The sequence below is a fragment of the Falco punctatus genome (assembly GCF_963210335.1).
Source record: "Falco punctatus genome assembly, contig: scaffold_47, whole genome shotgun sequence".
NCBI classification, from domain to species: Eukaryota; Metazoa; Chordata; class Aves; order Falconiformes; family Falconidae; genus Falco; species Falco punctatus.
In genome coordinates, this window is record NW_027660056.1 from 390274 (window position 1) to 462362 (window position 72089).

Sequence of the window (72089 nt, forward strand, 5' to 3'; positions counted from 1 at the left end):
TTATTTTACCCCTGAGATTTTTACCTGCGGGAATTTTTTACCCATGGTACTTTTTCTACCTGTGAGACTTTTCTATCTGCTAGACTTTTTACCCGAATCTTTTTTTACCTCTGAGACTTCTTTTACTTGTGAGGCTTTTTACCCATGCCTTTTTCTACCCGTCAGACTTTTTTCCCGTGAGACATTTTTTACCTATGGGACTTTTTACCTCTGAGACTTTTTACCCGTCAGATGTTTTTTAACCCATGAGACTTTTTTTTACTGTGAGATCTTTTTACCCATGACTTCTTTTACCCGTGAGACTTTTTTCACCCCTGAGACTTTTTTTACCTGTATGACTTTTTTTACCCCTTAGACTTTTTTTACCCCTGAGACTTTTTACCTGCGGGAATTTTTTACCCATGAGACTTTTTCTACCTGTGAGACTTTTCTACCTGCTAGACTTTTTACCCGAATCTTTTTTTACCTCTGAGACTTCTATTACCCGTGAGACTTTTTTCACCCGTGAGACTTCTTTTACCTGTGAGACTTTTTTTACCCCTAAGACTTATTTTACCAATGAGACTTATTTTACCCCTGAGATTTTTACCTGCGGGAATTTTTTACCCATGAGACTTTTTCTACCTGTGAGACTTTTCTACCTGCTAGACTTTTTACCCAAATCTTTTTTTACCTCTGACACTTTTTTTACCTGTGAGACTTTTTTCACCCATGACTTTTCTTACCCGTCAGACTTTTTTCACGTGAGACATTTTTTACCTATGGGACTTTTTACCTCTGAGACTTTTTACCCGTCAGATGTTTTTTAATCCATGAGACTTTTTTTACCCCTGAGACTTTTTTTACCTGTGAGACTTATTTTACCTGTGAGACTTATTTTACCCCTGAGATTTTTACCTGCGGGAATTTTTTACCCATGAGACTTTTTCTACCTGTGAGACTTTTCTACCTGCTAGACTTTTTACCCGAATCTTTTTTTACCTCTGAGACTTTTTTTACCTGTGAGACTTTTTTTACCCATGACTTTTTTTACCCGTCAGACTTTTTTCCCGTGAGACATTTTTTACCTATGGGACTTTTTACCTCTGAGACTTTTTACCCGTCAGATATTTTTTAACCCGTGAGACTTTTTTTACCTGTGAGAGCTTTTTACCCATGACTTCTTTTAACCGTGAGACTTTTTTCACCCCTGAGACTTTTTTTACCTGTGAGTCTTTTTTTACCCCTGAGACTTATTTTGCCCCTGAGACTTTTTACCTGGGGGAATTCTTTACCCATGATACTTTTTCTACCTGTGAGACTTTTCTACCTGCTAGACTTTTTACCCGAATCTTTTTTTACCTCTGAGACTTTTTGTACCTGTGAGACTTATTTTATCTGTGAGACTTATATTACCCCTGAGACATTTTACCTGCGGGAATTTTTCACCCATGAGACTTTTTCTACCTGTGAGACTTTTCTACCTGTGAGACCTTTTACCCGAATCTTTTTTTACCTCTGAGACTTCTATTACCCGTGAGACTTCTTTTACCTGTGAGACTTTTTTTATCCCTAAGACTTATTTTACCCATGAGACTTATTTTACCCCTGAGACTTATTTTACCACTGAGATTTTTACCTGCGGGAATTTTTTACCCATGATACTTTTTCTACCTGTGAGACTTTTCTATCTGCTAGACTTTTTACCCGAATCTTTTTTTACCTCTGAGACTTCTTTTACTTGTGAGGCTTTTTACCCATGCCTTTTTCTACCCGTCAGACTTTTTTCCCGTGAGACATTTTTTACCTATGGGACTTTTTACCTCTGAGACTTTTTACCCGTCAGATGTTTTTTAACCCATGAGACTTTTTTTTACTGTGAGTTTTTTTTACCCATGACTTCTTTTACCCGTGAGACTTTTTTCACCCCTGAGACTTTTTTTACCTGTATGACTTTTTTTACCCCTTAGACTTTTTTTACCCCTGAGACTTTTTACCTGCGGGAATTTTTTACCCATGAGACTTTTTCTACCTGTGAGACTTTTCTATCTGCTAGACTTTTTGCCCGCATTTTTTTTTACCTCTGAGACTTTTTTTACCTGTGAGACTTTTTTTACCCATGACTTTTTTTACCCGTCAGACTTTTTTCCCGTGAGACATTGTTTACCTATGGGACTTTTTACCTCTGAGACTTTTTACCCGTCAGATGTTTTTTAATCCATGAGACTTATTTTACCCCTGAGACTTTTTACCTGCGGGAATTTTTTACCCATGAGACTTTTTCTACCTGTGAGACTTTTCTACCTGCTAGACTTTTTACCCGAATCTTTTTTTACCTCTGAGACTTCTATTACCCGTGAGACTTTTTTTACCCGTGAGACTTTTTTTACCTCTGAGACTTTTTTTACCTCTGAGACTTATTTTACCTGTGAGACTTATTTTACCCCTGAGACTTATTTTACCACTGAGATTTTTACCTGCGGGAATTTTTTACCCATGAGACTTTTTCTACCTGTGAGACTTTTCTACCTGCTAGACTTTTTACCCAAATCTTTTTTTACCTCTGAGATCTTTTTTACCTGTGAGACTTTTTTTACCCATGACTTTTTTTACCCGTCAGACTTTTTTCCCGTGAGACATTTTTTACCTATGGGACTTTTTACCTCTGAGACTTTTTACCCGTCAGATGTTTTTTAACCCGTGAGACTTTTTTTACCCCTGAGACTTTTTTTACCCATGAGACTTATTTTACCTGTGAGACTTTTTTTACCCTTGAGACTTTTTACCTGCGGGAATTTTTTACCCATGAGACTTTTTCTACCTGTGAGACTTTTCTACCTGCTAGACTTTTTACCCGAATCTTTTTTTACCTCTGAGACTTCTTTTACTTGTGAGGCTTTTTACCCATGACTTTTTTTACCCGTCAGACTTTTTTCCCGTGAGACATTTTTTACCTATGGGACTTTTTACCTCTGAGACTTTTTACCCGTCAGATGTTTTTTAATCCATGAGACTTTTTTTACCCCTGAGACTTATTTTACCTGTGAGACTTATTTTACCCCTGAGACTTTTTACCTGCGGGAATTTTTTACCCATGAGACTTTTTCTACCTGTGAGACTTTTCTACCTGCTAGACTTTTTACCCGAATCTTTTTTTACCTCTGAGACTTCTATTACCCCTGAGACTTTTTTCACCCGTGAGACTTCTTTTACCTGTGAGACTTTTTTTACCTGTGAGACTTTTTTTACCTCTGAGACTTATTTTACCTGTGAGACTTATTTTACCCCTGAGACTTATTTTACCCCTGAGATTTTTACCTGCGGGAATTTTTTACCCATGAGACTTTTTCTACCTGTGAGACTTTTCTACCTCTGAGACTTTTTACCCGAATCTTTTTTTACCTCTGAGACTTCTTTTACTTGTGAGGCTTTTTACCCATGACTTTTTTTACTCGTCAGACTTTTTTCCCGTGAGACATTTTTTACCTATGGGACTTTTTACCTCGAGACTTTTTACCCGTCAGATGTTTTTTAACCCGTGAGATTTTTTTTACCCCTGAGACTTTTTTTACCTGTGAGATTTCTTTTACCCCTGAGACTTATTTTACCCCTGAGACTTTTTACCTGCGGGAATTTTTTACCCATGAGACTTTTTCTACCTGTGAGACTTTTCTACCTGCTAGACTTTTTACCCGAATCTTTTTTTACCTCTGAGACTTCTATTACCCCTGAGACTTTTTTCACCCGTGAGACTTCTTTTACCTGTGAGACTTTTTTTACCTGTGAGACTTTTTTTACCTCTGAGACTTATTTTACCTGTGAGACTTATTTTACCCATGAGACTTTTTACCTGCAGGAATTTTTTACCCATGAGACTTTTTCTACCTGTGAGACTTTTCTACCTGCTAGACTTTTTACCCGAATCTTTTTTTACCTCTGAGACTTCTATTACCCGTGAGACTTTTTTCACCCGTGAGACTTCTTTTACCTGTGAGACTTTTTTTACCCCTAAGACTTATTTTACCAATGAGACTTATTTTACCCCTGAGATTTTTACCTGCGGGAATTTTTTACCCATGAGACTTTTTCTACCTGTGAGACTTTTCTACCTGCTAGACTTTTTACCCGAATCTTTTTTTACCTCTGAGACTGTATTTACCTGTGAGACTATTTTTATCCATGACTTTTTTTACCCGTCAGACTTTTTTCCCGTGAGACATTTTTTACCTATGGGACTTTTTACCTCTGAGACTTTTTACCCGTCAGATGTTTTTTAACCCGTGAGACTTTTTTTAACTGTGAGACCTTTTTACCCATGACTTCTTTTACCCGTGAGACTTTTTTTACCCATGACTTTTTTTACCCGTCAGACTTTTTTCCCGTGAGACATTTTTTACCTATGGGACTTTTTACCTCTGAGACTTTATACCCGTCAGATGTTTTTTAACCCGTGAGACTTTTTTTACCTGTGAGACCTTTTTACCCATGACTTCTTTTAACCGTGAGACTTTTTTCACCCCTGAGACTTTTTTTACCTGTGAGTCTTTTTTTACCCCTCAGACTTATTTTGCCCCTGAGACTTTTTACCTGCGGGAATTCTTTACCCATGAGACTTTTTCTACCTGTGAGACTTTTCTACCTGCTAGACTTTTTACCCGAATCTTTTTTTACCTCTGAGACTTTTTGTACCTGTGAGACTTATTTTACCTGTGAGACTTATATTACCCCTGAGACATTTTACCTGCGGGAATTTTTTACCCATGAGACTTTTTCTACCTGTGAGACTTTTCTACCTGTGAGACTTTTTACCCGAATCTTTTTTTACCTCTGAGACTTCTATTACCCATGAGACTGTTTTCACCCGTGAGACTTCTTTTACCTGTGAGACTTTTTTTACCCCTAAGACTTATTTTACCCCTGAGACTTATTTTGCCCCTGAGACTTTTTACCTGGAAGAATTCTTTACCCATGATACTTTTTCTACCTGTGAGACTTTTCTACCTGTGAGACTTTTTACCCGAATCTTTTTTTACCTCTGAGACTTCTATTACCCATGAGACTGTTTTCACCCGTGAGACTTCTTTTACCTGTGAGACTTTTTTTACCCCTAAGACTTATTTTACCCCTGAGACTTATTTTACCCCTGAGACTTATTTTGCCCCTGAGACTTTTTACCTGGGGGAATTCTTTACCCATGAGACTTTTTCTACCTGTGAGACTTTTCTACCTGCTAGACTTTTTACCCGAATCTTATTTTACCTCTGAGACTTTTTTTACCTCTGAGACTTTTTTTACCCATGACGTTTTTTACCCGTCAGAATTTTTTCCCCTGAGACATTTTTTACCTATGGGACTTTTTACCTCTGAGACTTTTTACCCGTCAGATGTTTTTTAATCCATGATACTTTTTTTACCCCTGAGACTTATTTTACCTGTGAGACTTATTTTACCCATGAGACTTTTTACCTGCGGGAATTTTTTACCCATGAGACTTTTTCTACCTGTGAGACTTTTCTACCTGCTAGACTTTTTACCCGAATCTTTTTTTACCTCTGAGACTTCTTTTACTTGTGAGGCTTTTTACCCATGACTTTTTTTACCCGTCAGACTTTTTTCCCGTGAGACATTTTTTACCTATGGGACTTTTTACCTCTGAGACTTTTTACCCGTCAGATGTTTTTTAATCCATGAGACTTTTTTTACCCCTGAGACTTATTTTACCTGTGAGACTTATTTTACCCCTGAGACTTTTTACCTGCGGGAATTTTTTACCCATGAGACTTTTTCTACCTGTGAGACTTTTCTACCTGCTAGACTTTTTACCCGAATCTTTTTTTACCTCTGAGACTTCTATTACCCGTGAGACTTTTTTCACCCGTGAGACTTCTTTTACCTGTGAGACTTTTTTTACCTCTGAGACTTATTTTACCTGTGAGACTTATTTTACCCCTGAGACTTATTTTACCCCTGAGATTTTTACCTGCGGGAATTTTTTACCCATGATACTTTTTCTACCTGTGAGACTTTTCTACCTCTGAGACTTTTTACCCGAATCTTTTTTTACCTCTGAGACTTCTTTTACTTGTGAGGCTTTTTACCCATGACTTTTTTTACCCGTCAGACTTTTTTCCCGTGAGACATTTTTTACCTATGGGACTTTTTACCTCGAGACTTTTTACCCGTCAGATGTTTTTTAATCCGTGAGACTTTTTTTACCCCTGAGACTTTTTTTACCTGTGAGATTTCTTTTACCCCTGAGACTTATTTTACCCCTGAGACTTTTTACCTGCGGGAATTTTTTACCCATGAGACTTTTTCTACCTGTGAGACTTTTCTACCTGCTAGACTTTTTACCCGAATCTTATTTTACCTCTGAGACTTTTTTTACCTCTGAGACTTTTTTTACCCATGACGTTTTTTACCCGTCAGACTTTTTTCCCGTGAGACATTTTTTACCTATGGGACTTTTTACCTCTGAGACTTTTTACCCGTCAGATGTTTTTTAATCCATGATACTTTTTTTACCCCTGAGACTTATTTTACCTGTGAGACTTATTTTACCCATGAGACTTTTTACCTGCGGGAATTTTTTACCCATGAGACTTTTTCTACCTGTGAGACTTTTCTACCTGCTAGACTTTTTACCCGAATCTTTTTTTACCTCTGAGACTTCTTTTACTTGTGAGGCTTTTTACCCATGACTTTTTTTACCCATCAGACTTTTTTCCCGTGAGACATTTTTTACCTATGGGACTTTTTACCTCTGAGACTTTTTACCCGTCAGATGTTTTTTAATCCATGATACTTTTTTTACCCCTGAGACTTATTTTACCTGTGAGACTTATTTTACCCCTGAGACTTTTTACCTGCGGGAATTTTTTACCCATGAGACTTTTTCTACCTGTGAGACTTTTCTACCTGCTAGACTTTTTACCCGAATCTTTTTTTACCTCTGAGACTGTATTTACCTGTGAGACTATTTTTATCCATGACTTTTTTTACCCGTCAGACTTTTTTCCCGTGAGACATTTTTTACCTATGGGACTTTTTACCTCTGAGACTTTTTACCCGTCAGATGTTTTTTAACCCGTGAGACTTTTTTTAACTGTGAGACCTTTTTACCCATGACTTCTTTTACCCGTGAGACTTTTTTTACCCATGACTTTTTTTACCCGTCAGACTTTTTTCCCGTGAGACATTTTTTACCTATGGGACTTTTTACCTCTGAGACTTTATACCCGTCAGATGTTTTTTAACCCGTGAGACTTTTTTTACCTGTGAGACCTTTTTACCCATGACTTCTTTTAACCGTGAGACTTTTTTCACCCCTGAGACTTTTTTTACCTGTGAGTCTTTTTTTACCCCTCAGACTTATTTTGCCCCTGAGACTTTTTACCTGCGGGAATTCTTTACCCATGAGACTTTTTCTACCTGTGAGACTTTTCTACCTGCTAGACTTTTTACCCGAATCTTTTTTTACCTCTGAGACTTTTTGTACCTGTGAGACTTATTTTACCTGTGAGACTTATATTACCCCTGAGACATTTTACCTGCGGGAATTTTTCACCCATTAGACTTTTTCTACCTGTGAGACTTTTCTACCTGTGAGACTTTTTACCCGAATCTTTTTTTACCTCTGAGACTTCTATTACCCATGAGACTGTTTTCACCCGTGAGACTTCTTTTACCTGTGAGACTTTTTTTACCCCTAAGACTTATTTTACCCCTGAGACTTATTTTGCCCCTGAGACTTTTTACCTGGAAGAATTCTTTACCCATGATACTTTTTCTACCTGTGAGACTTTTCTACCTGTGAGACTTTTTACCCGAATCTTTTTTTACCTCTGAGACTTCTATTACCCATGAGACTGTTTTCACCCGTGAGACTTCTTTTACCTGTGAGACTTTTTTTACCCCTAAGACTTATTTTACCCCTGAGACTTATTTTACCCCTGAGACTTATTTTGCCCCTGAGACTTTTTACCTGGGGGAATTCTTTACCCATGAGACTTTTTCTACCTGTGAGACTTTTCTACCTGCTAGACTTTTTACCCGAATCTTATTTTACCTCTGAGACTTTTTGTACCTGTGAGACTTATTTTACCTGTGAGACTTATATTACCCCTGAGACATTTTACCTGTGGGAATTTTTCACCCATGAGACTTTTTCTACCTGTGAGACTTTTTACCCGAATCTTTTTTTACCTCTGAGACTTCTATTACCCCTGAGACTTTTTTCACCCGTGAGACTTCTTTTACCTGTGAGACTTTTTTTACCTGTGAGACTTTTTTTACCTCTGAGACTTATTTTACCTGTGAGACTTATTTTACCTGTGAGACTTATTTTACCCCTGAGATTTTTACCTGCGGGAATTTTTTACCCATGAGACTTTTTCTACCTGTGAGACTTTTCTACCTCTGAGACTTTTTACCCGAATCTTTTTTTACCTCTGAGACTTCTTTTACTTGTGAGGCTTTTTACCCATGACTTTTTTTACTCGTCAGACTTTTTTCCCGTGAGACATTTTTTACCTATGGGACTTTTTACCTCGAGACTTTTTACCCGTCAGATGTTTTTTAACCCGTGAGATTTTTTTTACCCCTGAGACTTTTTTTACCTGTGAGATTTCTTTTACCCCTGAGACTTATTTTACCCCTGAGACTTTTTACCTGCGGGAATTTTTTACCCATGAGACTTTTTCTACCTGTGAGACTTTTCTACCTGCTAGACTTTTTACCCGAATCTTTTTTTACCTCTGAGACTGTATTTACCTGTGAGACTATTTTTACCCATGACGTTTTTTACCCGTCAGACTTTTTTCCCGTGAGACATTTTTTACCTATGGGACTTTTTACATCTGAGACTTTTTACCCGTCAGATGTTTTTTAATCCATGAGACTTTTTTTACCCCTGAGACTTTTTTTACCTGTGAGACTTTTTTTACCCTTGAGACTTTTTACCTGCGGGAATTTTTTACCCATGAGACTTTTTCTACCTGTGAGACTTTTCTACCTGCTAGACTTTTTACCCGAATCTTTTTTTACCTCTGAGACTTCTTTTACTTGTGAGGCTTTTTACCCATGACTTTTTTTACCCGTCAGACTTTTTTCCCGTGAGACATTTTTTACCTATGGGACTTTTTACCTCTGAGACTTTTTACCCGTCAGATGTTTTTTAATCCATGATACTTTTTTTACCCCTGAGACTTATTTTACCTGTGAGACTTATTTTACCCCTGAGACTTTTTACCTGCGGGAATTTTTTACCCATGAGACTTTTTCTACCTGTGAGACTTTTCTACCTGCTAGACTTTTTACCCGAATCTTTTTTTACCTCTGAGACTTCTATTACCCGTGAGACTTTTTTCACCCGTGAGACTTCTTTTACCTGTGAGACTTTTTTTACCTGTGAGACTTTTTTTACCTCTGAGACTTATTTTACCTCTGAGACTTATTTTACCTCTGAGACTTATTTTACCTGTGAGACTTATTTTACCCCTGAGACTTATTTTACCCCTGAGATTTTTACCTGCGGGAATTTTTTACCCATGATACTTTTTCTACCTGTGAGACTTTTCTACCTCTGAGACTTTTTACCCGAATCTTTTTTTACCTCTGAGACTTCTTTTACTTGTGAGGCTTTTTATCCATGACTTTTTTTACCCGTCAGACTTTTTTCCCGTGAGACATTTTTTACCTATGGGACTTTTTACCTCGAGACTTTTTACCCGTCAGATGTTTTTTAATCCGTGAGACTTTTTTTACCCCTGAGACTTATTTTACCTGTGAGATTTTTTTTACCCCTGAGACTTATTTTACCCCTGAGACTTTTTACCTGCCGGAATTTTTTACCCATGAGATTTTTTCTACCTGTGAGACTTTTCTACCTGCTAGACTTTTTACCCGAATCTTTTTTTTCCTCTGAGACTTTTTTTACCTGTGAGACTTTTTTTACCCATGACTTTTTTTACCCGTCAGACTTTTTTCCCGTGAGACATTTTTTACCTATGGGACTTTTTACCTCTGAGACTGTTTTTACCCATGAGATGTTTTTTAATCCATGAGACTTTTTTTACCCCTGAGACTTATTTTACCTGTGAGACTTATTTTACCCATGAGACTTTTTACCTGCAGGAATTTTTTACCCATGAGACTTTTTCTACCTGTGAGACTTTTCTACCTGCTAGACTTTTTACCCGAATCTTTTTTTACCTCTGAGACTTCTATTACCCGTGAGACTTTTTTCACCCGTGAGACTTCTTTTACCTGTGAGACTTTTTTTACCCCTAAGACTTATTTTACCAATGAGACTTATTTTACCCCTGAGATTTTTACCTGCGGGAATTTTTTACCCATGAGACTTTTTCTACCTGTGAGACTTTTCTACCTGCTAGACTTTTTACCCGAATCTTTTTTTACCTCTGAGACTGTATTTACCTGTGAGACTATTTTTATCCATGACTTTTTTTACCCGTCAGACTTTTTTCCCGTGAGACATTTTTTACCTATGGGACTTTTTACCTCTGAGACTTTATACCCGTCAGATGTTTTTTAACCCGTGAGACTTTTTTTACCTGTGAGACCTTTTTACCCATGACTTCTTTTAACTGTGAGTCTTTTTTCACCCCTGAGACTTTTTTTACCTGTGAGTCTTTTTTTACCCCTCAGACTTATTTTGCCCCTGAGACTTTTTACCTGCGGGAATTCTTTACCCATGAGACTTTTTCTACCTGTGAGACTTTTCTACCTGCTAGACTTTTTACCCGAATCTTTTTTTACCTCTGAGACTTTTTGTACCTGTGAGACTTATTTTACCTGTGAGACTTATATTACCCCTGAGACATTTTACCTGCGGGAATTTTTCACCCATGAGACTTTTTCTACCTGTGAGACTTTTCTACCTGTGAGACTTTTTACCCGAATCTTTTTTTACCTCTGAGACTTCTATTACCCATGAGACTGTTTTCACCCGTGAGACTTCTTTTACCTGTGAGACTTTTTTTACCCCTAAGACTTATTTTACCCCTGAGACTTATTTTGCCCCTGAGACTTTTTACCTGGAAGAATTCTTTACCCATGATACTTTTTCTACCTGTGAGACTTTTCTACCTGTGAGACTTTTTACCCGAATCTTTTTTTACCTCTGAGACTTCTATTACCCATGAGACTGTTTTCACCCGTGAGACTTCTTTTACCTGTGAGACTTTTTTTACCCCTAAGACTTATTTTACCCCTGAGACTTATTTTACCCCTGAGACTTATTTTGCCCCTGAGACTTTTTACCTGGGGGAATTCTTTACCCATGAGACTTTTTCTACCTGTGAGACTTTTCTACCTGCTAGACTTTTTACCCGAATCTTTTTTTACCTCTGAGACTTTTTGTACCTGTGAGACTTATTTTACCTGTGAGACTTATATTACCCCTGAGACATTTTACCTGCGGGAATTTTTCACCCATGAGACTTTTTCTACCTGTGAGACTTTTCTACCTGTGAGACTTTTTACCCGAATCTTTTTTTACCTCTGAGACTTCTATTACCCGTGAGACTTCTTTTACCTGTGAGACTTTTTTTTACCCCTAAGACTTATTTTACCCATGAGACTTATTTTACCCCTGAGATTTTTACCTTTGGGAATTTTTTACCCATGATACTTTTTCTACCTGTGAGACTTTTCTATCTGCTAGACTTTTTACCCGAATCTTTTTTTACCTCTGAGACTTCTTTTACTTGTGAGGCTTTTTACCCATGCCTTTTTCTACCCGTCAGACTTTTTTCCCGTGAGACATTTTTTACCTATGGGACTTTTTACCTCTGAGACTTTTTACCCGTCAGATGTTTTTTAACCCATGAGACTTTTTTTTACTGTGAGATCTTTTTACCCATGACTTCTTTTACCCGTGAGACTTTTTTCACCCCTGAGACTTTTTTTACCTGTATGACTTTTTTTACCCCTTAGACTTTTTTTACCCCTGAGACTTTTTACCTGCGGGAATTTTTTACCCATGAGACTTTTTCTACCTGTGAGACTTTTCTACCTGCTAGACTTTTTACCCGAATTTTTTTTTACCTCTGAGACTTTTTTTACCTGTGAGACTTTTTTTACCCATGACTTTTTTTACCCGTCAGACTTTTTTCCCGTGAGACATTGTTTACCTATGGGACTTTTTACCTCTGAGACTTTTTACCCGTCAGATGTTTTTTAATCCATGAGACTTTTTTTACCCCTGAGACTTTTTTTACCTGTGATATTTTTTTTACCCCTGAGACTTATTTTACCCCTGAGACTTTTTACCTGCGGGAATTTTTTACCCATGAGACTTTTTCTACCTGTGAGACTTTTCTACCTGCTAGACTTTTTACCCAAATCTTTTTTTACCTCTGAGACTTCTATTACCCGTGAGACTTTTTTTACCCGTGAGACTTTTTTTACCTCTGAGACTTTTTTTACCTCTGAGACTTATTTTACCTGTGAGACTTATTTTACCCCTGAGACTTATTTTACCACTGAGATTTTTACCTGCGGGAATTTTTTACCCATGATACTTTTTCTACCTGTGAGACTTTTCTACCTGCTAGACTTTTTACCCAAATCTTTTTTTACCTCTGAGACTTCTTTTACTTGTGAGGCTTTTTACCCATGACTTTTTTTACTCGTCAGACTTTTTTCCCGTGAGACATTTTTTACCTATGGGACTTTTTACCTCGAAACTTTTTACCCGTCAGATGTTTTTTAACCCGTGAGATTTTTTTTACCCCTGAGACTTTTTTTACCTGTGAGATTTTTTTTACCCCTGAGACTTATTTTACCCCTGAGACTTTTTACCTGCGGGAATTTTTTACCCATGAGACTTTTTCTACCCGTGAGACTTTTCTACCTGCTAGACTTTTTACCCAAATCTTTTTTTACCTCTGAGACCTTTTTTACCTGTGAGACTTTTTTTACCCATGACTTTTTTTACCCGTCAGACTTTTTTCCCGTGAGACATTGTTTACCTATGGGACTTTTTACCTCTGAGACTTTTTACCCGTCAGATGTTTTTTAATCCATGAGACTTTTTTTACCCCTGAGACTTTTTTTACCCATGAGACTTATTTTACCTGTGAGATTTTTTTTACCCTTGAGACTCTTTACCTGCGGGAATTTTTTACCCATGAGACTTTTTCTACCTGTGAGACTTTTCTACCTGCTAGACTTTTTACCCGAATCTTTTTTTACCTCTGAGACTTCTTTTACTTGTGAGGCTTTTTACCCATGACTTTTTTTACCCGTCAGACTTTTTTCCCGTGAGACATTTTTTACCTATGGGACTTTTTACCTCTGAGACTTTTTACCCGTCAGATGTTTTTTAATCCATGAGACTTTTTTTACCCCTGAGACTTATTTTACCTGTGAGACTTATTTTACCCCTGAGACTTTTTACCTGCGGGAATTTTTTACCCATGAGACTTTTTCTACCTGTGAGACTTTTCTACCTGCTAGACTTTTTACCCGAATCTTTTTTTACCTCTGAGACTTCTATTACCCCTGAGACTTTTTTCACCCGTGAGACTTCTTTTACCTGTGAAACTTTTTTTACCTGTGAGACTTTTTTTACCTCTGAGACTTATTTTACCTGTGAGACTTATTTTACCCCTGAGACTTATTTTACCCCTGAGATTTTTACCTGCGGGAATTTTTTACCCATGATACTTTTTCTTCCTGTGAGACTTTTCTACCTCTGAGACTTTTTACCCGAATCTTTTTTTACCTCTGAGACTTCTTTTACTTGTGAGGCTTTTTACCCATGACTTTTTTTACTCGTCAGACTTTTTTCCCGTGAGACATTTTTTACCTATGGGACTTTTTACCTCGAGACTTTTTACCCGTCAGATGTTTTTTAACCCGTGAGATTTTTTTTACCCCTGAGACTTTTTTTACCTGTGAGATTTTTTTTACCCCTGAGACTTATTTTACCCCTGAGACTTTTTACCTGCGGGAATTTTTTACCCATGAGACTTTTTCTACCTGTGAGACTTTTCTACCTGCTAGACTTTTTACCCGAATCTTTTTTTACCTCTGAGACTTCTTTTACTTGTGAGGCTTTTTACCCATGACTTTTTTTACCCGTCAGACTTTTTTCCCGTGAGACATTTTTTACCTATGGGACTTTTTACCTCTGAGACTTTTTACCCGTCAGATGTTTTTTAATCCATGAGACTTTTTTTACCCCTGAGACTTATTTTACCTGTGAGACTTATTTTACCCCTGAGACTTTTTACCTGCGGGAATTTTTTACCCATGAGACTTTTTCTACCTGTGAGACTTTTCTACCTGCTAGACTTTTTACCCGAATCTTTTTTTACCTCTGAGACTTCTATAACCCGTGAGACTTTTTTCACCCGTGAGACTTCTTTTACCTGTGAGACTTTTTTTACCTGTGAGACTTTTTTTACCTCTGAGACTTATTTTACCTGTGAGACTTATTTTACCCCTGAGACTTATTTTACCCCTGAGATTTTTACCTGCGGGAATTTTTTACCCATGAGACTTTTTCTACCTGTGAGACTTTTCTACCTCTGAGACTTTTTACCCGAATCTTTTTTTACCTCTGAGACTTCTTTTACTTGTGAGGCTTTTTACCCATGACTTTTTTTACCCGTCAGACTTTTTTCCCGTGAGACATTTTTTACCTATGGGACTTTTTACCTCGAGACTTTTTACCCGTCAGATGTTTTTTAATCCGTGAGACTTTTTTTACCCCTGAGACTTTTTTTACCTGTGAGATTTTTTTTACCCCTGAGACTTATTTTACCCCTGAGACTTTTTACCTGCGGGAATTTTTTACCCATGAGACTTTTTCTACCTGTGAGACTTTTCTACCTGCTAGACTTTTTACCCGAATCTTTTTTTTCCTCTGAGACTTTTTTTACCTGTGAGACTTTTTTTACCCATGACTTTTTTTACCCGTCAGACTTTTTTCCCGTGAGACATTTTTTACCTATGGGACTTTTTACCTCTGAGACTTTTTACCCGTCAGATGTTTTTTAATCCATGAGACTTTTTTTACCCCTGAGTCTTATTTTACCTGTGAGACTTATTTTACCCCTGAGACTTTTTACCTGCGGGAATTTTTTACCCATGAGACTTTTTCTACCTGTGAGACTTTTCTACCTGCTAGACTTTTTACCCGAATCTTTTTTTACCTCTGAGACTTCTATTACCCGTGAGACTTTTTTCACCCGTGAGACTTCTTTTACCTGTGAGACTTTTTTTACCTGTGAGACTTTTTTTACCTCTGAGACTTATTTTACCTGTGAGACTTATTTTACCCCTGAGACTTATTTTACCCCTGAGATTTTTACCTGCGGGAATTTTTTACCCATGAGACTTTTTCTACCTGTGAGACTTTTCTACCTGCTAGACTTTTTACCCAAATCTTTTTTTACCTCTGAGACCTTTTTTACCTGTGAGACTTTTTTTACCCATGACTTTTTTTACCCGTCAGACTTTTTTCCCGTGAGACATTTTTTACCTATGGGACTTTTTACCTCTGAGACTTTTTACCCGTCAGATGTTTTTTAACCCATGAGACTTTTTTTACCCCTGAGACTTATTTTACCCATGAGACTTATTTTACCTGTGAGACTTATTTTACCCTTGAGACTTTTTACCTGCGGGAATTTTTTACCTCTGAGACTTTTTCTACCTGTGAGACTTTTCTACCTGCTAGACTTTTTACCCGAATCTTTTTTTACCTCTGAGACTTCTTTTACTTGTGAGGCTTTTTACCCATGACTTTTTTTACCCGTCAGACTTTTTTCCCGTGAGACATTTTTTACCTATGGGACTTTTTACCTCTGAGACTTTTTACCCGTCAGATGTTTTTTAACCCGTGAGACTTTTTTTAACTGTGAGACCTTTTTACCCGTGACTTCTTTTACCCGTGAGACTTTTTTCACCCGTGAGACTTTTTTTACCCCTTAGACTTTTTTTACCCCTGAGACTTTTTACCTGCGGGAATTTTTTACCCATGAGACTTTTTCTACCCATAAGACTTTTCTACCTGCTAGACTTTTTGCCCGAATTTTTTTTTACCTCTGAGACTTTTTTTACCTGTGAGACTTTTTTTACCCATGACTTTTTTTACCCGTCAGACTTTTTTCCCGTGAGACATTGTTTACCTATGGGACTTTTTACCTCTGAGACTTCTATCACCCGTGAGACTTTTTTTACCCGTGAGACTTTTTTTACCTCTGAGACTTATTTTACCCGTGAGACTTATTTTACCCCTGAGACTTATTTTACCACTGAGATTTTTACCTGCGGGAATTTTTTACCCATGATACTTTTTCTACCTGTGAGACTTTTCTACCTCTGAGACTTTTTACCCGAATCTTTTTTTACCTCTGAGACTTCTTTTACTTGTGAGGCTTTTTACCCATGACTTTTATTAGTCGTCAGACTTTTTTCCCGTGAGACATTTTTTACCTATGGGACTATTTACCTCGAGACTTTTTACCCGTCAGATGTTTTTTAACCCGTGAGACTTTTTTTACCCCTGAGACTTTTTTTACCTGTGAGATTTTTTTTACCCCTGAGACTTATTTTACCCCTGAGACTTTTTACCTGCGGGAATTTTTTACCCATGAGACTTTTTCTACCTGTGAGACTTTTCTACCTGCTAGACTTTTTACCCAAATCTTTTTTTACCTCTGAGACCTTTTTTACCTGTCAGACTTTTTTTCACCCATGACTTTTTTTACCCGTCAGACTTTTTTCCTGTGAGACATTGTTTACCTATGGGACTTTTTACCTCTGAGACTTTTTACCCGTCAGATGTTTTTTAATCCATGAGACTTTTTTTACCCCTGAGACTTTTTTTACCTGTGATATTTTTTTTACCCCTGAGACTTATTTTACCCCTGAGACTTTTTACCTGCGGGAATTTTTTACCCATGAGACTTTTTCTACCTGTGAGACTTTTCTACCTGCTAGACTTTTTACCCAAATCTTTTTTTACCTCTGAGACTTCTATTACCCGTGAGACTTTTTTTACCCGTGAGACTTTTTTTACCTGTGAGACTTTTTTTACCTCTGAGACTTATTTTACCCGTGAGACTTATTTTACCCCTGAGACTTATTTTACCACTGAGATTTTTACCTGCGGGAATTTTTTACCCATGATACTTTTTCTACCTGTGAGACTTTTCTACCTCTGAGACTTTTTACCCGAATCTTTTTTTACCTCTGAGACTTCTTTTACTTGTGAGGCTTTTTACCCATGACTTTTATTAGTCGTCAGACTTTTTTCCCGTGAGACATTTTTTACCTATGGGACTTTTTACCTCGAGACTTTTTACCCGTCAGATGTTTTTTAACCCGTGAGACTTTTTTTACCCCTGAGACTTTTTTTACCTGTGAGATTTTTTTTACCCCTGAGACTTATTTTACCCCTGAGACTTTTTACCTGCGGGAATTTTTTACCCATGAGACTTTTTCTACCTGTGAGACTTTTCTACCTGCTAGACTTTTTACCCAAATCTTTTTTTACCTCTGAGACCTTTTTTACCTGTGAGACTTTTTTTACCCATGACTTTTTTTACCCGTCAGACTTTTTTCCCGTGAGACATTTTTTACCTATGGGACTTTTTACCTCTGAGACTTTTTACCCGTCAGATGTTTTTTAATCCATGAGACTTTTTTTACCCCTGAGACTTATTTTACCCATGAGACTTATTTTACCTGTGAGACTTATTTTACCCTTGAGACTTTTTACCTGCGGGAATTTTTTACCTCTGAGACTTTTTCTACCTGTGAGACTTTTCTACCTGCTAGACTTTTTACCCGAATCTTTTTTTACCTCTGAGACTTCTTTTACTTGTGAGGCTTTTTACCCATGACTTTTTTTACCCGTCAGACTTTTTTCCCGTGAGACATTTTTTACCTATGGGACTTTTTACCTCTGAGACTTTTTACCCGTCAGATGTTTTTTAACCCGTGAGACTTTTTTTAACTGTGAGACCTTTTTACCCATGACTTCTTTTACCCGTGAGACTTTTTTCACCCGTGAGACTTTTTTTACCTTTTAGACTTTTTTTACCCCTGAGACTTTTTACCTGCAGGAATTTTTTACCCATGAGACTTTTTCTACCTGTGAGACTTTTCTACCTGCTAGACTTTTTGCCCGAATTTTTTTTTACCTCTGAGACTTTTTTTACCTGTGAGACTTTTTTTACCCATGACTTTTTTTACCCGTCAGACTTTTTTCCCGTGAGACATTGTTTACCTATGGGACTTTTTACCTCTGAGACTTTTTACCCGTCAGATGTTTTTTAATCCATGAGACTTTTTTTACCCCTGAGACTTTTTTTACCTGTGATATTTTTTTTACCCCTGAGACTTATTTTACCCCTGAGACTTTTTACCTGCGGGAATTTTTTACCCATGAGACTTTTTCTACCTGTGAGACTTTTCTACCTGCTAGACTTTTTACCCGAATCTTTTTTTACCTCTGAGACTTCTATCACCCGTGAGACTTTTTTTACCCGTGAGACTTTTTTTACCTGTGAGACTTTTTTTACCTCTGAGACTTATTTTACCCGTGAGACTTATTTTACCCCTGAGACTTATTTTACCACTGAGATTTTTACCTGCGGGAATTTTTTACCCATGATACTTTTTCTACCTGTGAGACTTTTCTACCTCTGAGACTTTTTACCCGAATCTTTTTTTACCTCTGAGACTTCTTTTACTTGTGAGGCTTTTTACCCATGACTTTTATTACTCGTCAGACTTTTTTCCCGTGAGACATTTTTTACCTATGGGACTTTTTACCTCGAGACTTTTTACCCGTCAGATGTTTTTTAACCCGTGAGACTTTTTTTACCCCTGAGACTTTTTTTACCTGTGAGATTTTTTTTACCCCTGAGACTTATTTTACCCCTGAGACTTTTTACCTGCGGGAATTTTTTACCCATGAGACTTTTTCTACCTGTGAGACTTTTCTACCTGCTAGACTTTTTACCCAAATCTTTTTTTACCTCTGAGACCTTTTTTACCTGTGAGACTTTTTTTCACCCATGACTTTTTTTACCCGTCAGACTTTTTTCCCGTGAGACATTGTTTACCTATGGGACTTTTTACCTCTGAGACTTTTTACCCGTCAGATGTTTTTTAATCCATGAGACTTTTTTTACCCCTGAGACTTTTTTTACCTGTGATATTTTTTTTACCCCTGAGACTTATTTTACCCCTGAGACTTTTTACCTGCGGGAATTTTTTACCCATGAGACTTTTTCTACCTGTGAGACTTTTCTACCTGCTAGACTTTTTACCCAAATCTTTTTTTACCTCTGAGACTTCTATTACCCGTGAGACTTTTTTTACCCGTGAGACTTTTTTTACCTGTGAGACTTTTTTTACCTCTGAGACTTATTTTACCCGTGAGACTTATTTTACCCCTGAGATTTATTTTACCCCAGAGATTTTTACCTGCGGGAATTTTTTACCCATGATACTTTTTCTACCTGTGAGACTTTTCTACCTCTGAGACTTTTTACCCGAATCTTTTTTTACCTCTGAGACTTCTTTTACTTGTGAGGCTTTTTACCCATGACTTTTATTAGTCGTCAGACTTTTTTCCCGTGAGACATTTTTTACCTATGGGACTTTTTACCTCGAGACTTTTTACCCGTCAGATGTTTTTTAACCCGTGAGACTTTTTTTACCCCTGAGACTTTTTTTACCTGTGAGATTTTTTTTACCCCTGAGACTTATTTTACCCCTGAGACTTTTTACCTGCGGGAATTTTTTACCCATGAGACTTTTTCTACCTGTGAGACTTTTCTACCTGCTAGACTTTTTACCCAAATCTTTTTTTACCTCTGAGACCTTTTTTACCTGTGAGACTTTTTTTACCCATGACTTTTTTTACCCGTCAGACTTTTTTCCCGTGAGACATTTTTTACCTATGGGACTTTTTACCTCTGAGACTTTTTACCCGTCAGATGTTTTTTAATCCATGAGACTTTTTTTACCCCTGAGACTTATTTTACCCATGAGACTTATTTTACCTGTGAGACTTATTTTACCCTTGAGACTTTTTACCTGCGGGAATTTTTTACCCATGAGACTTTTTCTACCTGTGAGACTTTTCTACCTGCTAGACTTTTTACCCGAATCTTTTTTTACCTCTGAGACTTCTTTTACTTGTGAGGCTTTTTACCCATGACTTTTTTTACCCGTCAGACTTTTTTCCCGTGAGACATTTTTTACCTATGGGACTTTTTACCTCTGAGACTTTTTACCCGTCAGATGTTTTTTAACCCGTGAGACTTTTTTTAACTGTGAGACCTTTTTACCCATGACTTCTTTTACCCGTGAGACTTTTTTCACCCGTGAGACTTTTTTTACCCCTTAGACTTTTTTTACCCCTGAGACTTTTTACCTGCGGGAATTTTTTACCCATGAGACTTTTTCTACCTGTGAGACTTTTCTACCTGCTAGACTTTTTGCCCGAATTTTTTTTTACCTCTGAGACTTTTTTTACCTGTGAGACTTTTTTTACCCATGACTTTTTTTACCCGTCAGACTTTTTTCCCGTGAGACATTGTTTACCTATGGGACTTTTTACCTCTGAGACTTTTTACCCGTCAGATGTTTTTTAATCCATGAGACTTTTTTTACCCCTGAGACTTTTTTTACCTGTGATATTTTTTTTACCCCTGAGACTTATTTTACCCCTGAGACTTTTTACCTGCGGGAATTTTTTACCCATGAGACTTTTTCTACCTGTGAGACTTTTCTACCTGCTAGACTTTTTACCCGAATCTTTTTTTACCTCTGAGACTTCTTTTACTTGTGAGGCTTTTTACCCATGACTTTTTTTACCCGTCAGACTTTTTTCCCGTGAGACATTTTTTACCTATGGGACTTTTTACCTCTGAGACTTTTTACCCGTCAGATGTTTTTTAACCCGTGAGACTTTTTTTAACTGTGAGACCTTTTTACCCATGACTTCTTTTACCCGTGAGACTTTTTTCACCCGTGAGACTTTTTTTACCTTTTAGACTTTTTTTACCCCTGAGACTTTTTACCTGCAGGAATTTTTTACCCATGAGACTTTTTCTACCTGTGAGACTTTTCTACCTGCTAGACTTTTTGCCCGAATTTTTTTTTACCTCTGAGACTTTTTTTACCTGTGAGACTTTTTTTACCCATGACTTTTTTTACCCGTCAGACTTTTTTCCCGTGAGACATTGTTTACCTATGGGACTTTTTACCTCTGAGACTTTTTACCCGTCAGATGTTTTTTAATCCATGAGACTTTTTTTACCCCTGAGACTTTTTTTACCTGTGATATTTTTTTTACCCCTGAGACTTATTTTACCCCTGAGACTTTTTACCTGCGGGAATTTTTTACCCATGAGACTTTTTCTACCTGTGAGACTTTTCTACCTGCTAGACTTTTTACCCGAATCTTTTTTTACCTCTGAGACTTCTATCACCCGTGAGACTTTTTTTACCCGTGAGACTTTTTTTACCTCTGAGACTTATTTTACCCGTGAGACTTATTTTACCCCTGAGACTTATTTTACCACTGAGATTTTTACCTGCGGGAATTTTTTACCCATGATACTTTTTCTACCTGTGAGACTTTTCTACCTCTGAGACTTTTTACCCGAATCTTTTTTTACCTCTGAGACTTCTTTTACTTGTGAGGCTTTTTACCCATGACTTTTATTACTCGTCAGACTTTTTTCCCGTGAGACATTTTTTACCTATGGGACTTTTTACCTCGAGACTTTTTACCCGTCAGATGTTTTTTAACCCGTGAGACTTTTTTTACCCCTGAGACTTTTTTTACCTGTGAGATTTTTTTTACCCCTGAGACTTATTTTACCCCTGAGACTTTTTACCTGCGGGAATTTTTTACCCATGAGACTTTTTCTACCTGTGAGACTTTTCTACCTGCTAGACTTTTTACCCAAATCTTTTTTTACCTCTGAGACCTTTTTTACCTGTGAGACTTTTTTTCACCCATGACTTTTTTTACCCGTCAGACTTTTTTCCCGTGAGACATTGTTTACCTATGGGACTTTTTACCTCTGAGACTTTTTACCCGTCAGATGTTTTTTAATCCATGAGACTTTTTTTACCCCTGAGACTTTTTTTACCTGTGATATTTTTTTTACCCCTGAGACTTATTTTACCCCTGAGACTTTTTACCTGCGGGAATTTTTTACCCATGAGACTTTTTCTACCTGTGAGACTTTTCTACCTGCTAGAATTTTTACCCAAATCTTTTTTTACCTCTGAGACTTCTATTACCCGTGAGACTTTTTTTACCCGTGAGACTTTTTTTACCTGTGAGACTTTTTTTACCTCTGAGACTTATTTTACCCGTGAGACTTATTTTACCCCTGAGATTTATTTTACCCCAGAGATTTTTACCTGCGGGAATTTTTTACCCATGATACTTTTTCTACCTGTGAGACTTTTCTACCTCTGAGACTTTTTACCCGAATCTTTTTTTACCTCTGAGACTTCTTTTACTTGTGAGGCTTTTTACCCATGACTTTTATTAGTCGTCAGACTTTTTTCCCGTGAGACATTTTTTACCTATGGGACTTTTTACCTCGAGACTTTTTACCCGTCAGATGTTTTTTAACCCGTGAGACTTTTTTTACCCCTGAGACTTTTTTTACCTGTGAGATTTTTTTTACCCCTGAGACTTATTTTACCCCTGAGACTTTTTACCTGCGGGAATTTTTTACCCATGAGACTTTTTCTACCTGTGAGACTTTTCTACCTGCTAGACTTTTTACCCAAATCTTTTTTTACCTCTGAGACCTTTTTTACCTGTGAGACTTTTTTTACCCATGACTTTTTTTACCCGTCAGACTTTTTTCCCGTGAGACATTTTTTACCTATGGGACTTTTTACCTCTGAGACTTTTTACCCGTCAGATGTTTTTTAATCCATGAGACTTTTTTTACCCCTGAGACTTATTTTACCCATGAGACTTATTTTACCTGTGAGACTTATTTTACCCTTGAGACTTTTTACCTGCGGGAATTTTTTACCCATGAGACTTTTTCTACCTGTGAGACTTTTCTACCTGCTAGACTTTTTACCCGAATCTTTTTTTACCTCTGAGACTTCTTTTACTTGTGAGGCTTTTTACCCATGACTTTTTTTACCCGTCAGACTTTTTTCCCGTGAGACATTTTTTACCTATGGGACTTTTTACCTCTGAGACTTTTTACCCGTCAGATGTTTTTTAACCCGTGAGACTTTTTTTAACTGTGAGACCTTTTTACCCATGACTTCTTTTACCCGTGAGACTTTTTTCACCCGTGAGACTTTTTTTACCCCTTAGACTTTTTTTACCCCTGAGACTTTTTACCTGCGGGAATTTTTTACCCATGAGACTTTTTCTACCTGTGAGACTTTTCTACCTGCTAGACTTTTTGCCCGAATTTTTTTTTACCTCTGAGACTTTTTTTACCTGTGAGACTTTTTTTACCCATGACTTTTTTTACCCGTCAGACTTTTTTCCCGTGAGACATTGTTTACCTATGGGACTTTTTACCTCTGAGACTTTTTACCCGTCAGATGTTTTTTAATCCATGAGACTTTTTTTACCCCTGAGACTTTTTTTACCTGTGATATTTTTTTTACCCCTGAGACTTATTTTACCCCTGAGACTTTTTACCTGCGGGAATTTTTTACCCATGAGACTTTTTCTACCTGTGAGACTTTTCTACCTGCTAGAATTTTTACCCAAATCTTTTTTTACCTCTGAGACTTCTATTACCCGTGAGACTTTTTTTACCTGTGAGACTTTTTTTACCTGTGAGACTTTTTTTACCTCTGAGACTTATTTTACCCGTGAGACTTATTTTACCCCTGAGATTTATTTTACCCCAGAGATTTTTACCTGCGGGAATTTTTTACCCATGATACTTTTTCTACCTGTGAGACTTTTCTACCTCTGAGACTTTTTACCCGAATCTTTTTTTACCTCTGAGACTTCTTTTACTTGTGAGGCTTTTTACCCATGACTTTTATTAGTCGTCAGACTTTTTTCCCGTGAGACATTTTTTACCTATGGGACTTTTTACCTCGAGACTTTTTACCCGTCAGATGTTTTTTAACCCGTGAGACTTTTTTTACCCCTGAGACTTTTTTTACCTGTGAGATTTTTTTTACCCCTGAGACTTATTTTACCCCTGAGACTTTTTACCTGCGGGAATTTTTTACCCATGAGACTTTTTCTACCTGTGAGACTTTTCTACCTGCTAGACTTTTTACCCAAATCTTTTTTTACCTCTGAGACCTTTTTTACCTGTGAGACTTTTTTTACCCGTCAGACTTTTTTCCCGTGAGACATTTTTTACCTATGGGACTTTTTACCTCTGAGACTTTTTACCCGTCAGATGTTTTTTAATCCATGAGACTTTTTTTACCCCTGAGACTTATTTTACCCATGAGACTTATTTTACCTGTGAGACTTATTTTACCCTTGAGACTTTTTACCTGCGGGAATTTTTTACCCATGAGACTTTTTCTACCTGTGAGACTTTTCTACCTGCTAGACTTTTTACCCGAATCTTTTTTTACCTCTGAGACTTCTTTTACTTGTGAGGCTTTTTACCCATGACTTTTTTTACCCGTCAGACTTTTTTCCCGTGAGACATTTTTTACCTATGGGACTTTTTACCTCTGAGACTTTTTACCCGTCAGATGTTTTTTAACCCGTGAGACTTTTTTTAACTGTGAGACCTTTTTACCCATGACTTCTTTTACCCGTGAGACTTTTTTCACCCGTGAGACTTTTTTTACCCCTTAGACTTTTTTTACCCCTGAGACTTTTTACCTGCGGGAATTTTTTACCCATGAGACTTTTTCTACCTGTGAGACTTTTCTACCTGCTAGACTTTTTGCCCGAATTTTTTTTTACCTCTGAGACTTTTTTTACCTGTGAGACTTTTTTTACCCATGACTTTTTTTACCCGTCAGACTTTTTTCCCGTGAGACATTGTTTACTTATGGGACTTTTTACCTCTGAGACTTTTTACCCGTCAGATGTTTTTTAATCCATGAGACTTTTTTTACCCCTGAGACTTTTTTTACCTGTGATATTTTTTTTACCCCTGAGACTTATTTTACCCCTGAGACTTTTTACCTGCGGGAATTTTTTACCCATGAGACTTTTTCTACCTGTGAGACTTTTCTACCTGCTAGACTTTTTACCCGAATCTTTTTTTACCTCTGAGACTTCTTTTACTTGTGAGGCTTTTTACCCATGACTTTTTTTACCCGTCAGACTTTTTTCCCGTGAGACATTTTTTACCTATGGGACTTTTTACCTCTGAGACTTTTTACCCGTCAGATGTTTTTTAACCCGTGAGACTTTTTTTAACTGTGAGACCTTTTTACCCATGACTTCTTTTACCCGTGAGACTTTTTTCACCCGTGAGACTTTTTTTACCCCTTAGACTTTTTTTACCCCTGAGACTTTTTACCTGCGGGAATTTTTTACCCATGAGACTTTTTCTACCTGTGAGACTTTTCTACCTGCTAGACTTTTTGCCCGAATTTTTTTTTACCTCTGAGACTTTTTTTACCTGTGAGACTTTTTTTACCCATGACTTTTTTTACCCGTCAGACTTTTTTCCCGTGAGACATTGTTTACCTATGGGACTTTTTACCTCTGAGACTTTTTACCCGTCAGATGTTTTTTAATCCATGAGACTTTTTTTACCCCTGAGACTTTTTTTACCTGTGATATTTTTTTTACCCCTGAGACTTATTTTACCCCTGAGACTTTTTACCTGCGGGAATTTTTTACCCATGAGACTTTTTCTACCTGTGAGACTTTTCTACCTGCTAGACTTTTTACCCGAATCTTTTTTTACTTCTGAGACTTCTATTACCCGTGAGACTTTTTTTACCCGTGAGACTTTTTTTACCTGTGAGACTTTTTTTACCTCTGAGACTTATTTTACCCGTGAGACTTATTTTACCCCTGAGACTTATTTTACCACTGAGATTTTTACCTGCGGGAATTTTTTACCCATGATACTTTTTCTACCTGTGAGACTTTTCTACCTGCTAGACTTTTTACCCGAATCTTTTTTTACCTCTGAGACTTCTTTTACTTGTGAGGCTTTTTACCCATGACTTTTATTACTCGTCAGACTTTTTTCCCGTGAGACATTTTTTACCTATGGGACTTTTTACCTCGAGACTTTTTACCCGTCAGATGTTTTTTAACCCGTGAGACTTTTTTTACCCCTGAGACTTTTTTTACCTGTGAGATTTTTTTTACCCCTGAGACTTATTTTACCCCTGAGACTTTTTACCTGCGGGAATTTTTTACCCATGAGACTTTTTCTACCTGTGAGACTTTTCTACCTGCTAGACTTTTTACCCAAATCTTTTTTTACCTCTGAGACCTTTTTTACCTGTGAGACTTTTTTTACCCATGACTTTTTTTACCCGTCAGACTTTTTTCCCGTGAGACATTGTTTACCTATGGGACTTTTTACCTCTGAGACTTTTTACCCGTCAGATGTTTTTTAATCCATGAGACTTTTTTTACCCCTGAGACTTTTTTTGCCTGTGATATTTTTTTTACCCCTGAGACTTATTTTACCCCTGAGACTTTTTACCTGCGGGAATTTTTTACCCATGAGACTTTTTCTACCTGTGAGACTTTTCTACCTGCTAGACTTTTTACCCGAATCTTTTTTTACCTCTGAGACTTTTTTTACCCGTGAGACTTTTTTTACCTGTGAGACTTTTTTTACCTCTGAGACTTATTTTACCCGTGAGACTTATTTTACCCCTAAGACTTATTTTACCACTGAGATTTTTACCTGCGGGAATTTTTTACCCATGATACTTTTTCTACCTGTGAGACTTTTCTATTTGCTAGACTTTTTACCCGAATCTTTTTTTACCTCTGAGACTTCTTTTACTTGTGAGGCTTTTTACCCATGACTTTTTTTACTCGTCAGACTTTTTTCCCGTGAGACATTTTTTACCTATGGGACTTTTTACCTCGAGACTTTTTACCCGTCAGATGTTTTTTAACCCGTGAGACTTTTTTTACCCCTGAGACTTTTTTTACCCCTGAGACTTATTTTACCCCTGAGACTTATTTTACCCCTGAGACGTTTTACCTGCGGGAATTTTTTACCCATGAGACTTTTTCTACCTGTGAGACTTTTCTACCTGCTAGACTTTTTACCCGAATCTTTTTTTACCTCTGAGACCTTTTTTACCTGTGAGACTTTTTTTACCCATGACTTTTTTTACCCGTCAGACTTTTTTCCCGTGAGACATTTTTTACCTATGGGACTTTTTACCTCTGAGACTTTTTACCCGTCAGATGTTTTTTAATCCATGAGACTTTTTTTACCCCTGAGTCTTATTTTACCTGTGAGACTTATTTTACCCCTGAGACTTTTTACCTGATGGAATTTTTTACCCATGAGACTTTTTCTACCTGTGAGACTTTTCTACCTGCTAGACTTTTTACCGGAATCTTTTTTTACGTCTGAGACTTCTATTACCCGTGAGACTTTTTTCATCCGTGAGACTTTTTTTACCCCTAAGACTTATTTTACCCATGAGACTTATTTTACCCCTGAGACTTATTTTACCCCTGAGATTTTTACCTGCGGGAATTTTTTACCCATGAGACTTTTTCTACCTGTGAGACTTTTCTACCTGCTAGACTTTTTACCCGAATCTTTTTTTACGTCTGAGACTTCTTTTACCTGTGAGACTTTTTTTACCCATGACTTTTTTTACCCGTCAAACTTTTTTCCCGTGAGACATTTTTTACCTATGGGACTTTTTACCTCTGAGACTTTTTACCCGTCAGATGTTTTTTAACCTGTGAGACTTTTTTTAACTGTGAGACCTTTTTACCCATGACTTCTTTTACCCGTGAGACTTCTTTTACCTGTGAGACTTTTTTTACCTCTGAGACTCATTTTACCCATGAGACTTATTTTACCCCTGAGACTTTTTATCTGCAGGAATTTTTTACCCATGAGACTTTTTCTACCTGTGAGACTTTTCTACCTGCTAGACTTTTTACCCGAATCTTTTTTTACCTCTGAGACTTCTTTTACTTGTGAGGCTTTTTACCCATGACTTTTTTTACCCGTCAAACTTTTTTCCCGTGAGACATTTTTTACCTATGGGACTTTTTACCCGTCAGATGTTTTTTAACCCGTGAGACTTTTTTTTACTGTGAGATCTTTTTACCCATGACTTCTTTTACCCGTGAGACTTTTTTCACCTGTGAGACTTTTTTTACCTGTATGACTTTTTTTACCCCTGAGACTTATTTTACCCCTGAGACTTTTTACCTGCGGGAATTTTTTACCCATGAGACTTTTTCTACCTGTGAGACTTTTCTACCTGCTAGACTTTTTACCCGAATCTTTTTTTACCTCTGAGACTGTTTTTACCTGTGAGACTTTTTTTACCCATGACTTTTTTTACCCATCAGACTTTTTTCCCGTGAGACATTTTTTACCTATGGGACTTTTTACCTCTGAGACTTTTTACCCGTCAGATGTTTTTTAACCCATGAGACTTTTTTTACCCCTGAGACTTTTTTTACCTGTGAGACTTTTTTTACCCCTGAGACTTATTTTACCCCTGAGACTTTTTACCTGCGGGAAATTTTACCCATGAGACTTTTTCTACCTGTGAGACTTTTCTACCTCTGAGACTTTTTTCCCGAATCTTCTTTTTACCTCTGAGACTTTTTTTACCTGTGAGACTTTTTTTACCCATGACTTTTTTTACCCGTCAGACTTTTTTCCCGTGAGACATTTTTTACCTATGGGACTTTTTACCTCTGAGACTTTTTACCCGTCAGATGTTTTTTAATCCATGAGACTTTTTTTACCCCTGAGACTTTTTTTACCTGTGAGACTTATTTTACCCCTGAGACTTTTTACCTGCTGGAATTTTTTACCCATGAGACTTTTTCTACCTGTGAGACTTTTCTACCTGCTAGACATTTTACCCGAATCTTTTTTTACCTGTGAGACTTTTCTACCTGCTAGACTTTTTACCCGAATCTTTTTTTACCTCTGAGACTTCTATTACCCGTGAGACTTTTTTTACCCCTGAGACTTATTTTACCCCTGAGACTTATTTTACCCCTGAGACTTTTTACCTGCGGGAATTTTTTACCCATGAGACTTTTTCTACCTGTGAGACTTTTCTACCTGCTAGACATTTTACCCGAATCTTTTTTTACCTCTGAGACTTCTTTTACCTGTGAGACTTTTTTCACCCCTTAGACTTATTTTACCCCTGAGACTTATTTTACCCCTGAGACTTTTTACCTGCGGGAATTTTTTACCCATGAGACTTTTTCTACCTGTGAGACTTTTCTACCTGCTAGACATTTTACCCGAATCTTTCTTTACCTCTGAGACTTTTTTTACCTGTGAGACTTTATTTACCCATGAGTTTTTTTACCCGTCAGACTTTTTTCCCGTGAGACATTTTTTACCTATGGGACTTTTTACCTCTGATACTTTTTACCCGTCAGATGTTTTTTAACCCGTGAGACTTTTTTTAACTGTGTGACCTTTTTACCCATGACTTCTTTTACCCGTGAGACTTTTTTCACCTCAGACATTTTTTACCTATGGGACTTTTTACCTCTGAGACTTTTTTTACCTGTGAGACTTTTTTCACCTGTGAGACTTTTTTTACCCCTGAGACTTATTTTACCCCTGAGACTTATTTTACCCCTGAGACTTTTTAACTGCGGGAATTTTTTACCCATGAGACTTTTTCTACCTGTGCAACATTTCTACCTGCTAGACATTTTACCCGAATCTTTTTTTACCTCTGAAACTTTTTTTACCCCTGAGACTTTTTTTACCCATTACTTTTTTTACCCGTCAGACTTATTGTACCCATGAGACTTATTTTACCCCTGAGACTTATTTTACCCCTGAGATTTTTACATGCGGGAATATTCTACCCATGAGACTTTTTCTACCTGTGCAACATTTCTACCTGCTAGACTTTTTACCCGAATCTTTTTTTACCTCTGAGACTTTTTTTACCTGTGAGACTTTTTTTAACCATGACTTTTTTTACCCGTCAGACTTTTTTCTCGTAAGACATTTTTTTACCTATGGGACTTTTTACCTCTGAGACTTTTCACCCGTCAGATGATTTTTAACCCATGAGACTTTTTTTATCCCTGAGACTTATTTTACCTGTGAGACTTATTTTACCTGTGAGACTTATTTTGCCTCTGAGAGTTTTTACCTGCGGGAATTTTTTACCCATGAGACTTTTTCTACCTTTGAGACTTTTCTACCTGCTAGACATTTTACCCGAATCTTTTTTTACCTGTGAGACTTTTTTAACCCATGAGACTTTTTTTACCCGTCAGACTTATTGTACCCATGAGACTTATTTTACCCCTGAGACTTATTTTACCCCTGAGATTTTTACATGCGGGAATATTCTACCCATGAGGCTTTTTCTACCTGTGAGACTTTTCTACCTGCTAGACTTTTTACGCAAATCTTTTTTTACCCATGAGACTTATTTTACCCCTGAGATTTTTTTTACCCATGAGACTTATTTTACCCCTGAGACTTTTTACCTGCGGGAATTTTTTACCCATGAGACTTTTTCTACCCATAAGACTTTTCTACCTGCTAGACATTTTACCCGAATCTTTTTTTACCTCTGAGACTTTTTTTAACTGTGAGACTTTTTTTACACATGACTTTTTTTACCCGTCAGACTTTTTTCACGTGAGACATTTTTTACCTATGGGACTTTTTACCTCTGATACTTTTTACCCGTCAGATGTTTTTTAACCCGTGAGACTTTTTTTAACTGTGAGACCTTTTTACCCATGACTTCTTTTACCCGTGAGACTTTTTTCACGTGAGACATTTTTTACCTATGGGACTTTTTACCTCTGATACTTTTTTTACCTGTGAGACTTTTTTCACCTGTGAGACTTTTTTTACCTGTGAGACTTTTTTTACCCCTGAGACTTATTTTACCCCTGAGACTTATTTTACCCCTGAGATTTTTACATGCGGGAATTTTTTACCCATGAGACTTTTTCTACCTGCTAGACTTTTCTACCTGCTAGACATTTTACCCGAATCTTTTTTTACCTCTGAGACTTTTTTTAGCTGTGAGACTTTTTTTACCCATGACTTTTTTTACCCGTCAGACTTATTTTACCCATGAGACTTATTTTACCCCTGAGACTTATTTTACCCCTGAGACTTTTTACCTGCGGGAATTTTTTACCCATGAGACTTTTTCTACCTGTGCGACTTTTCTACCTGCTAGACATTTTACCCGAATCTTTTTTTACCTCTGAGACTTCTTTTACCTGTGAGACTTTTTTTACCCCTTAGACTTATTTTACCCCTGAGACTTATTTTACCTGCGGGAATTTTTTACCCATGAGACTTTTTCTACCTGTGCGACTTTTCTACCTGCTAGACATTTTACCCGAATCTTTCTTTACCTCTGAGACTTTTTTTACCTGTGAGACTTTTTTTTACCCATGAGTTTTTTTACCCGTCAGACTTTTTTCCCGTGAGACATTTTTTACCTATGGGACTTTTTACCTCTGATACTTTTTACCCGTCAGATGTTTTTTAACCCGTGAGACTTTTTTTAACTGTGTGACCTTTTTACCCATGACTTCTTTTACCCGTGAGACTTTTTTCACGTGAGACATTTTTTACCTATGGGACTTTTTACCTCTGAGACTTTTTTTACCTGTGAGACTTTTTTCACCTGTGAGACTTTTTTTACCTGTGAGACTTTTTTTACCCCTGAGACTTATTTTACCCCTGAGACTTATTTTACCCCTGAGACTTTTTAACTGCGGGAATTTTTTACCCATGAGACTTTTTCTACCTGTGCAACATTTCTACCTGCTAGACTTTTTACCCGAATCTTTTTTTACCTCTGAGACTTTTTTTACCTGTGAGACTTTTTTTAACCATGACTTTTTTTACCCGTCAGACTTTTTTCACGTAAGACATTTTTTACCTATGGGACTTTTTACCTCTGAGACTTTTCACCAGTCAGATGATTTTTAACCCATGAGACTTTTTTTATCCCTGAGACTTATTTTACCTGTGAGACTTATTTTACCTGTGAGACTTATTTTGCCTCTGAGACTTTTTACCTGCGGGAATTTTTTACCCATGAGACTTTTTCTACCTGTGAGACTTTTCTACCTGCTAGACATTTTACCCGAATCTTTTTTTACCTGTGAGACTTTTTTAACCCATGAGACTTTTTTTACCCGTCAGACTTATTGTACCCATGAGACTTATTTTACCCCTGAGACTTATTTTACCCCTGAGATTTTTACATGCGGGAATATTCTACCCATGAGGCTTTTTCTACCTGTGAGACTTTTCTACCTGCTAGACTTTTTACGCAAATCTTTTTTTACCCATGAGACTTATTTTACCCCTGAGATTTTTTTTACCCATGAGACTTATTTTACCCCTGAGACTTTTTACCTGCGGGAATTTTTTACCCATGAGACTTTTTCTACCTGTGCGACTTTTCTACCTGCTAGACATTTTACCCGAATCTTTTTTTACCTCTGAGACTTTTTTTACCTGTGAGACTTTTTTTACACATGACTTTTTTTACCCGTCAGACTTTTTTCACGTGAGACATTTTTTACCTATGGGACTTTTTACCTCTGATTCTTTTTACCCGTCAGATGTTTTTTAACCCGTGAGACTTTTTTTAACTGTGAGACCTTTTTACCCATGACTTCTTTTACCCGTGAGACTTTTTTCACGTGAGACATTTTTTACCTATGGGACTTTTTACCTCTGAGACTTTTTTTACCTGTGAGACTTTTTTCACCCGTGAGACTTTTTTTACCTGTGAGACTTTTTTTACCCCTGAGACTTATTTTACCCCTGAGACTTATTTTACCCCTGAGATTTTTACATGCGGGAATTTTTTACCCATGAAACTTTTTCTACCTGTGCGACTTTTCTACCTGCTAGACTTTTTACCCGAATCTTTTTTTACCTGTGAGCCTTTTTTTACCCATGACTTATTTTACCCGTCAGACTTTTTTCACGTGAGATACTTTTTTCATATGGGACTTTTTACCTCTGAGACTTTTTACCCGTCAGATGTTTTTTAAACCGTGAGACTTTTTTTACCCCTGAGACTTATTTTACCTGTGAGACTTATTTTACCCATGAGATTTTTACCTGCGGGAATCTTTAACCCATGAGACTTTTTCTACCTGTGAGACTTTTCTACCTGCTAGACTTTTTACCCGAATCTTTTTTTACCTCTGAGACTTTTTTTACCTCTGAGACTTTTTTTACCCCTAAGACTTATTTTACCCCTAAGACTTATTTTCCCCCTGAGTCTTATTTTACCCATGAGATTTTTACCTGTGGGAATTTTTTACCCATGAGACTTTTTCTACCTGTGAGACTTTTCTACCTGCTAGACTTTTTACCCGAATCTTTTTTTACCTCTGAGACTTCTTTTACCTGTGAGGCTTTTTCACCCATGACTTTTTTTACCCGTCAGACTTTTTTCCCGTGAGACATTTTTTACCTATGGGACTTTTTACCTCTGACACTTTTTACCCGTCAGATGTTTTTTAACCCGTGAGACTTTTTTTTTAACTGTGAGACCTTTTTACCCATGACTTCTTTTACCGGTGAGACTTTTTTCACCCGTGAGACTTTTTTTACCTGTGAGACTTATTTTACCCCTGAGACTTATTTTACCCCTGAGACTTTTTACCTGCGGGAATTTTTTACCCATGAGACTTTTTCTACCTGTGCGAATTTTCTACCTCTGAGACTTTTTACCCGAATCTTTTTTTACCTCAGGGACTTTTTTTACCTGTGAGACTTTTTTTACCCATGACTTTTTTTACCCGTCAGACTTTTTTCCCGTGAGACATTTTTTACCTATGGGACTTTTTACCTCTGAGATTTTTTACCCGTCAGATGTTTTTTAACCCGTGAGACTTTTTTTACCTGTGAGACTTATTTTACCCCTGAGACTTATTTTACCCATGAGATTTTTACCTGCGGGAATTTTTTACCCATGAGACTTTTTCTACCTGTGAGACTTTTCTACCTGCTAGACTTTTTACCCCTGAATCTTTTTTTACCTCTGAGACTTTTTTTACCTGTGAGACTTTTTTCACCCGTGAGACTTTTTTTACCTGTGAGACTTTTTTTACCCATGAGACTTATTTCACCCCTGAGACTTATTTTACCTCTGAGATTTTTTCCTGCGGGAATTTTTTACCCATGATACTTTTTCTACCTATGAGACTTTTCTACCTGCTAGACTTTTTACCCGAATCTTTTTTTACCTCTGAGACTTCTATTACCCGTGAGACTTTTTTTACCTGTGACACATTTTTTACCCATGAGACTTTTTCTACCTGTGCGACTGTTCTACCTCTGAGACTTTTTACCCGAATCTTTTTTTACCTCAGGGACTTTTTTTACCTGTGAGACTTTTTTTACCCATGACTTTTTTTACCCGTCAGACTTTTTTCACGTGAGACATTTTTTACCTATGGGACTTTTTACCTCTGAGACTTTTTACCCGTCAGATGTTTTTTAAGCCGTGAGACTTTTTTTACCTGTGAGACTTTTTTTACCTGTGAGACTTTTTTCACCTGTGAGACTTTTTTTACCTGTGAGACTTTTTTTACCCCTGAGACTTATTTTACCCCTGAGACTTATTTTACCCCTGAGACTTTTTAACTGCGGGAATTTTTTACCCATGAGACTTTTTCTACCTGTGCAACATTTCTACCTGCTAGACTTTTTACCCGAATCTTTTTTTACCTCTGAGACTTTTTTTACCTGTGAGACTTTTTTTAACCATGACTTTTTTTACCCGTCAGACTTTTTTCACGTAAGACATTTTTTACCTATGGGACTTTTTACCTCTGAGACTTTTCACCCGTCAGATGATTTTTAACCCATGAGACTTTTTTTATCCCTGAGACTTATTTTACCTGTGAGACTTATTTTACCTGTGAGACTTATTTTGCCTCTGAGACTTTTTACCTGCGGGAATTTTTTACCCATGAGACTTTTTCTACCTGTGAGACTTTTCTACCTGCTAGATATTTTACCCGAATCTTTTTTTACCTGTGAGACTTTTTTAACCCATGAGACTTTTTTTACCCGTCAGACTTATTGTACCCATGAGACTTATTTTACCCCTGAGACTTATTTTACCCCTGAGATTTTTACATGCGGGAATATTCTACCCATGAGGCTTTTTCTACCTGTGAGACTTTTCTACCTGCTAGACTTTTTACGCAAATCTTTTTTTACCCATGAGACTTATTTTACCCCTGAGATTTTTTTTACCCATGAGACTTATTTTACCCCTGAGACTTTTTACCTGCGGGAATTTTTTACCCATGAGACTTTTTCTACCCATAAGACTTTTCTACCTGCTAGACATTTTACCCGAATCTTTTTTTACCTCTGAGACTTTTTTTAACTGTGAGACTTTTTTTACACATGACTTTTTTTACCCGTCAGACTTTTTTCACGTGAGACATTTTTTACCTATGGGACTTTTTACCTCTGATTCTTTTTACCCGTCAGATGTTTTTTAACCCGTGAGACTTTTTTTAACTGTGAGACCTTTTTACCCATGACTTCTTTTACCCGTGAGACTTTTTTCACGTGAGACATTTTTTACCTATGGGACTTTTTACCTCTGATACTTTTTTTACCTGTGAGACTTTTTTCACCTGTGAGACTTTTTTTACCTGTGAGACTTTTTTTACCCCTGAGACTTATTTTACCCCTGAGACTTATTTTACCCCTGAGATTTTTACATGCGGGAATTTTTTACCCATGAGACTTTTTCTACCTGTGCGACTTTTCTACCTGCTAGACTTTTTACCCGAATCTTTTTTTACCTGTGAGCCTTTTTTTACCCATGACTTTTTTTACTCGTCAGACTTTTTTCACGTGAGATATTTTTTTCATATGGGACTTTTTACCTCTGAGACTTTTTACCCGTCAGATGTTTTTTAACCCATGAGACTTTTTTTACCTGTGAGACTTTTTTTACCCCTGAGAGTTATCTTACCCCTGAGACTTATTTTACCCCTGAGACTTTTTAACTGCGGGAATTTTTTACCCATGAGACTTTTTCTACCTGTGCGACTTTTCTACCTGCTAGACATTTTACCCGAATCTTTTTTTACCTCTGAGACTTTTTTTACCTGTGAGACTTTTTTTTCCCCATGACTTTTTTTACCCGTCAGACTTTTTTCACGTGAGACATTTTTTACCTATGGGACTTTTTACCTCTGATACTTTTTACCCGTCAGATGTTTTTTAACCCGTGAGACTTTTTTTAACTGTGAGACCTTTTTACCCATGACTTCTTTTACCCGTGAGACTTTTTTCACGTGAGACATATTTACCTATGGGACTTTTTACCTCTGAGTCTTTTTTTACCTGTGAGACTTTTTTCGCCCGTGAGACTTTTTTTACCTGTGAGACTTTTTTTACCCCTGAGACTTATTTTAGCCCTGAGACTTATTTTACCCCTGATATTTTTACATGCGGGAATTTTTTACCCATGAGACTTTTTCTACCTGTGCGACTTTTCTACCTGCTAGACTTTTTACCCGAATCTTTTTTTACCTGTGAGCCTTTTTTTACCCATGACTTTTTTTACTCGTCAGACTTTTTTCACGTGAGATATTTTTTTCATATGGGACTTTTTACCTCTGAGACTTTTTACCCGTCAGATGTTTTTTAACCCATGAGACTTTTTTTACCTGTGAGACTTTTTTTACCCCTGAGAGTTATCTTACCCCTGAGACTTATTTTACCCCTGAGACTTTTTAACTGCGGGAATTTTTTACCCATGAGACTTTTTCTACCTGTGCGACTTTTCTACCTGCTAGACATTTTACCCGAATCTTTTTTTACCTCTGAGACTTTTTTTACCTGTGAGACTTTTTTTTCCCCATGACTTTTTTTACCCGTCAGACTTTTTTCACGTGAGACATTTTTTACCTATGGGACTTTTTACCTCTGATACTTTTTACCCGTCAGATGTTTTTTAACCCGGGAGACTTTTTTTAACTGTGAGACCTTTTTACCCATGACTTCTTTTACCCGTGAGACTTTTTTCACGTGAGACATATTTACCTATGGGACTTTTTACCTCTGAGACTTTTTTTACCTGTGAGACTTTTTTCGCCCGTGAGACTTTTTTTACCTGTGAGACTTTTTTTACCCCTGAGACTTATTTTACCCCTGAGACTTATTTTACCCCTGAGATTTTTACATGCGGGAATTTTTTACCCATGAAACTTTTTCTACCTGTGCGACTTTTCTACCTGCTAGACTTTTTACCCGAATCTTTTTTTACCTGTGAGCCTTTTTTTACCCATGACTTATTTTACCCGTCAGACTTTTTTCACGTGAGATACTTTTTTCATATGGGACTTTTTACCTCTGAGACTTTTTACCCGTCAGATGTTTTTTAAACCGTGAGACTTTTTTTACCCCTGAGACTTATTTTACCTGTGAGACTTATTTTACCCCTGAGATTTTTACCTGCGGGAATCTTTAACCCATGAGACTTTTTCTACCTGTGAGACTTTTCTACCTGCTAGACTTTTTACCCGAATCTTTTTTTACCTCTGAGACTTTTTTTACCTCTGAGACTTTTTTTACCCCTAAGACTTATTTTACCCCTAAGACTTATTTTCCCCCTGAGTCTTATTTTACCCATGAGATTTTTACCTGTGGGAATTTTTTACCCATGAGACTTTTTCTACCTGTGAGACTTTTCTACCTGCTAGATTTTTACCCGAATCTTTTTTTACCTCTGAGACTTCTTTTACCTGTGAGGCTTTTTCACCCATGACTTTTTTTACCCGTCAGACTTTTTTCCCGTGAGACATTTTTTACCTATGGGACTTTTTACCTCTGACACTTTTTACCCGTCAGATGTTTTTTAACCCGTGAGACTTTTTTTTTAACTGTGAGACCTTTTTACCCATGACTTCTTTTACCGGTGAGACTTTTTTCACCCGTGAGACTTTTTTTACCTGTGAGACTTATTTTACCCCTGAGACTTATTTTACCCCTGAGACTTTTTACCTGCGGGAATTTTTTACCCATGAGACTTTTTCTACCTGTGCGAATTTTCTACCTCTGAGACTTTTTACCCGAATCTTTTTTTACCTCAGGGACTTTTTTTACCTGTGAGACTTTTTTTACCCATGACTTTTTTTACCCGTCAGACTTTTTTCCCGTGAGACATTTTTTACCTATGGGACTTTTTACCTCTGAGATTTTTTACCCGTCAGATGTTTTTTAACCCGTGAGACTTTTTTTACCTGTGAGACTTATTTTACCCCTGAGACTTATTTTACCCATGAGATTTTTACCTGCGGGAATTTTTTACCCATGAGACTTTTTCTACCTGTGAGACTTTTCTACCTGCTAGACTTTTTACCCCTGAATCTTTTTTTACCTCTGAGACTTTTTTTACCTGTGAGACTTTTTTCACCCGTGAGACTTTTTTTACCTGTGAGACTTTTTTTACCCATGAGACTTATTTCACCCCTGAGACTTATTTTACCTCTGAGATTTTTTCCTGCGGGAATTTTTTACCCATGATACTTTTTCTACCTATGAGACTTTTCTACCTGCTAGACTTTTTACCCGAATCTTTTTTTACCTCTGAGACTTCTATTACCCGTGAGACTTTTTTTACCTGTGACACATTTTTTACCCATGAGACTTTTTCTACCTGTGCGACTGTTCTACCTCTGAGACTTTTTACCCGAATCTTTTTTTACCTCAGGGACTTTTTTTACCTGTGAGACTTTTTTTACCCATGACTTTTTTTACCCGTCAGACTTTTTTCACGTGAGACATTTTTTACCTATGGGACTTTTTACCTCTGAGACTTTTTACCCGTCAGATGTTTTTTAACCCATGAGACTTTTTCTACCTGTGCGACTTTTCTACCTGCTAGACTTTTTACCCGAATCTTTTTTTACCTGTGAGACTGTTTTTACCCATGACTTTTTTTACCCGTCAGACTTTTTTCCCGTGAGATATTTTTTTCATATGGGACTTTTTACCTCTGAGACTTTTTACCCGTCAGATGTTTTTTAACCCATGAGACCTTTTTTACCTGTGAGACTTTTTTTACCCCTGAGAGTTATCTTACCCCTGAGACTTATTTTACCCCTGAGACTTTTTACCTGCGGGAATTTTTTACCCATGAGACTTTTTCTACCTGTGCGACTTTTCTACCTGCTAGACATTTTACCCGAATCTTTTTTTACCTCTGAAACTTTTTTTACCTGTGAGACTTTTTTAACCCATGAGACTTTTTTTACCCGTCAGACTTATTGTACCCATGAGACTTATTTTACCCCTGAGACTTATTTTACCCCTGAGATTTTTACATGCGGGAATATTCTACCCATGAGACTTTTTCTACCTGTGAGACTTTTCTACCTGCTAGACTTTTTACGCAAATCTTTTTTTACCCATGAGACTTATTTTACCCCTGAGACTTTTTTTACCCATAAGACTTATTTTACCCCTGAGACTTTTTACCTGCGGGAATTTTTTACCCATGAGACTTTTTCTACCCATAAGACTTTTCTACCTGCTAGAATTTTTACCCGAATCTTTTTTTACCTCTGAGACTTTTTTTACCTGTGAGACTTTTTTTACCCATGACTTTTTTTACCCGTCAGACTTTTTTCACGTGAGACATTTTTTACCTATGGGACTTTTTACCTCTGAGACTTTTTTTACCTGTGAGACTTTTTTCACCTGTGAGACTTTTTTTACCCCTGAGACTTATTTTAGCCCTGAGACTTATTTTACCCCTGATATTTTTACATGCGGGAATTTTTTACCCATGAGACTTTTTCTACCTGTGCGACTTTTCTACCTGCTAGACTTTTTACCCGAATCTTTTTTTACCTGTGAGCCTTTTTTTACCCATGACTTTTTTTACTCGTCAGACTTTTTTCACGTGAGATATTTTTTTCATATGGGACTTTTTACCTCTGAGACTTTTTACCCGTCAGATGTTTTTTAACCCATGAGACTTTTTTTACCTGTGAGACTTTTTTTACCCCTGAGAGTTATCTTACCCCTGAGACTTATTTTACCCCTGAGACTTTTTACCTGCGGGAATTTTTTACCCATGAGACTTTTTCTACCTGTGCGACTTTTCTACCTGCTAGACATTTTACCCGAATCTTTTTTTACCTCTGAAACTTTTTTTACCTGTGAGCCTTTTTTTACCCGTCAGACTAATTGTACCCATGAGACTTATTTTACCCCTGAGACTTTTTACCTGCGGGAATTTTTTACCCATGAGACTTTTTCTACCTGTGAGACTTTTCTACCTGCTAGACTTTTTACCCGAATCTTTTTCTACCTCTGAGACTTTTTTTACCTGTGAGATTTTTTTAACCATGACTTTTTTTACCCGTCAGACTTTTTTCACGTGAGACATTTTTTACCTATGGGACTTTTTACCTCTGAGACTTTTCACCCATCAGATGTTTTTTAACCCGTGAGACTTTTTTTACCCGTCAGACTAATTGTACCCATGAGACTTATTTTACCCCTGAGATTCTTACATGCGGGAATATTCTACCCATGAGACTTTTTCTACCTGTGAGACTTTTCTACCTGCTAGACTTTTTACCCGAATCTTTTTTTACCTCTGAGACTTTTTTTACCTGTGAGACTTTTTTTAACCGTGACTTTTTTTACCCGTCAGACTTTTTTCACGTGAGACATTTTTTACCTATGGGACTTTTTACCTCTGAGACTTTTCACCCGTCAGATGTTTTTTAACCCGTGAGACTTTTTTAACCCGTGAGACTTTTTTTACCTGTGAGACTTATTTTACCCCTGAGACTTATTTTACCCCTGAGATTTTTACATGCGGAAATATTCTACCCATGAGACTTTTTCTACCTGCTAGACTTTTCTACCTGCTAGACATTTTACCCGAATCTTTTTTTACCTCTGAGACTTTTTTTACCTGTGAGACTTTTTTTACCCATGACTTTTTTTACCCGTCAGACTTATTTTACCCATGAGACTTATTTTACCCCTGAGACTTATTTTACCCCTGAGATTTTTACCTGTGGGAATTTTTTACCCATGAGACTTTTTCTACCTGTGAGACTTTTCTACCTGCTAGACATTTTACCCGAATCTTTTTTTACCTCTGAGACTTTTTTAACCCATGAGACTTTTTTTACCCGTCAGACTTATTGTACCCATGAGACTTATTTTACCCCTGAGACTTATTTTACCCCTGAGATTTTTACATGCGGGAATATTCTACCCATGAGACTTTTTCTACCTGTGAGACTTTTCTACCTGCTAGACTTTTTAGGCAAATCTTTTTTTACCCATGAGACTTATTTTACCCCTGAGACTTTTTTTACCCATGAGACTTATTTTACCCCTGAGACTTTTTACCTGCGGGAATTTTTTACCCATGAGACTTTTTCTACCTGTGCGACTTTTCTACCTCCTAGACTTTTTACCCGAATCTTTTTTTACCTCTGAGACTTTTTTTACCTGTGAGACTTTTTTTTACCCATGACTTTTTTTACCCGTCAGACTTTTTTCCCGTGAGACATTTTTTACCTATGGGACTTTTTGCCTCTGAGACGTTTTTTTGCCTGTGAGACTTTTTTCACCCGTGAGACTTTTTTTACCTGTGAGACTTTTTTTACCCATGAGACTTATTTTACCCCTGAGACTTATTTTACCCCTGATATTTTTACATGCGGGAATTTTTTACCCATAAGACTTTTCTACCTGCTAGATTTTTTACCCGAATCTTTTTTTACCTCTGAGACTTTTTTTACCTGTGAGACTTTTTTTACCCCTGAGACTTATTTTAGCCCTGAGACTTATTTTACCCCTGATATTTTTACATGCGGGAATTTTTTACCCATGAGACTTTTTCTACCTGTGCGACTTTTCTACCTGCTAGACTTTTTACCCGAATCTTTTTTTACCTGTGAGCCTTTTTTTACCCATGACTTTTTTTACTCGTCAGACTTTTTTCACGTGAGATATTTTTTTCATATGGGACTTTTTACCTCTGAGACTTTTTACCCGTCAGATGTTTTTTAACCCATGAGACTTTTTTTACCTGTGAGACTTTTTTTACCCCTGAGAGTTATCTTACCCCTGAGACTTATTTTACCCCTGAGACTTTTTAACTGCGGGAATTTTTTACCCATGAGACTTTTTCTACCTGTGCGACTTTTCTACCTGCTAGACATTTTACCCGAATCTTTTTTTACCTCTGAAACTTTTTTTACCTGTGAGACTTTTTTAACCCATGAGACTTTTTTTACCCGTCAGACTAATTGTACCCATGAGACTTATTTTACCCCTGAGACTTTTTACCTGCGGGAATTTTTTACCCATGAGACTTTTTCTACCTGTGAGACTTTTCTACCTGCTAGACTTTTTACCCGAATCTTTTTCTACCTCTGAGACTTTTTTTACCTGTGAGATTTTTTTAACCATGACTTTTTTTACCCGTCAGACTTTTTTCACGTGAGACATTTTTTACCTATGGGACTTTTTACCTCTGAGACTTTTCACCCATCAGATGTTTTTTAACCCGTGAGACTTTTTTTACCCGTCAGACTAATTGTACCCATGAGACTTATTTTACCCCTGAGATTTTTACATGCGGGAATATTCTACCCATGAGACTTTTTCTACCTGTGAGACTTTTCTACCTGCTAGACTTTTTACCCGAATCTTTTTTTACCTCTGAGACTTTTTTTACCTGTGAGACTTTTTTTAACCGTGACTTTTTTTACCCGTCAGACTTTTTTCACGTGAGACATTTTTTACCTATGGGACTTTTTACCTCTGAGACTTTTCACCCGTCAGATGTTTTTTAACCCGTGAGACTTTTTTAACCCGTGAGACTTTTTTTACCTGTGAGACTTATTTTACCCCTGAGACTTATTTTACCCCTGAGATTTTTACATGCGGAAATATTCTACCCATGAGACTTTTTCTACCTGCTAGACTTTTCTACCTGCTAGACATTTTACCCGAATCTTTTTTTACCTCTGAGACTTTTTTTACCTGTGAGACTTTTTTTACCCATGACTTTTTTTACCCGTCAGACTTATTTTACCCATGAGACTTATTTTACCCCTGAGACTTATTTTACCCATGAGATTTTTACCTGCGGGAATTTTTTACCCATGAGACTTTTTCTACCTGTGAGACTTTTCTACCTGCTAGACTTTTTACCCCTGAATCTTTTTTTACCTCTGAGACTTTTTTTACCTGTGAGACTTTTTTCACCCGTGAGACTTTTTTTACCTGTGAGACTTTTTTTACCCATGAGACTTATTTCACCCCTGAGACTTATTTTACCTCTGAGATTTTTTCCTGCGGGAATTTTTTACCCATGATACTTTTTCTACCTATGAGACTTTTCTACCTGCTAGACTTTTTACCCGAATCTTTTTTTACCTCTGAGACTTCTATTACCCGTGAGACTTTTTTTACCTGTGACACATTTTTTACCCATGAGACTTTTTCTACCTGTGCGACTGTTCTACCTCTGAGACTTTTTACCCGAATCTTTTTTTACCTCAGGGACTTTTTTTACCTGTGAGACTTTTTTTACCCATGACTTTTTTTACCCGTCAGACTTTTTTCACGTGAGACATTTTTTACCTATGGGACTTTTTACCTCTGAGACTTTTTACCCGTCAGATGTTTTTTAACCCGTGAGACTTTTTTTACCTGTGAGACTTTTTTTACCTGTGAGACTTTTTTCACCTGTGAGACTTTTTTTACCTGTGAGACTTTTTTTACCCCTGAGACTTATTTTACCCCTGAGACTTATTTTACCCCTGAGACTTTTTAACTGCGGGAATTTTTTACCCATGAGACTTTTTCTACCTGTGCAACATTTCTACCTGCTAGACTTTTTACCCGAATCTTTTTTTACCTCTGAGACTTTTTTTACCTGTGAGACTTTTTTTAACCATGACTTTTTTTACCCGTCAGACTTTTTTCACGTAAGACATTTTTTACCTATGGGACTTTTTACCTCTGAGACTTTTCACCCGTCAGATGATTTTTAACCCATGAGACTTTTTTTATCCCTGAGACTTATTTTACCTGTGAGACTTATTTTACCTGTGAGACTTATTTTGCCTCTGAGACTTTTTACCTGCGGGAATTTTTTACCCATGAGACTTTTTCTACCTGTGAGACTTTTCTACCTGCTAGATATTTTACCCGAATCTTTTTTTACCTGTGAGACTTTTTTAACCCATGAGACTTTTTTTACCCGTCAGACTTATTGTACCCATGAGACTTATTTTACCCCTGAGACTTATTTTACCCCTGAGATTTTTACATGCGGGAATATTCTACCCATGAGGCTTTTTCTACCTGTGAGACTTTTCTACCTGCTAGACTTTTTACGCAAATCTTTTTTTACCCATGAGACTTATTTTACCCCTGAGATTTTTTTTACCCATGAGACTTATTTTACCCCTGAGACTTTTTACCTGCGGGAATTTTTTACCCATGAGACTTTTTCTACCCATAAGACTTTTCTACCTGCTAGACATTTTACCCGAATTTTTTTTTACCTCTGAGACTTTTTTTACCTGTGAGACTTTTTTTAACCATGACTTTTTTTACCCGTCAGACTTTTTTCACGTAAGACATTTTTTACCTATGGGACTTTTTACCTCTGAGACTTTTCACCCGTCAGATGATTTTTAACCCATGAGACTTTTTTTATCCCTGAGACTTATTTTACCTGTGAGACTTATTTTACCTGTGAGACTTATTTTGCCTCTGAGACTTTTTACCTGCGGGAATTTTTTACCCATGAGACTTTTTCTACCTGTGCGACTTTTCTACCTGCTAGACATTTTACCCGAATCTTTCTTTACCTCTGAGACTTTTTTTACCTGTGAGACTTTATTTACCCATGAGTTTTTTTACCCGTCAGACTTTTTTCCCGTGAGACATTTTTTACCTATGGGACTTTTTACCTCTGATACTTTTTACCCGTCAGATGTTTTTTAACCCGTGAGACTTTTTTTAACTGTGTGACCTTTTTACCCATGACTTCTTTTACCCGTGAGACTTTTTTCACCTCAGACATTTTTTACCTATGGGACTTTTTACCTCTGAGACTTTTTTTACCTGTGAGACTTTTTTCACCTGTGAGACTTTTTTTACCTGTGAGACTTTTTTTACCCCTGAGACTTATTTTACCCCTGAGACTTATTTTACCCCTGAGACTTTTTAACTGCGGGAATTTTTTACCCATGAGACTTTTTCTACCTGTGCAACATTTCTACCTGCTAGACTTTTTACCCGAATCTTTTTTTACCTCTGAGACTTTTTTTACCTGTGAGACTTTTTTTAACCATGACTTTTTTTACCCGTCAGACTTTTTTCACGTAAGACATTTTTTACCTATGGGACTTTTTACCTCTGAGACTTTTCACCAGTCAGATGATTTTTAACCCATGAGACTTTTTTTATCCCTGAGACTTATTTTACCTGTGAGACTTATTTTACCTGTGAGACTTATTTTGCCTCTGAGACTTTTTACCTGCGGGAATTTTTTACCCATGAGACTTTTTCTACCTGTGAGACTTTTCTACCTGCTAGACATTTTACCCGAATCTTTTTTTACCTGTGAGACTTTTTTAACCCATGAGACTTTTTTTACCCGTCAGACTTATTGTACCCATGAGACTTATTTTACCCCTGAGACTTATTTTACCCCTGAGATTTTTACATGCGGGAATATTCTACCCATGAGGCTTTTTCTACCTGTGAGACTTTTCTACCTGCTAGACTTTTTACGCAAATCTTTTTTTACCCATGAGACTTATTTTACCCCTGAGATTTTTTTTACCCATGAGACTTATTTTACCCCTGAGACTTTTTACCTGCGGGAATTTTTTACCCATGAGACTTTTTCTACCTGTGCGACTTTTCTACCTGCTAGACATTTTACCCGAATCTTTCTTTACCTCTGAGACTTTTTTTACCTGTGAGACTTTATTTACCCATGAGTTTTTTTACCCGTCAGACTTTTTTCACGTGAGACATTTTTTACCTATGGGACTTTTTACCTCTGATACTTTTTACCCGTCAGATGTTTTTTAACCCGTGAGACTTTTTTTAACTGTGTGACCTTTTTACCCATGACTTCTTTTACCCGTGAGACTTTTTTCACCTCAGACATTTTTTACCTATGGGACTTTTTACCTCTGAGACTTTTTTTACCTGTGAGACTTTTTTCACCTGTGAGACTTTTTTTACCTGTGAGACTTTTTTTACCCCTGAGACTTATTTTACCCCTGAGACTTATTTTACCCCTGAGACTTTTTAACTGCGGGAATTTTTTACCCATGAGACTTTTTCTACCTGTGCAACATTTCTACCTGCTAGACTTTTTACCCGAATCTTTTTTTACCTCTGAGACTTTTTTTACCTGTGAGACTTTTTTTAACCATGACTTTTTTTACCCGTCAGACTTTTTTCACGTAAGACATTTTTTACCTATGGGACTTTTTACCTCTGAGACTTTTCACCAGTCAGATGATTTTTAACCCATGAGACTTTTTTTATCCCTGAGACTTATTTTACCTGTGAGACTTATTTTACCTGTGAGACTTATTTTGCCTCTGAGACTTTTTACCTGCGGGAATTTTTTACCCATGAGACTTTTTCTACCTGTGAGACTTTTCTACCTGCTAGACATTTTACCCGAATCTTTTTTTACCTGTGAGACTTTTTTAACCCATGAGACTTTTTTTACCCGTCAGACTTATTGTACCCATGAGACTTATTTTACCCCTGAGACTTATTTTACCCCTGAGATTTTTACATGCGGGAATATTCTACCCATGAGACTTTTTCTACCTGTGATTCTTTTCTACCTGCTAGACTTTTTACGCAAATCTTTTTTTACCCATGAGACTTATTTTACCCCTGAGATTTTTTTTACCCATGAGACTTATTTTACCCCTGAGACTTTTTACCTGCGGGAATTTTTTACCCATGAGACTTTTTCTACCCATAAGACTTTTCTACCTGCTAGACATTTTACCCGAATCTTTTTTTACCTCTGAGACTTTTTTTAACTGTGAGACTTTTTTTACACATGACTTTTTTTACCCGTCAGACTTTTTTCACGTGAGACATTTTTTACCTATGGGACTTTTTACCTCTGATTCTTTTTACCCGTCAGATGTTTTTTAACCCGTGAGACTTTTTTTAACTGTGAGACCTTTTTACCCATGACTTCTTTTACCCGTGAGACTTTTTTCACGTGAGACATTTTTTACCTATGGGACTTTTTACCTCTGATACTTTTTTTACCTGTGAGACTTTTTTCACCTGTGAGACTTTTTTTACCTGTGAGACTTTTTTTACCCCTGAGACTTATTTTACCCCTGAGACTTATTTTACCCCTGAGATTTTTACATGCGGGAATTTTTTACCCATGAAACTTTTTCTACCTGTGCGACTTTTCTACCTGCTAGACTTTTTACCCGAATCTTTTTTTACCTGTGAGCCTTTTTTTACCCATGACTTTTTTTACTCGTCAGACTTTTTTCACGTGAGATATTTTTTTCATATGGGACTTTTTACCTCTGAGACTTTTTACCCGTCAGATGTTTTTTAACCCATGAGACTTTTTTTACCTGTGAGACTTTTTTTACCCCTGAGAGTTATCTTACCCCTGAGACTTATTTTACCCCTGAGACTTTTTAACTGCGGGAATTTTTTACCCATGAGACTTTTTCTACCTGTGCGACTTTTCTACCTGCTAGACATTTTACCCGAATCTTTTTTTACCTCTGAGACTTTTTTTACCTGTGAGACTTTTTTTTCCCCATGACTTTTTTTACCCGTCAGACTTTTTTCACGTGAGACATTTTTTACCTATGGGACTTTTTACCTCTGATACTTTTTACCCGTCAGATGTTTTTTAACCCGGGAGACTTTTTTTAACTGTGAGACCTTTTTACCCATGACTTCTTTTACCCGTGAGACTTTTTTCATGTGAGACATATTTACCTATGGGACTTTTTACCTCTGAGACTTTTTTTACCTGTGAGACTTTTTTCGCCCGTGAGACTTTTTTTACCTGTGAGACTTTTTTTACCCCTGAGACTTATTTTACCCCTGAGACTTATTTTACCCCTGAGATTTTTACATGCGGGAATTTTTTACCCATGAAACTTTTTCTACCTGTGCGACTTTTCTACCTGCTAGACTTTTTACCCGAATCTTTTTTTACCTGTGAGCCTTTTTTTACCCATGACTTATTTTACCCGTCAGACTTTTTTCACGTGAGATACTTTTTTCATATGGGACTTTTTACCTCTGAGACTTTTTACCCGTCAGATGTTTTTTAAACCGTGAGACTTTTTTTACCCCTGAGACTTATTTTACCTGTGAGACTTATTTTACCCCTGAGATTTTTACCTGCGGGAATCTTTAACCCATGAGACTTTTTCTACCTGTGAGACTTTTCTACCTGCTAGACTTTTTACCCGAATCTTTTTTTACCTCTGAGACTTTTTTTACCTCTGAGACTTTTTTTACCCCTAAGACTTATTTTACCCCTAAGACTTATTTTCCCCCTGAGTCTTATTTTACCCATGAGATTTTTACCTGTGGGAATTTTTTACCCATGAGACTTTTTCTACCTGTGAGACTTTTCTACCTGCTAGATTTTTACCCGAATCTTTTTTTACCTCTGAGACTTCTTTTACCTGTGAGGCTTTTTCACCCATGACTTTTTTTACCCGTCAGACTTTTTTCCCGTGAGACATTTTTTACCTATGGGACTTTTTACCTCTGTACACTTTTTACCCGTCAGATGTTTTTTAACCCGTGAGACTTTTTTTTTAACTGTGAGACCTTTTTACCCATGACTTCTTTTACCGGTGAGACTTTTTTCACCCGTGAGACTTTTTTTACCTGTGAGACTTATTTTACCCCTGAGACTTATTTTACCCCTGAGACTTTTTACCTGCGGGAATTTTTTACCCATGAGACTTTTTCTACCTGTGCGAATTTTCTACCTCTGAGACTTTTTACCCGAATCTTTTTTTACCTCAGGGACTTTTTTTACCTGTGAGACTTTTTTTACCCATGACTTTTTTTACCCGTCAGACTTTTTTCCCGTGAGACATTTTTTACCTATGGGACTTTTTACCTCTGAGATTTTTTACCCGTCAGATGTTTTTTAACCCGTGAGACTTTTTTTACCTGTGAGACTTATTTTACCCCTGAGACTTATTTTACCCATGAGATTTTTACCTGCGGGAATTTTTTACCCATGAGACTTTTTCTACCTGTGAGACTTTTCTACCTGCTAGACTTTTTACCCCTGAATCTTTTTTTACCTCTGAGACTTTTTTTACCTGTGAGACTTTTTTCACCCGTGAGACTTTTTTTACCTGTGAGACTTTTTTTACCCATGAGACTTATTTCACCCCTGAGACTTATTTTACCTCTGAGATTTTTTCCTGCGGGAATTTTTTACCCATGATACTTTTTCTACCTATGAGACTTTTCTACCTGCTAGACTTTTTACCCGAATCTTTTTTTACCTCTGAGACTTCTATTACCCGTGAGACTTTTTTTACCTGTGACACATTTTTTACCCATGAGACTTTTTCTACCTGTGCGACTGTTCTACCTCTGAGACTTTTTACCCGAATCTTTTTTTACCTCAGGGACTTTTTTTACCTGTGAGACTTTTTTTACCCATGACTTTTTTTACCCGTCAGACTTTTTTCACGTGAGACATTTTTTACCTATGGGACTTTTTACCTCTGAGACTTTTTACCCGTCAGATGTTTTTTAACCCATGAGACTTTTTCTACCTGTGCGACTTTTCTACCTGCTAGACTTTTTACCCGAATCTTTTTTTACCTGTGAGACTGTTTTTACCCATGACTTTTTTTACCCGTCAGACTTTTTTCCCGTGAGATATTTTTTTCATATGGGACTTTTTACCTCTGAGACTTTTTACCCGTCAGATGTTTTTTAACCCATGAGACTTTTTTTACCTGTGAGACTTTTTTTACCCCTGAGAGTTATCTTACCCCTGAGACTTATTTTACCTCTGAGACTATTTACCTGCGGGAATTTTTTACCCATGAGACTTTTTCTACCTGTGCGACTTTTCTACCTGCTAGACATTTTACCCGAATCTTTTTTTACCTCTGAAACTTTTTTTACCTGTGAGACTTTTTTAACCCATGAGACTTTTTTTACCCGTCAGACTTATTGTACCCATGAGACTTATTTTACCCCTGAGACTTATTTTACCCCTGAGATTTTTACATGCGGGAATATTCTACCCATGAGACTTTTTCTACCTGTGAGACTTTTCTACCTGCTAGACTTTTTACGCAAATCTTTTTTTACCCATGAGACTTATTTTACCCCTGAGACTTTTTTTACCCATGAGACTTATTTTACCCCTGAGACTTTTTACCTGCGGGAATTTTTTACCCATGAGACTTTTTCTACCCATAAGACTTTTCTACCTGCTAGACTTTTTACCCGAATCTTTTTTTACCTCTGAGACTTTTTTTACCTGTGAGACTTTTTTTACCCATGACTTTTTTTACCCGTCAGACTTTTTTCACGTGAGACATTTTTTACCTATGGGACTTTTTACCTCTGAGACTTTTTTTACCTGTGAGACTTTTTTCACCTGTGAGACTTTTTTTACCTGTGAGACTTTTTTTACCCCTGAGACTTATTTTAGCCCTGAGACTTATTTTACCCCTGATATTTTTACATGCGGGAATTTTTTACCCATGAGACTTTTTCTACCTGTGCGACTTTTCTACCTGCTAGACTTTTTACCCGAATCTTTTTTTACCTGTGAGCCTTTTTTTACCCATGACTTTTTTTACTCGTCAGACTTTTTTCACGTGAGATATTTTTTTCATATGGGACTTTTTACCTCTGAGACTTTTTACCCGTCAGATGTTTTTTAACCCATGAGACTTTTTTTACCTGTGAGACTTTTTTTACCCCTGAGAGTTATCTTACCCCTGAGACTTATTTTACCCCTGAGACTTTTTACCTGCGGGAATTTTTTACCCATGAGACTTTTTCTACCTGTGCGACTTTTCTACCTGCTAGACATTTTACCCGAATCTTTTTTTACCTCTGAAACTTTTTTTACCTGTGAGCCTTTTTTTACCCGTCAGACTAATTGTACCCATGAGACTTATTTTACCCCTGAGACTTTTTACCTGCGGGAATTTTTTACCCATGAGACTTTTTCTACCTGTGAGACTTTTCTACCTGCTAGACTTTTTACCCGAATCTTTTTTTACCTCTGAGACTTTTTTTACCTGTGAGACTTTTTTTAACCGTGACTTTTTTTACCCGTCAGACTTTTTTCACGTGAGACATTTTTTACCTATGGGACTTTTTACCTCTGAGACTTTTCACCCGTCAGATGTTTTTTAACCCGTGAGACTTTTTTAACCCGTGAGACTTTTTTTACCTGTGAGACTTATTTTACCCCTGAGACTTATTTTACCCCTGAGATTTTTACATGCGGAAATATTCTACCCATGAGACTTTTTCTACCTGCTAGACTTTTCTACCTGCTAGACATTTTACCCGAATCTTTTTTTACCTCTGAGACTTTTTTTACCTGTGAGACTTTTTTTACCCATGACTTTTTTTACCCGTCAGACTTATTTTACCCATGAGACTTATTTTACCCCTGAGACTTATTTTACCCCTGAGATTTTTACCTGTGGGAATTTTTTACCCATGAGACTTTTTCTACCTGTGAGACTTTTCTACCTGCTAGACATTTTACCCGAATCTTTTTTTACCTCTGAGACTTTTTTAACCCATGAGACTTTTTTTACCCGTCAGACTTATTGTACCCCTGAGACTTATTTTACCCCTGAGATTTTTACATGCGGGAATATTCTACCCATGAGACTTTTTCTACCTGTGAGACTTTTCTACCTGCTAGACTTTTTACGCAAATCTTTTTTTACCCATGAGACTTATTTTACCCCTGAGACTTTTTTTACCCATGAGACTTATTTTACCCCTGAGACTTTTTACCTGCGGGAATTTTTTACCCATGAGACTTTTTCTACCTGTGCGACTTTTCTACCTGCTAGACTTTTTACCCGAATCTTTTTTTACCTCTGAGACTTTTTTTACCTGTGAGACTTTTTTTTACCCATGACTTTTTTTACCCGTCAGACTTTTTTCCCGTGAGACATTTTTTACCTATGGGACTTTTTGCCTCTGAGACGTTTTTTTGCCTGTGAGACTTTTTTCACCCGTGAGACTTTTTTTACCTGTGAGACTTTTTTTACCCATGAGACTTATTTTACCCCTGAGACTTATTTTACCCCTGAGATTTTTACATGCGGGAATTTTTTACCCATAAGACTTTTCTACCTGCTAGATTTTTTACCCGAATCTTTTTTTACCTCTGAGACTTTTTTTACCTGTGAGACTTTTTTTACCCCTGAGACTTATTTTAGCCCTGAGACTTATTTTACCCCTGATATTTTTACATGCGGGAATTTTTTACCCATGAGACTTTTTCTACCTGTGCGACTTTTCTACCTGCTAGACTTTTTACCCGAATCTTTTTTTACCTGTGAGCCTTTTTTTACCCATGACTTTTTTTACTCGTCAGACTTTTTTCACGTGAGATATTTTTTTCATATGGGACTTTTTACCTCTGAGACTTTTTACCCGTCAGATGTTTTTTAACCCATGAGACTTTTTTTACCTGTGAGACTTTTTTTACCCCTGAGAGTTATCTTACCCCTGAGACTTATTTTACCCCTGAGACTTTTTAACTGCGGGAATTTTTTACCCATGAGACTTTTTCTACCTGTGCGACTTTTCTACCTGCTAGACATTTTACCCGAATCTTTTTTTACCTCTGAAACTTTTTTTACCTGTGAGACTTTTTTAACCCATGAGACTTTTTTTACCCGTCAGACTTATTGTACCCATGAGACTTATTTTACCCCTGAGACTTATTTTACCCCTGAGATTTTTACATGCGGGAATATTCTACCCATGAGACTTTTTCTACCTGTGAGACTTTTCTACCTGCTAGACTTTTTACGCAAATCTTTTTTTACCCATGAGACTTATTTTACCCCTGAGACTTTTTTTACCCATGAGACTTATTTTACCCCTGAGACTTTTTACCTGCGGGAATTTTTTACCCATGAGACTTTTTCTACCCATAAGACTTTTCTACCTGCTAGACTTTTTACCCGAATCTTTTTTTACCTCTGAGACTTTTTTTACCTGTGAGACTTTTTTTACCCATGACTTTTTTTACCCGTCAGACTTTTTTCACGTGAGACATTTTTTACCTATGGGACTTTTTACCTCTGAGACTTTTTTTACCTGTGAGACTTTTTTCACCTGTGAGACTTTTTTTACCTGTGAGACTTTTTTTACCCCTGAGACTTATTTTAGCCCTGAGACTTATTTTACCCCTGATATTTTTACATGCGGGAATTTTTTACCCATGAGACTTTTTCTACCTGTGCGACTTTTCTACCTGCTAGACTTTTTACCCGAATCTTTTTTTACCTGTGAGCCTTTTTTTACGCATGACTTTTTTTACTCGTCAGACTTTTTTCACGTGAGATATTTTTTTCATATGGGACTTTTTACCTCTGAGACTTTTTACCCGTCAGATGTTTTTTAACCCATGAGACTTTTTTTACCTGTGAGACTTTTTTTACCCCTGAGAGTTATCTTACCCCTGAGACTTATTTTACCCCTGAGACTTTTTACCTGAGGGAATTTTTTACCCATGAGACTTTTTCTACCTGTGCGACTTTTCTACCTGCTAGACATTTTACCCGAATCTTTTTTTACCTCTGAAACTTTTTTTACCTGTGAGCCTTTTTTTACCCGTCAGACTAATTGTACCCATGAGACTTATTTTACCCCTGAGACTTTTTACCTGCGGGAATTTTTTACCCATGAGACTTTTTCTACCTGTGAGACTTTTCTACCTGCTAGACTTTTTACCCGAATCTTTTTCTACCTCTGAGACTTTTTTTACCTGTGAGATTTTTTTAACCATGACTTTTTTTACCCGTCAGACTTTTTTCCCGTGAGACATTTTTTACCTATGGGACTTTTTACCTCTGAGACTTTTCACCCATCAGATGTTTTTTAACCCGTGAGACTTTTTTTACCCGTCAGACTAATTGTACCCATGAGACTTATTTTACCCCTGAGATTTTTACATGCGGGAATATTCTACCCATGAGACTTTTTCTACCTCTGAGACTTTTCTACCTCTGAGACTTTTTACCCGAATCTTTTTTTACCTCTGAGACTTTTTTTACCTGTGAGACTTTTTTTAACCGTGACTTTTTTTACCCGTCAGACTTTTTTCACGTGAGACATTTTTTACCTATGGGACTTTTTACCTCTGAGACTTTTCACCCGTCAGATGTTTTTTAACCCGTGAGACTTTTTTAACCCGTGAGACTTTTTTTACCTGTGAGACTTATTTTACCCCTGAGACTTATTTTACCCCTGAGATTTTTACATGCGGAAATATTCTACCCATGAGACTTTTTCTACCTGCTAGACTTTTCTACCTGCTAGACATTTTACCCGAATCTTTTTTTACCTCTGAGACTTTTTTTACCTGTGAGACTTTTTTTACCCATGACTTTTTTTACCCGTCAGACTTATTTTACCCATGAGACTTATTTTACCCCTGAGACTTATTTTACCCCTGAGATTTTTACCTGTGGGAATTTTTTACCCATGAGACTTTTTCTACCTGTGAGACTTTTCTACCTGCTAGACATTTTACCCGAATCTTTTTTTACCTCTGAGACTTTTTTAACCCATGAGACTTTTTTTACCCGTCAGACTTATTGTACCCATGAGACTTATTTTACCCCTGAGACTTATTTTACCCCTGAGATTTTTACATGCGGGAATATTCTACCCATGAGACTTTTTCTACCTGTGAGACTTTTCTACCTGCTAGACTTTTTACGCAAATCTTTTTTTACCCATGAGACTTATTTTACCCCTGAGACTTATTTTACCCCTGAGATTTTTACATGCGGGAATTTTTTACCCATAAGACTTTTCTACCTGCTAGATTTTTTACCCGAATCTTTTTTTACCTCTGAGACTTTTTTTACCTGTGAGACTTTTTTTACCCGTCAGACTTTTTTCACGTGAGACATTTTTTACCTATGGGACTTTTTACCTCTGAGACTTTTCACCCGTCAGATGTTTTTTAACCCGTGAGACTTTTTTTACCCCTGAGACTTATTTTACCTGTGAGACTTATTTTACCCCTGAGACTTATTTTACCCCTGAGATTTTTACATGCGGGAATTTTTTACCCATGAGACTTTTTCTACCTGTGAGACTTTTCTACCTGCTAGACTTTTTACACAAATCTTTTTTTACCCATGAGACTTATTTTACCCCTGAGACTTATTTTACCCCTGAGACTTATTTTACCCCTGAGACTTTTTACCTGCGGGAATTTTTACCCATGAGACTTTTTCTACCCATAAGACTTTTCTACCTGCTAGACTTTTTACCCGAATCTTTTTTTACCTCTGAGACTTTTTTTACCTGTGAGACTTTTTTTTACCCATGACTTTTTTTACCCGTGAGACTTTTTTCCCGTGAGACATTTTTTACCTATGGGACTTTTTGCCTCTGAGACGTTTTTTTGCCTGTGAGACTTTTTTCACCCGTGATACTTTTTTTACCTGTGAGACTTTTTTTACCCATGAGACATATTTTACCCATGAGACTTATTTTACCCCTGAGATTTTTACATGCGGGAATTTTTTACCCATGAGACTTTTTCTACCTGTGCGACTTTTCTACCTGCTAGACTTTTTACCCGAATCTTTTTTTACCTGTGAGCCTTTTTTTACCCATGACTTTTTTTACTCGTCAGACTTTTTTCACGTGAGATATTTTTTTCATATGGGACTTTTTACCTCTGAGACTTTTTACCCGTCAGATGTTTTTTAACCCATGAGACTTATTTTACCCCTGAGACTTTTTACCTGCGGGAATTTTTTACCCATGAGACTTTTTCTACCCATAAGACTTTTCTACCTGCTAGACTTTTTACCCAAATCTTTTTTTACCTCTGAGACTTTTTTTACCTGTGAGACTTTTTTTACCCATGACTTTTTTTACCCGTCAGACTTTTTTCACGTGAGACATTTTTTACATATGGGACTTTTTACCTCTGAGACTTTTCCCCCGTCAGATGTTTTTTAACCCGTGAGACTTTTTTTACCCCTGAGACTTATTTTACCCGTGAGACTTATTTTACCCCTGAGACTTTTTACCTGCGGGAATTTTTTACCCATGAGACTTTTTCTACCCATAAGACTTTTCTACCTGCTAGACTTTTTACCCGAATCTTTTTTTACCTCTGAGACTTTTTTTACCTGTGAGACTTTTTTTTTAGCCATGACTTTTTTTACCCGTCAGACTTTTTTCCCGTTAGACATTTTTTACCTATGGGACTTTTTGCCTCTGAGACGTTATTTTGCCTGTGAGACTTTTTTCACCCGTGATACTTTTTTTACCCGTCAGACTTATTTTACCCATGAGACTTATTTTACCCCTGAGACTTATTTTACCCCTGAGATTTTTACCTGTGGGAATTTTTTACCCATGAGACTTTTTCTACCTGTGCGACTTTTCTACCTGCTAGACTTTTTACCCGAATCTTTTTTTACCTGTGAGCCTTTTTTTACCAATGACTTTTTTTACCCGTCAGACTTTTTTCACGTGAGATATTTTTTTCATATGGGACTTTTTACCTCTGAGACTTTTTACCCGTCAGATGTTTTTTAACCCATGAGACTTTTTCTACCTGTGCGACTTTTCTACCTGCTAGACTTTTTACCCGAATCTTTTTTTACCTGTGAGACTGTTTTTACCCATGACTTTTTTTACCCGTCAGACTTTTTTCCCGTGAGATATTTTTTTCATATGGGACTTTTTACCTCTGAGACTTTTTACCCGTCAGATGTTTTTTAACCCATGAGACTTTTTTTACCTGTGAGACTTTTTTTACCCCTGAGAGTTATCTTACCCCTGAGACTTATTTTACCCCTGAGACTTTTTACCTGCGGGAATTTTTTACCCATGAGACTTTTTCTACCTGTGCGACTTTTCTACCTGCTAGACATTTTACCCGAATCTTTTTTTACCTCTGAAACTTTTTTTACCTGTGAGACTTTTTTTACCCATGACTTTTTTTACCCGTCAGACTTATTGTACCCATGAGACTTATTTTACCCCTGAGACTTATTTTACCCCTGAGATTTTTACATGCGGGAATATTCTACCCATGAGACTTTTTCTACCTGTGAGACTTTTCTACCTGCTAGACTTTTTACCCGAATCTTTTTTTACCTCTGAGACTTTTTTTACCCATGACTTTTTTACACAGCAGACTTTTTTCACGTGAGATATTTTTTTCATATGGGACTTTTTACCTCTGAGACTTTTTACCCGTCAGATGTTTTTTGATCCATGAGACTTTTTTTATCCCTGAGACTTTTTTTACCTGTGAGACTTATTTTACCCCTGAGACTTTTTACCTGTGGGAATTTTTTACCCATGAGACTTTTTCGACCTGTGCGACTTTACTACCTGCTAGACTTTTTACCCGAATCTTTTTTTAACCCATGAGACTTATTTTACCCCTGAGAGTTTTTTTACCCATGAGACTTATTTTACCCCTGAGACTTTTTACCTGCGGGAATTTTTTACCCATGAGACTTTTTCTACCCATAAGACTTTTCTACCTGCTAGACTTTTTACCCGAATCTTTTTTTACCTCTGAGACTTTTTTTACCTGTGAGACTTTTTTTTAACCATGACTTATTTTACCCGTCAGACTTTTTTCCCGTGAGACATTTTTTACCTATGGGACTTTTTGCCTCTGAGACGTTTTTTTGCCTGTGAGACTTTTTTCACCCGTGATACTTTTTTTACCTGTGAGACTTTTTTTACCCATGAGACATATTTTACCCCTGAGACTTATTTTACCCCTGAGATTTTTACCTGCGGGAATTTTTTACCCATGAGACTTTTTCTACCTGTGCGATTTTTCTACAAGCTAGACTTTTTACCCGAATCTTTTTTTACCTGTGAGACTTTTTTTACCCATGACTTTTTTTACCCGTCAGACTTTTTTCACGTGAGACATTTTTTACCTATGGGACTTTTTACCTCTGAGACTTTTCCCCCGTCAGATGTTTTTTAACCCGTGAGACTTTTTTTACCCCTGAGACTTATTTTACCCCTGAGACTTATTTTACCCCTGAGACTTATTTTACCCCTGAGATTTTTACATGCGGGAATTTTTTACCCATGAGACTTTTTCTACCTGTGCGACTTTTGTACCTGCTAGACTTTTTACGCAAATCTTTTTTTACCCATGAGACTTATTTTACCCCTGAGACTTTTTTTACCCATGAGACTTATTGTACCTCTGAGACTTTTTACCTGCGGGAATTTTTTACCCATGAGACTTTTTCTACCCATAAGACTTTTCTACCTGCTAGACTTTTTACCCGAATCTTTTTTTACCTCTGAGACTTTTTTTACCTGTGAGACTTTTTTTACCCATGACTTTTTTTACCCGTCAGACTTTTTTCACGTGAGACATTTTTTACATATGGGACTTTTTACCTCTGAGACTTTTCCCCCGTCAGATGTTTTTTAACCCGTGAGACTTTTTTTACCCCTGAGACTTATTTTACCCCTGAGACTTTTTACCTGCGGGAATTTTTTACCCATGAGACTTTTTCTACCCATAAGACTTTTCTACCTGCTAGACTTTTTACCCGAATCTTTTTTTACCTCTGAGACTTTTTTTACCTGTGAGACTTTTTTTTACCCATGACTTTTTTTACCCGTCAGACTTTTTTCCCGTGAGACATTTTTTACCTATGGGACTTTTTACCTCTGAGACGTTTTTTTGCCTGTGGGACTTTTTTCACCCGTGAGACTTTTTTTAGCTGTGAGACTTTTTTTACCCATGAGACTTATTTTACCCGTGAGACTTATTTTACCCCTGAGATTTTTACATGCGGGAATTTTTTACCCATGAGACTTTTTCTACCCATAAGACTTTTCTACCTGCTAGATTTTTTACCCGAATCTTTTTTTACCTGTGAGACTTTTTTTACCCATGACTTTTTTTACCCGTCAGACTTTTTTCCCGTGAGACATTTTTTACCTATGGGACTTTTTACCTCTGAGACTTTTTACCCGTCAGATGTTTTTTAACCCGTGAGACTTTTTTTACCCCTGAGACTTATTTTACCCCTGAGACTTATTTTACCCCTGAGACTTTTTACCTGCGGGAATTTTTTACCCATGAGACTTTTTCTACCCATAAGACTTTTCTACCTGCTAGACTTTTTACCCGAATCTTTTTTTACCTCTGAGATTTTTTTTACCCATGACTTTTTTACCCGGCAGACTTTTTTCACGTGAGCTATTTTTTTCATATGGGACTTTTTACCTCTGAGACTTTTTACCCGTCAGATGTTTTTTAACCCGTGAGACTTTTTTTACCTGTGAGACTTATTTTACCTGTGAGACTTATTTTACCCCTGAGTCTTATTTTACTCCTGAGATTTTTACCTGCGGGAATTTTTTACCCATGAGACTTTTTCTACCTGTGAGACTTTTCTACCTGCTAGACTTTTTACCCGAATCTTTTTTTACCTCTGAGACTTTTTTTACCCATGACTTTTTTACCCGGCAGACTTTTTTCACGTGAGATATTTTTTTCATATGGGACTTTTTACCTCTGAGACTTTTTACCCATCAGATGTTTTTTAACCCGTGAGATTTTTTTTACCTGTGAGACTTATTTTACCCCTGAGACTTATTTTACCCCTGAGACTTTTTACCTGTGGGAATTTTTTACCCATGAGACTTTTTCGACCTGTGCGACTTTACTACCTGCTGGACTTTTTACGCAAATCTTTTTTTACCCTTGAGACTTATTTTACCCCTGAGAGTTTTTTTACCCATGAGACTTATTTTACCCCTGAGACTTTTTACCTGCGGGAATTTTTTACCCATGTGACTTTTTCTACCCATAAGACTTTTCTACCTGCTAGACTTTTAACCCGAATCTTTTTTTACCTCTGAGACTTTTTTTACCTGTGAGACTTTTTTTTATCCATGACTTTTTTTACCCGTCAGACTTTTTTCCCGTGAGACATTTTTTACCTATGGGACTTTTTACCTCTGAGACTTTTCACCCGTCAGATGTTTTTTAACCCGTGAGACTTTTTTTACCCCTGAGACTTATTTTACCTGTGAGACTTATTTTACCCCTGAGACTTATTTTACCCCTGAGACTTTTTACCTGTGGGAATTTTTTACCCATGAGAGTTTTTCTACCTGTGAGACTTTTCTACCTGCTAGACTTTTTACCCGAATCTTTTTTTACCTCTGAGACATTTTTTACCCATGACTTTTTTACCCGGCAGACTTTTTTCACGTGAGATATTTTTTTCATATGGGACTTTTTACCTCTGAGACTTTTTACCCATCAGATATTTTTTAACCTGTGAGACTTTTTTTACCTGTGAGACTTTTTTTACCCCTGAGACTTATTTTACCCCTGAGACTTATTTTACCCCTGAGACTTTTTACCTGCGGGAATTTTTTACCCATGAGACTTTTTCGACCTGTGCGACTTTTCTACCTGCTAGACATTTTTCCCGAATCTTTTTTTACCTCTGAGACTTTTTTTACCTGTGAGACTTTTTTTACCCCTGAGACTTATTTTACCCCTGAGACTATTTACCTGCGGGAATTTTTTACCCATGAGACTTTTTCTACCTGTGAGACTTTTCTACCTGCTAGACTTTTTACCCGAATCTTTATTTACCTCTGAGACTTTTCTTACCCATGACTTTTTTACCCGGCAGACTTTTTTCACATGAGATATTTTTTTCATATGGGACTTTTTACCTCTGAGACTTTTTACCCATCAGATGTTTTTTAACCCGTGAGACTTTTTTTACCTGTGAGACTTTTTTTACCCCTGAGACTTATTTTACCCCTGAGACTATTTACCTGCGGGAATTTTTTACCCATGAGACTTTTTCGACCTGTGCGACTATTCTACCTGCTAGACATTTTACCCGAATCTTTTTTTACCTCTGAGACTTTTTTTACCTGTGAGACTTTTTTTACCCATGACTTTTTTTACCCGTCAGACTTTTTTCACGTGAGACATTTTTTACATATGGGACTTTCTACCTCTGAGACTTTTCCCCCGTCAGATGTTTTTTAACCCGTGAGACTTTTTTTACCCCTGAGATTTCTTTTACCCCTGAGACTTATTTTACCCCTGAGACTTTTTACCTGCGGGAATTTTTTATCCATGAGTCTTTTTCTACCTGTGAGACTTTTCTACCTGCTAGACTTTTTACCCGAATCTTTTTTTACCTCTGAGACTTTTTTTACCTGTGAGACTTTTTTTACCCATGACTTTTTTACCCGGCAGACTTTTTTCACGTGAGATATTTTTTTCATATGGGACTTTTTACCTCTGAGACTTTTTACCCATGAGATGTTTTTTAACCCATGAGACTTTTTTTATCCCTGAGACTTATTTTACCTGTGAGACTTATTTTGCCTCTGAGACTTTTTACCTGCGGGAATTTTTTACCCATGAGACTTTTTCTACCTGTGAGACTTTTCTACCTGCTAGACATTTTACCCGAATCTTTTTTTACCTCTGAGACTTTTTTAACCCATGAGACTTTTTTTACCCGTCAGACTTATTGTACCCATGAGACTTATTTTACCCCTGAGACTTATTTTACCCCTGAGATTTTTACATGCGGGAATATTCTACCCATGAGACTTTTTCTACCTGTGATTCTTTTCTACCTGCTAGACTTTTTACGCAAATCTTTTTTTACCCATGAGACTTATTTTACCCCTGAGAGTTTTTTTACCCCTGAGACTTATTTTACCCCTGAGACTTTTTACCTGCGGGAATTTTTTACCCATGAGACTTTTTCTACCCATAAGACTTTTCTACCTGCTAGACTTTTTACCCGAATCTTTTTTTACCTCTGAGACTTTTTTTACCTGTGAGACTTTTTTTTACCCATGACTTTTTTTACCCGTCAGACTTTTTTCACGTGAGACATTTTTTACCTATGGGACTTTTTACCTCTGAGACGTTTTTTTGCCTGTGAGACTTTTTTCACCCGTGAGACTTTTTTTACCTGTGAGACTTTTTTTACCCATGAGACTTATTTTACCCGTGAGACTTATTTTACCCCTGAGATTTTTACCTGCGGGAATTTTTTACCCATGAGACTTTTTCTACCCATAAGACTTTTCTACCTGCTAGATTTTTTACCCGAATCTTTTTTTACCTGTGAGACTTTTTTTACCCATGACTTTTTTTACCCGTCAGACTTTTTTCCCGTGAGACATTTTTTACCTATGGGACTTTTTACCTCTGAGACTTTTTACCCGTCAGATGTTTTTTAACCCGTGAGACTTTTTTTACCCCTGAGACTTATTTTACCTGTGAGACTTATTTTACCCCTGAGACTTTTTACCTGCGGGAATTTTTTACCCATGAGACTTTTTCTACCCATAAGACTTTTCTACCTGCTAGACTTTTTACCCGAATCTTTTTTTACCTCTGAGATTTTTTTTACCCATGACTTTTTTACCCGGCAGACTTTTTTCACGTGAGATATTTTTTTCATATGGGACTTTTTACCTCTGAGACTTTTCACCCGTCAGATGTTTTTTAACCCGTGAGACTTTTTTTACCTGTGAGACTTTTTTTACCTGTGAGACTTATTTTACCCCTGAGACTTATTTTACCCCTGAGACTTTTTACCTGTGGGAATTTTTTACCCATGAGACTTTTTCGACCTGTGCGACTTTTCTACCTGCTAGACTTTTTACGCAAATCTTTTTTTACCCATGAGACTTATTTTACCCCTGAGAGTTTTTTTACCCATGAGACTTATTTTACCCCTGAGACTTTTTACCTGCAGGAATTTTTTACCCATGAGACTTTTTCTACCCATAAGACTTTTCTACCTGCTAGACTTTTTACCCGAATCTTTTTTTACCTCTGAGACTTTTTTTACCTGTGAGACTTTTTTTTACCCATGACTTTTTTTACCCGTCAGACTTTTTTCCCGTGAGACATTTTTTACCTATGGGACTTTTTGCCTCTGAGACGTTTTTTTGCCTGTGAGACTTTTTTCACTCGTGATACATTTTTACCTGTGAGACTTTTTTTACCCCTGAGACTTATTTTACCCCTGAGACTTATTTTACCCCTGAGACTTTTTACCTGCGGGAATTTTTTACCCATAAGACTTTTCTACCTGCTAGATTTTTTACCCGAATCTTTTTTTACCTGTGAGACTTTTTTTACCCATGACTTTTTTTACCCGTCAGACTTTTTTCCCGTGAGACATTTTTTACCTATGGGACTTTTTACCTCTGAGACTTTTTACCCGTCAGATGTTTTTTAACCCGTGAGACTTTTTTTACCCCTGAGACTTTTTTTACCTGTGAGACTTATTTTACCCCTGAGACTTATTTTACCCCTGAGACTTTTTACCTGTGGGAATTTTTTACCCATGAGACTTTTTCGACCTGTGCGACTTTTCTACCTGCTAGACTTTTTACGCAAATCCTTTTTTACCCATGAGACTTATTTTACCCCTGAGAGTTTTTTTACCCATGAGACTTATTTTACCCCTGAGACTTTTTACCTGCAGGAATTTTTTACCCATGAGACTTTTTCTACCCATAAGACTTTTCTACCTGCTAGACTTTTTACCCGAATCTTTTTTTACCTCTGAGACTTTTTTTACCTGTGAGACTTTTTTTTACCCATGACTTTTTTTACCCGTCAGACTTTTTTCCTGTGAGACATTTTTTACCTATGGGACTTTTTGCCTCTGAGACGTTTTTTTGCCTGTGAGACTTTTTTCACCCGTGATACTTTTTTTACCTGTGAGACTTTTTTTACCCATGAGACATATTTTACCCCTGAGACTTATTTTACCCATGAGATTTTTACCTGCGGGAATTTTTTACCCATGAGACTTTTTCTACCTGTGCGACTTTTCTACCTGCTAGACTTTTTACCCGAATCTTTTTTTACCTCTGAGACTTTTTTTACCCATGACTTTTTTTACCCGTCAGACTTTTTTCACGTGAGACATTTTTTACCTATGGGACTTTTTACCTCTGAGACTTTTCACCCGTCAGATGTTTTTTAACCCGTGAGACTTTTTTTACCCCTGAGACTTATTTTACCCGTGAGACTTTTTTTACCCCTGAGACTTATTTTACCCCTGAGACTATTTACCTGCGGGAATTTTTTACCCATGAGACTTTTTCGACCTGTGCGACTTTTCTACCTGCTAGACATTTTACCCGAATCTTTTTTTACCTCTGAGACTTTTTTTACCTGTGAGACTTTTTTTACCCATGACTTTTTTTACCCGTCAGACTTTTTTCACGTGAGACATTTTTTACATATGGGACTTTCTACCTCTGAGACTTTTCCCCCGTCAGATGTTTTTTAACCCGTGAGACTTTTTTTACCCCTGAGACTTATTTTACCCCTGAGACTTATTTTACCCCTGAGACTTTTTACCTGCAGGAATTTTTTATCCATGAGACTTTTTCTACCTGTGAGACTTTTCTACCTGCTAGACTTTTTACCCGAATCTTTTTTTACCTCTGAGACTTTTTTTACCTGTGAGACTTTTTTTACCCATGACTTTTTTACCCGGCAGACTTTTTTCACGTGAGATATTTTTTTCATATGGGACTTTTTACCTCTGAGACTTTTTACCCATGAGATGTTTTTTAACCCATGAGACTTTTTTTATCCCTGAGACTTATTTTACCTGTGAGACTTATTTTACCTGTGAGACTTATTTTGCCTCTGAGACTTTTTACCTGCGGGAATTTTTTACCCATGAGACTTTTTCTACCTGTGAGACTTTTCTACCTGCTAGACATTTTACCCGAATCTTTTTTTACCTCTGAGACTTTTTTAACCCATGAGACTTTTTTTACCCGTCAGACTTATTGTACCCATGAGACTTATTTTACCCCTGAGACTTATTTTACCCCTGAGATTTTTACATGCGGGAATATTCTACCCATGAGACTTTTTCTACCTGTGATTCTTTTCTACCTGCTAGACTTTTTACGCAAATCTTTTTTTACCCATGAGACTTATTTTACCCCTGAGAGTTTTTTTACCCCTGAGACTTATTTTACCCCTGAGACTTTTTACCTGCGGGAATTTTTTACCCATGAGACTTTTTCTACCCATAAGACTTTTCTACCTGCTAGACTTTTTACCCGAATCTTTTTTTACCTCTGAGACTTTTTTTACCTGTGAGACTTTTTTTTACCCATGACTTTTTTTACCCGTCAGACTTTTTTCACGTGAGACATTTTTTACCTATGGGACTTTTTACCTCTGAGACGTTTTTTTGCCTGTGAGACTTTTTTCACCCGTGAGACTTTTTTTACCTGTGAGACTTTTTTTACCCATGAGACTTATTTTAATCGTGAGACTTATTTTACCCCTGAGATTTTTACCTGCGGGAATTTTTTACCCATGAGACTTTTTCTACCCATAAGACTTTTCTACCTGCTAGATTTTTTACCCGAATCTTTTTTTACCTGTGAGACTTTTTTTACCCATGACTTTTTTTACCCGTCAGACTTTTTTCCCGTGAGACATTTTTTACCTATGGGACTTTTTACCTCTGAGACTTTTTACCCGTCAGATGTTTTTTAACCCGTGAGACTTTTTTTACCCCTGAGACTTTTTTTACCTGTGAGACTTATTTTACCCCTGAGACTTATTTTACCCCTGAGACTTTTTACCTGTGGGAATTTTTTACCCATGAGACTTTTTCGACCTGTGCGACTTTTCTACCTGCTAGACTTTTTACGCAAATCCTTTTTTACCCATGAGACTTATTTTACCCCTGAGAGTTTTTTTACCCATGAGACTTATTTTACCCCTGAGACTTTTTACCTGCGGGAATTTTTTACCCATGAGACTTTTTCTACCCATAAGACTTTTCTACCTGCTAGACTTTTTACCCGAATCTTTTTTTACCTCTGAGACTTTTTTTACCTGTGAGACTTTTTTTTACCCTTGACTTTTTTTACCCATGACTTTTTTTACCCGTCAGACTTTTTTCACGTGAGACATTTTTTACCTATGGGACTTTTTACCTCTGAGACTTTTCACCCGTCAGATGTTTTTTAACCCGTGAGACTTTTTTTACCCCTGAGACTTATTTTACCCGTGAGACTTTTTACCTGTGGGAATTTTTTACCCATGAGACTTTTTCTACCTGTGAGACTTTTCTACCTGCTAGACTTTTTACCCGAATCTTTATTTACCTCTGAGACTTTTTTTACCCATGACTTTTTTACCCGGCAGACTTTTTTCACATGAGATATTTTTTTCATATGGGACTTTTTACCTCTGAGACTTTTTACCCGTCAGATGTTTTTTAACCCGTGAGACTTTTTTTACCTGTGAGACTTTTTTTACCCCTGAGACTTATTTTACCCCTGAGACATTTTACCTGTGGGAATTTTTTACCCATGAGACTTTTTCGACCTGTGCGACTTTTCTACCTGCTAGACTTTTTACGCAAATCCTTTTTTACCCATGAGACTTATTTTACCCCTGAGAGTTTTTTTACCCATGAGACTTATTTTACCCCTGAGACTTTTTACCTGCGGGAATTTTTTACCCATGAGACTTTTTCGACCTGTGCGACTTTTCTACCTGCTAGACTTTTTACCCGAATCTTTATTTACCTCTGAGACTTTTTTTACCCATGACTTTTTTACCCGGCAGACTTTTTTCACATGAGATATTTTTTTCATATGGGACTTTTTACCTCTGAGACTTTTTACCCGTCAGATGTTTTTTAACCCGTGAGACTTTTTTTACCTGTGAGACTTTTTTTACCCCTGAGACTTATTTTACCCCTGAGACATTTTACCTGTGGGAATTTTTTACCCATGAGACTTTTTCGACCTGTGCGACTTTTCTACCTGCTAGACTTTTTACGCAAATCCTTTTTTACCCATGAGACTTATTTTACCCCTGAGAGTTTTTTTACCCATGAGACTTATTTTACCCCTGAGACTTTTTACCTGCGGGAATTTTTTACCCATGAGACTTTTTCGACCTGTGCGACTTTTCTACCTGCTAGACTTTTTACCCGAATCTTTTTTTACCTCTGAGACTTTTTTTACCTGTGAGACTTTTTTTACCCATGACTTTTTTTACCCGTCAGACTTTTTTCACGTGAGACATTTTTTACATATGGGACTTTTTGCCTCTGAGACGTTTTTTTGCCTGTGAGACTTTTTTCACCCGTGATACATTTTTACCTGTGAGACTTTTTTTACCCCTGAGACTTATTTTACCCCTGAGATTTTTACATGCGGGAATTTTTTACCCATAAGACTTTTCTACCTGCTAGATTTTTTACCCGAATCTTTTTTTACCTGTGAGACTTTTTTTACCCATGACTTTTTTTACCCGTCAGACTTTTTTCCCGTGAGACATTTTTTACCTATGGGACTTTTTACCTCTGAGACTTTTTACCCGTCAGATGTTTTTTAACCCGTGAGACTTTTTTTACCCCTGAGACTTATTTTACCCCTGAGACTTATTTTACCCCTGAGACTTTTTACCTGCGGGAATTTTTTATCCATGAGTCTTTTTCTACCTGTGAGACTTTTCTACCTGCTAGACTTTTTACCCGAATCTTTTTTTACCTCTGAGACTTTTTTTACCTGTGAGACTTTTTTTACCCATGACTTTTTTACCCGGCAGACTTTTTTCACGTGAGATATTTTTTTCATATGGGACTTTTTACCTCTGAGACTTTTTACCCATGAGATGTTTTTTAACCCATGAGACTTTTTTTATCCCTGAGACTTATTTTACCTGTGAGACTTATTTTACCTGTGAGACTTATTTTGCCTCTGAGACTTTTTACCTGCGGGAATTTTTTACCCATGAGACTTTTTCTACCCATAAGACTTTTCTACCTGCTAGACTTTTTACCCGAATCTTTTTTTACCTCTGAGATTTTTTTTACCCATGACTTTTTTACCCGGCAGACTTTTTTCACGTGAGATATTTTTTTCCTATGGGACTTTTTACCTCTGAGACTTTTCACCCGTCAGATGTTTTTTAACCCGTGAGACTTTTTTTACCTGTGAGACTTTTTTTACCTGTGAGACTTATTTTACCCCTGAGACTTATTTTACCCCTGAGACTTTTTACCTGTGGGAATTTTTTACCCATGAGACTTTTTCGACCTGTGCGACTTTTCTACCTGCTAGACTTTTTACGCAAATCTTTTTTTACCCATGAGACTTATTTTACCCCTGAGAGTTTTTTTACCCATGAGACTTATTTTACCCCTGAGACTTTTTACCTGCGGGAATTTTTTACCCATGAGACTTTTTCTACCCATAAGACTTTTCTACCTGCTAGACTTTTTACCCGAATCTTTTTTTACCTCTGAGACTTTTTTTACCTGTGAGACTTTTTTTTACCCATGACTTTTTTTACCCGTCAGACTTTTTTCACGTGAGACATTTTTTACCTATGGGACTTTTTACCTCTGAGACGTTTTTTTGCCTGTGAGACTTTTTTCACCCGTGAGACTTTTTTTACCTGTGAGACTTTTTTTACCCCTAAGACTTATTTTACCCGTGAGACTTATTTTACCCCTGAGATTTTTACCTGCGGGAATTTTTTACCCATGAGACTTTTTCTACCCATAAGACTTTTCTACCTGCTAGATTTTTTACCCGAATCTTTTTTTACCTGTGAGACTTTTTTTACCCATGACTTTTTTTACCCGTCAGACTTTTTTCCCGTGAGACATTTTTTACCTATGGGACTTTTTACCTCTGAGACTTTTTACCCGTCAGATGTTTTTTAACCCGTGAGACTTTTTTTACCTGTGAGACTTTTTTTACCTGTGAGACTTATTTTACCCCTGAGACCTATTTTACCCCTGAGATTTTTACCTGCGGGAATTTTTTACCCATGAGACTTTTTCTACCTGTGCGACTTTTCTACCTGATAGACTTTTTACCCGAATCTTTTTTTACCTGTGAGACTTTTTTTACCCATGACTTTTTTTACCCGTCAGACTTTTTTCACGTGAGACATTTTTTACCTATGGGACTTTTTACCTCTGAGACTTTTCACCCGTCAGATGTTTTTTAACCCGTGAGACTTTTTTTACCTGTGAGACTTATTTTACCTTATGAGACTTATTTTATCCCTGAGACTTATTTTACCCCTGAGACTTTTTACCTGCGGGAATTTTTTACCCATGAGACTTTTTCTCCCCATAAGACTTTTCTACCTGCTAGATTTTTTACCCGAATCTTTTTTTACCTCTGAGACTTTTTTTACCCATGACTTTTTTTACCCGTCAGACTTTTTTCACTTGAGACATTTTTTTCATATTGGACTTTTTACCTCTGAGACTTTTTACCCGTCAGATGTTTTTTAACTCGTGAGACTTTTTTTACCCCTGAGACTTATTTTACCCCTGAGACTTATTTTACCCCTGAGACTTATTTTCCCCCTGAGACATTTTACCTGCGGGAATTTTTTACCCATGAGACTTTTTCTACCTGTGAGACTTTTCTACCTGCTAGACATTTTACCCGAATCTTTTTTTACCTGTGAGACTTTTTTTACCCATGACTTTTTTTACCCGTAAGACTTTTTTCACGTGAGACATTTTTTACCTATGGGACTTTTTACCTCTGAGACTTTTCACCCGTCAGATGTTTTTTAACCCGTGAGACTTTTTTTACCCCTGAGACTTTTTTTACCTGTGAGACTTATTTTACCCCTGAGACTTATTTTACCCCTGAGACTTTTTACCTGTGGGAATTTTTTACCCATGAGACTTTTTCGACCTGTGCGACTTTTCTACCTGCTAGACTTTTTACGCAAATCTTTTTTTACCCATGAGACTTATTTTACCCCTGAGAGTTTTTTTACCCATGAGACTTATTTTACCCCTGAGACTTTTTACCTGCGGGAATTTTTTACCCATGAGACTTTTTCTACCTGTGAGACTTTTCTACCTGCTAGACGTTTTACCCGAATCTTTTTTTACCTATGAGACTTTTTTTACCTGTGAGACTTTTTTTTAACCATGACTTTTTTTACCCGTCAGACTTTTTTCACGTGAGACATTTTTTACCTATGGGACTTTTTGCCTCTGAGACGTTTTTTTGCCTGTGAGACTTTTTTCACCCGTGATACTTTTTTTACCTGTGAGACTTTTTTTACCCATGAGACATATTTTACCCCTGAGACTTATTTTACCCCTGAGATTTTTACCTGCGGGAATTTTTTACCCATGAGACTTTTTCTACCTGTGCGACTTTTCTACCTGCTAGACTTTTTACCCGAATCTTTTTTTACCTGTGAGACTTATTTTACCCCTGAGACTTATTTTACCCATGAGACTTATTTTACCCCTGAGACTTTTTACCTGCGGGAATTTTTTACCCATGAGACTTTTTCTACCCATAAGACTTTTCTACCTGCTAGACTTTTTACCCGAATCATTTTTTACCTCTGAGACTTTTTTTACCTGTGAGACTTTTTTTTACCCATGACTTTTTTTACCCGTCAGACTTTTTTCCCGTGAGACATTTTTTACCTATGGGACTTTTTTCCTCTGAGACGTTTTTTTGCCTGTGAGACTTTTTTCACCCGTGATACTTTTTTTACCTGTGAGACTTTTTTTACCCCTGAGACCTATTTTACCCCTGAGATTTTTACCTGCGGGAATTTTTTACCCATGAGACTTTTTCTACCTGTGCGACTTTTCTACCTGCTAGACTTTTTACCCGAATCTTTTTTTACCTGTGAGACTTTTTTTACCCATGACTTTTTTTACCCGTCAGACTTTTTTCACGTGAGACATTTTTTACCTATGGGACTTTTTACCTCTGAGACTTTTCACCCGTCAGATGTTTTTTAACCCGTGAGACTTTTTTTACCCCTGAGACTTATTTTACCTGTGAGACTTATTTTATCCCTGAGACTTATTTTACCCCTGAGACTTTTTACCTGCGGGAATTTTTTACCCATGAGACTTTTTCTACCTGTGAGACTTTTCTACCTGCTAGACATTTTACCCGAATCTTTTTTTACCTCTGATACTTCTTTTACCTGTGAGACTCACACTCACACTCACCCTCACACTTACCCTAACCCTAACCCTCACACTCACACTCACCCTCACTCTCACCCTCACCCTCAAACTCACACTCACACTCACCCTCACATTCACCCTCACCCTCACACTCACCCTCACCCTCACACTCACACTCACCCTCACACTCACCCTCACACTCACACTCACACTCACCCTAACCCTAACCCTAACCCTCACACTCACACTCACCCTCACACTCACCCTCACACTCACCCTCACCCTCAAACTCACACTCACAGTCACACTCACCCTCACCCTCACCAACACACTCACATTCACCCTCACCCTCACACTCACCGTCATCTCACACTCACCCTCACCCTCACACTCACCGTCACCTCACACTGACCCTCACCCTCACCCTCACACTCGCCCTTAAACTCACCCTAACCCTAACACTAACCGTCACCCTCACCCTCACCCTCACACTCACACTCACACTCACACTCACACTCACACTCACACAGTCACCCTCACACTCACCCTCACACTCACAATCACCCTCACCCTCACCCTCAAACTCACCCTAACTCTAACCCTC

At 37.2% G+C, this 72089-nt stretch overlaps 2 long non-coding RNA genes across 4 annotated transcripts; both read right to left on the minus strand.

The window, feature by feature from the left end:
- Positions 1 to 11745: 11745 nt before the first annotated feature.
- Positions 11746 to 42076, minus strand: LOC308058164. 3 transcript variants are annotated; one of them, XR_013925702.1, is made up of 6 exons: positions 38280 to 38760; positions 34095 to 34198; positions 27582 to 28661; positions 25099 to 25387; positions 24293 to 24467; positions 11746 to 12050 (listed from the first exon to the last, which is right to left on the minus strand). It is a non-coding gene; the product is annotated as an uncharacterized lncRNA (long non-coding RNA). The 3 variants fall into 3 exon arrangements; XR_013925703.1 differs by lacking the exon at positions 11746 to 12050 and adding an exon at positions 41914 to 42076 and having other exon boundaries at positions 24134 to 24467; positions 38280 to 38607; XR_013925704.1 differs by lacking the exon at positions 11746 to 12050 and having other exon boundaries at positions 24134 to 24467.
- A 1178-nt stretch (positions 42077 to 43254) lies between these two features.
- Positions 43255 to 52658, minus strand: LOC308058165. The gene is made up of 3 exons (XR_013925705.1): positions 52600 to 52658; positions 49255 to 49582; positions 43255 to 43403 (listed from the first exon to the last, which is right to left on the minus strand). It is a non-coding gene; the product is annotated as an uncharacterized lncRNA (long non-coding RNA).
- Between the last annotated feature and the right edge of the window lie 19431 nt (positions 52659 to 72089).